The sequence below is a fragment of the Amphiura filiformis genome, chromosome 11, assembly GCF_039555335.1.
Source record: "Amphiura filiformis chromosome 11, Afil_fr2py, whole genome shotgun sequence".
Taxonomy (NCBI): domain Eukaryota; kingdom Metazoa; phylum Echinodermata; class Ophiuroidea; order Amphilepidida; family Amphiuridae; genus Amphiura; species Amphiura filiformis.
Genome location: NC_092638.1, coordinates 12,389,921 through 12,462,009, shown reverse-complemented (window position 1 = coordinate 12,462,009; position 72,089 = coordinate 12,389,921). Strand labels below are relative to the sequence as shown.

At 38.0% G+C, this 72,089-nt stretch overlaps 3 protein-coding genes across 3 annotated transcripts; all 3 read left to right on the top strand.

Moving 5' to 3' along the window:
* Nucleotides 1-1,767: 1,767 nt before the first annotated feature.
* LOC140164371 (tubulin beta-2 chain-like) lies at nt 1,768-6,671 on the top strand. Its single transcript, XM_072187647.1, has 3 exons — nt 1,768-1,995; nt 2,406-2,741; nt 3,583-6,671. The coding sequence occupies exons 1-3, from the start codon at nt 1,939-1,941 to the stop codon at nt 4,816-4,818; spliced, it is 1,629 nt and encodes a 542-aa protein (XP_072043748.1). The 5' UTR covers nt 1,768-1,938; the 3' UTR covers nt 4,819-6,671.
* An 11,330-nt stretch (nt 6,672-18,001) lies between these two features.
* On the top strand, nt 18,002-20,070 carry LOC140163488 (uncharacterized; the record flags this gene model as incomplete). Its single annotated transcript, XM_072186801.1, has 3 exons — nt 18,002-18,215; nt 18,568-19,480; nt 19,803-20,070. Coding segments are annotated over 3 exons (1,395 nt in total), but the record flags the coding sequence as incomplete, so codon positions are not given.
* An 18,443-nt stretch (nt 20,071-38,513) lies between these two features.
* Nucleotides 38,514-61,446, top strand: LOC140164369 (uncharacterized). The gene is made up of 5 exons (XM_072187646.1): nt 38,514-38,806; nt 49,526-50,644; nt 55,280-55,387; nt 56,209-56,289; nt 58,691-61,446. Exons 1-5 carry the CDS (start codon nt 38,780-38,782, stop codon nt 61,439-61,441), a joined length of 4,086 nt encoding a protein of 1,361 aa, XP_072043747.1. The 5' UTR covers nt 38,514-38,779; the 3' UTR covers nt 61,442-61,446.
* The last annotated feature ends 10,643 nt before the right edge of the window (nt 61,447-72,089 follow it).

Sequence of the window (72,089 nt, the reverse complement as noted above, 5' to 3'; positions counted from 1 at the left end):
TCAAGCAGAAACCATAAAATTACTTATAGCTCATTTTCCACACTCACGTCTTCCATCAAGGCATACAATTACGTATGAGAAGTATGCAGAATTTGTTAAGAGTATAACAGAAATGCTGGCAATAGTGGTTGCCCCAGAATAGCTAGAAGCCCATCTGAACTTAATCTTTAAATTTTATTGTTTTGTACTTATGGATGCAAAATCTGTTCTCAGTTTTACCAATGATATCTCAGGGATATGAGAAATTACTTTATTTATAAGATAATTTGAAAGAAATTTCATGACTTCATTTATAGATTTTAAAGAAATATCATACTATTTTTAAGTTCATTATAATTATGAAGAAACACCACTTATATAATTCTTTTGTGTCAGTTCTTTGATGTTTAATGCACGATTTAGCATATCTTTGCGGTTCAAACTTGATATGCGCAAACATGGCAAAAGTGGCCCAACGCGTTTTCTGGACGATTTAATAAATCGGACATAACTTTCCGAAATCGAACCCAAACTAGTAAAGAAACCAACTAAACGTCTTCTTTTAACCAAGGTATTACTGACTGTATTGCATATAACATTTTTGCCATAACTCTTTTCGTTTTTTCATGAGAAGTCAAAATGTAATTGTATGAATTTTATTGTTACACCCTGTATACCGGTGGAACTTTAGGTGTAACTACACCCCTTGATAAATGTGTGACTATTTTTGCATTATTCTCAAAAAGTAATAATACACTGGTAACAAAGTTATGTATTATAGGGGCAAAGAATCCAGTTACTACACTGGAATTTCAGTGACTCAACACAAGCGGTACGTTATTTATGATAAGAAAAGAGGTACCGGTGGAATGTACCTCATTTCTTAACATATATAATGAACCACTTGTTTTTAATCACTGAAATTTTAGTGAAGTTATTGGATTCCTTGCCCCTATAATATACATAACTTTTGTTACCAGTGTGTAGTTATTTTTTTGAGAAAAATGCAAAATTAGTCACTGACTTTATCAGGGGTGTAGTACCACCTTAACTAATGAAAAGTTATATTTTAATGGAGATTTGGAAACAATTTTCTATAGTCAGGTAAAATAATTATCAAACATGTTAAAATCAATGTCCATTGTAATCGTTTGACACTTTGTAAGTTACGCCTGTTGCAACATGCAAAAGGTAAAAAGTAACAGTTACATTTTCATTCGTACACATAAGGTAGTTATGATTATATGGGGTGCTACTGCTATAGTAATCAAAATTCAGATTTTGGCACCTTTATTAGTGTTATAGATGAGCTAATACTGCCTGCTATTGGTTAAGCCGAAAGCCGACAGACAAAAAATGTTGACATTTATACAGCGCCGTTCACATGTATCAAAGCGCTTTACATTTATTCCGCTATCATTAGAATATGTAAGCTGCCATACAATGCACAAGGCATGCTCATACATTTGGTCGGCGCTCAACGGACAATATTCCTAACAGCTCCCCATTTAACCCCTTGGTGGAGAGAGTCAAGTGAGGTAAAGCGCCTTGCCCACATGCACAACACGATGGCAGTGCCGGGGCTCGAACTCGCAACCCTCCGATTGCGATGCGAGGTTAGAGCCTGTTTTGTTGTTGTTTTTTGCCACATTTTTTATTTCAAAAATACCGGGTGGCAATTTTATTGACTTTTCGGCAATTGCTACAGATTTTTTTTGCACATTCGCTGGGATCACTGAATAAGCCTTGAAGTTCTTTATTGCTTGGGCGTGGGTGTACAATGTCAATTACATGGTATGCTAACCATTGCTCTATGTTGGTATTATTAATAGTCCAACAAAACCCAACTTTGTGACGTTTGCAAATAGATTGCAGAACGCACGCAATTCAACACCTTTCGTACACGCAGAATCGCATTTGTTTCTACTGGAATATATATTTCATAATACGTTTATCATAATGCGCGAAATAGTGCATGTTCAGGCTGGCCAGTGCGGGAATCAGATTGGTTCAAAGGTAAGTTGATATTCAGAATAATATTATCCTCAATATTGCTACATTGGTATGCGTCATGTGCCTATCAATTAGATCACCTTGTTTATAGTAAAACTCTACACCCAATGACCACCATTTTTCATCAGTTAACACCATGACCCTCTTTTTTTACCAAATCTGCAAATTGTTGCATTTTGTACAAATTTAATATTTTTGGGGCAATTTTAGTTTCAACATTTTGCACATTTTGACCCGAAAGTTATTTGTGACGTGTCAGGTCTAATAAATCTTAAAAGGTAAGATAACAAATTAAAACATGAAAGGGAGGTCCCTGTTAAACAACCAAAACGGTTGATACGGTTATATTGCACTCATTGGTGGTTTGTTATTTAACAATAGTAATAATTAAATTTTTACTCATGTCTTTGCAGTTTTGGGAGGTCATCTCTGATGAGCATGGACTTGACCCAACAGGGTCTTACCATGGGGATTCAGACCTACAGCTGGAGAGAGCTAATGTCTATTACAATGAGGCTTCAGGAGGCAAATATGTGCCCAGGGCAGTTCTCATTGATTTGGAACCAGGAACCATGGACTCGGTCCGCTCTGGTCCGTTTGGGGCGTTATTCAGACCAGACAACTTTGTGTTCGGACAAAGTGGCGCTGGAAACAATTGGGCCAAGGGGCACTACACGGAGGGTGCGGAACTCATAGAATCAGTAATGGATGTAGTACGTAAAGAAGCCGAGGGATGCGATTGCTTACAGGTAAGGGATGGTGCAATACTTATGTGTACTCCCGGTCTGGAGAGTTATAGGGGGGATTTTATGGCAGACCAGGGGCGTAGCAAGCGGGGGACAGGGTGGAGAAGTCCATGGTCCCGAGAGTTCAGGGGCCCGAGCACAAAAGCGAAAATTAAATAAGGTCTGATAATGGAGAGCAGGGCCGGATTTACTATTGGGCCAGATGGGCCCGGGTCCAGGGCCCCTAAATGGCCCTGTGCATCTTTCTTTAGCATGTTTTTGGCCAAAATGGGGGCAAAATTGTAAAATAGCCAAATTCATGTTGATCTGGGGCTAAAAGAGTCGCGCAAATGTCCAAGTAACATTTTTTGGCAGACCATTTTGAAAATTCACCACCCCGGGGGTACACATAATTATTGCACAACTCCTAAGGTTGTGACTGTTCAGTTTATGCGATTGTTGTGGAATTTGATCTGATCAAAGTGTGACCAGTTACTGCTTTTGAATTACCTGAAAAAACATTTGATAATAATTTGTCTCAAGCTAATGGAGTTTTCACCCATATATATGTACAGTCCTCCCTAACCATAATGTGCTTCTTCCCAAGCCCATTCTCAAAAATATCTCTCAACTGCTCAGAAAATAAGTAACTCTTTATTTTATATTCTTTGGAGTTGAGTTTACTCAATGGACTGGGCGCCTCAACATGAAATTGTCCAGCGCAAGTGCACAATCTGCCGTGGTTCGAGTCAGAAGATGTCATTGTTTGGTCAAATCATATTGATGTTTTTATTCCGCGACAATCTAGCGGTAAATAAATTACATAGAGATTTACGCTGTGTTCTTTATGTTTGTCTTGCTACAGGGTTTTCAACTCACGCATTCTCTTGGTGGAGGGACCGGGTCAGGTATGGGCACACTGCTGATCAGCAAGATCCGTGAAGAGTATCCGGACCGCATCATGATGACCTTTAGTGTTGCACCGTCTCCTAAAGTGTCAGACACTGTAGTTGAGCCATACAACGCAACCTTGTCAGTTCATCAACTTGTAGAAAACACAGATGAAACTTACTGCATTGACAATGAAGCCCTTTATGACATTTGCTTCCGTACCTTGAAACTGACGACACCAACATACGGGGATCTTAACCATCTTGTTTCAATCACCATGAGCGGCGTGACCACCTGTTTAAGATTCCCAGGTCAGCTCAATGCTGATCTCCGCAAACTTGCTGTCAACATGGTGCCATTCCCACGTCTCCATTTCTTCATACCTGGCTTTGCCCCTCTGACCAGCCGTGGTAGCCAGCAATATCGTGCTCTTACTGTGTCTGAGCTGACCCAGCAAATGTTTGATTCGAAAAACATGATGGCTGCATGCGATCCTCGTCTTGGGCGCTACCTTACAGTTGCTGCTATGTTCCGTGGCCGCATGTCCATGAAGGAGGTTGATGAGCAGATGTTGAATATTCAAAACAAATACAGTAACTACTTTGCTGAATGGATCCCCAACAACGTGAAGACCGCTGTCTGCGACATCCCTCCTCGTGGCCTCAAGATGTCTGCCACTTTCATTGGCAACAACACATCCATCCAGGAGCTGTTTAAGCGTATATCTGAGCAGTTTACCGCTATGTTCCGTCGTAAGGCTTTCTTACATTGGTACACTGGTGAAGGTATGGATGAGATGGAGTTCACAGAAGCTGAGAGTAACATGAATGACTTGGTGTCTGAATACCAACAATACCAGGATGCAACAGCAGATGATGCGGACTATTTCGATGACGAAGAAGACGAAGAAGATGAAGATGAAGATGAAGATTCTAGACAACATCCTCGAGAAGGTATGTTTGTAGGAGGACCTTCTACAGGTAAACCCTATAGTGGTAAACCTTCTAGTGTAAACCTTCTAGACAACATCCTCGAGAGGATACGTTTGAAGGCGGAACTTCTACCAATAAACCAGCTAGTGAGAAACGTTCAAGCGATAAACATGTGTTTCAAGTCAATCGTGTATGACCAATTCCTCTATTTAGTTGTTGCATATTCTAAGACAATCTTTTTAAGAATACTTGGTGAAAAAAGTGACTTAAAAATGTAAATTAAAATTACACCCGTGGTGGCAGTTTTAAATCAAAGTGTTAAATTAAGTTAGTCCACGCGTAAGCCAATGGAATATGTTATTGTGGTGGCTTTGGTTTGATTTGATTGAATGCATATGAAATCACAGACCCAAGACCCGGGCGGGGGGGGGGGGGCACTCCCATTGTGACCTGTACGCCATCCGCGATAATAAAAACGCGTATAAAGGGTAGTTTTTCGTGGGTTTGCACGATACGCGCGTTTCGTGTTTAGGGTGTCAAAAACATGAAATATTGTTTAGGATATCATTTTAGCCAAGGGTTAAATCCTTGCTTAGGGCGCTTTTCAAAAGTTGATTATCGCGGATGGTGTACATGCCACAATGGGAGTGACAAATGACAGGGTCTGTGATGAAATCATCACGCACACAGTGGTTAAAGCTTACCGTGAAAATGTTGTAACCACTGCAATACCTCGCCGTGAAACGAGTAACCCTGTTCTCTGTTCAATGAATATAGAGCCCGGGGGGCACTCACATCAATGGTCTGTCACATGCGTGACCAAAAAAACCAAGTAAAAAGAGGTGTTTTTTTAGTCAAGGCAAGTTACGCGCGTGACGCATTAAGGGTCTAAAAAACACTGATTTTCACGAATAAGGGTAGTTTTCTGAAACTAAACAACTTGTTTAGGGTACATTTTCAAAGTTTTGGTAAATTATGAGTTCAAAAAGGGGACATTTGTTGCATTTTTACTTGCCTAAAACTCATTAGGGTGTAAATTCTATATTAAATTACCTTATGAAGGGGCTAAATTTGCTGGTAGGGTAAAACTCGTTTAGGGGGTGTTTGAAAAAAGTTTGGTCACCATGTACACACTGTCGTATTTGAGTGGCCCCGGGATATTAAGATATTAAGATACTGATCATGATGTAATTCAGATTATTTTATTCATATTTACAACAAAACAACCTGAGAAAATTTCACTAATTCGCATTCATATATTTGTTAGCAAGGTCAATATTTAAAATGTTTATAATATGGGTAAAATGAAAAACTATTTGTATTGTAATGTAAAAAGTGCACTCTTAAAACGATATACTCATATTTGAATAGAAACTTGTCTAATTTGGATGGAATATGAACAGATTTCTCTTCAAAATTAATCGGATATTCTCATAAAAATTACAAAAACCTCATCGATTTTGATAAAATTGCCTTGTCGTTTGAAAATTAATTAGGTTCTTGTCAAAATGAATAGGTTCTTATCAATAATGACTAACAAAATTGAATACCTGATCCCTGCCGAGGGGGATATAATAGAACCTATTTAAATAATCTTGTCAAACGTTTGGGGATCATTTCAATTCATAGACATAGAACATAAAACCGAAACTATTCATTTTGATAAGATTGTCAGTTCAAATTTATAATATGTGACCCGACAGCACAAACGAGCCGTAAATTCCCTAAATTGTATTCTGAGTTATGGTGTAAAATGTGTACGAAGGTCGTATTCATCGGTCACTTAAGCTGGCGCGACATCTGTCTTATTTTGATAGTCACAACACCAATCAATAATCCTATTATTGAAGTGGATAATAAGCTTCTACCTTAGATGGCTATAGAACTTTTAATAGCTCTGGTCTTTGTTTGCTTGTGCTAAATCCTTTTCAAGTGGTGGGTTATTTGTATAGGTATGCATAACCAACAATTAACAATGAGAGAACCTTCTTAAACCTCGTTGACTTGGGGATGATTTGAAATGACCGCCAATTATGATTGTTTGATATTTATTGCCAGCAATGTGGAAAAAGAGACACACATAGAAACGAAAAAAGCTATAATTTTGTTGAAGGAGCAAAGTTTAACTAAGCATAACTCCGCTTCTGGATATCGTTTGAAGTCAAATGATATACCATTCTTTAGTTTATGATGTTTTTTTTTTAAACACGTAATAAAACAAAATTGACCGTGGGAGGAATTTACGGCTCATTCGCCGTGGACGGTCACATATACCTAATCAAAATGAACAATAAATCGCATCAAAACGAATAGTTAAAGACCCGTCCAGTTGACCAGGCAAACTTACAAGGGCAACCCAATTAAGTAGGCTTAAAATATAATCAAGTCAATGTTCACCTCTATACTACAAAAAATTACACAGCTTCATGTGTTTTCCAGATATTTGGAGCGGCCTTTAAGGGATCAAAAACAATTATGGATTCTATTCAGAAAAAATAATAGTATGAAATTAGTGTGGGGGGGTATAATTAGTAAGGTAACCAACTAATTAAAACACACAGACCACTGCCTATACCCCATCCAACATTACAGTCAATACTTGAATCCCCAAATGGAAAATACTGCACTTCTAAGATAGTAGCTTCAAAAGTGCCACTCTCACGATTAAGTTTATTTTTAACTTATATCTTAAAGGTGGGTAACCTGATTGACAGCATCATCATCCCACACTTTTGGTATCAGGTGAAAGCTCATATTTTTCCCATTAGCATATTGAAATTAGGCGTTCAAAATCTGTATATTCCCGAAGAAAGCATCAAAAACTACCGAATTGTTTTGGTATGTGTGTGGTATACCACGTTTGAAAGAATTTCATCAGTTTTTCGCGTCTGGTCCCACGGGACCTGACGCTGATATAATGTCGGAATTAAATCCCCAGTGAGTTCTAGTGACACATTCTAGAAGTTATCTGTTATAAATCAGCTGAAGATAAACATACAGTGATAATTCGTCGTCCGTATTCCATAGTGGCGTATTGTGGGGCGCCGCGAATAAACAACTTTTCGAGAAAATCGGGTTTGAAGAAATGCCAATTTAAAATCGAGTTGTGTAAATCAGACATTCATTATATTTTGTAAATGATGTGAAATTTCTGTAGTAAACTAAATAGATTTTTTATTGTTATATATTTTTCAAAATAAATAAATACATACTATTGCTGGCAAACTGACAATAAAACTATACGTCACTATGGAAAACGAACAAAACGCAATACCCTAACCTTACGTTAACCGTACGCCACCTCGGTCGCCGTGTAATCCTTATGGCGTTACTTTTCGTCGTTCGTATTCCATAGTGGCGTATAGGTCCGATACGCGTACGCCACTATGACATACGATGTTTTTCATTTTTGCCGATATTTCATAATTATAAAATGTGTATAAAAAGTGGCGTATGGTCGATACGCCACTATGGAATACGAAAAATGTCACTTTGTAACTATACGCCACATTTAATTAATTAATTACTAATTAATTAGCTAATTATGACTGATGAGACTTAGAAAAAATGAAAGAGAACATCATTAAAGACATATGTGCCAATTTTCAAAAAAATGACCAAAAATCACTATACGCCACTATGGAATACAGCCGACGAATTGACATACTGAGACAGAGACGGCAGCATGCGTACCTGGCCTAGGTCGATGTCAGTGAGCTTTCTCCATCCCACACATGCATATGAGCCAAGAGCTCATATTACTATTAACAGACCAGCGATATGAAACTATGCCAAATAAAAATCTCTTTAAAAGGGAATACCCAGGCCGTACGGAGGTCACATGACTGCACAACCCCCCCGGACTGCCCCACCTTGGCTCCACATAGCTGCAAAGAGGTAGGCAGTGTATGCAGTAAGCCTATATAAAACACAGGTCTTCTGATCAGTCAAGAAGGTGGTGATTCAACCAAAAAACTAGTACTCCACAACGGAGCTATGATTGCTGAATAAGTATATGAACTACCTGTATGCTACTACTAGCCATCACTGGTACTACATGTAGCCCTCTGACTGCAGTCAGAGAACATCAATCCCCATTATGCCAATATGTTTGTATATAAATGTATATGAATGCATGTGGTGTTACTATGCTATAGAACATTTGGCTCAGAGGTCACAGCTAGGATATCAATTTAAAGTAAATGATTTGGTACATGAAGATCAATCAAAACTAATTATGAACTTGAGACGGCCAGATTTAGTGACCTTCTCTGTCAAACACTGCACAGATTCTCATGTTGAGTATCTGTGATTTTTGTGAGTGAGAATGTTTCACTGGCAAATGCTTAATCAATGCTTAATTATTTTAATAAAAGTAGGCCTATATCAAACAGTCTAAGTGGAATAACTTGCATGATGGGAGCAGGAGGATTTTTTACAATTAATTTAGTGTCCGATTATAATAGCAGACTTTAATAGTAGTAGTTTAATGGTTCCTTCTAATTCAGTCTGTGATGAGAACAACAATGCAATTTAAATCATAGATGTTTAAGAAGTGTGACCTCAGACCAGCCAGCCAGCTAGCCAAGTTCATGAATTAGTGGCCATGGCCATTCACCGGTCAACTTTCATATTGCAACATCATCCCTATATGTCAAAAAATAACTTCATAGGCTACAGAACAGCTGTACGAATAATTGTCATGGGGACTTGAATGAGGTTAATATTCCATCCATTCCCTGGGTAAAGTCAAGCACTACTGAATATAGTTTTATGAATTTTGTCATGGGGAGTGAGGTTAGTTTTTAGTAGCCTGCAGATCCATTAGATACTCTGCATTATCCTGTAAAATAATTTTAATGAGGACGAAGCAAATGCATTTGGCTACTTCGTTTCAAAGTAGCCAATTTGGGTTCAAAGGACAAGGTCTAAACTGAATGTAATATCACCAGGCTGAAGCCTGGGTGAAAAAAATATATTGTTGTGTTGCCCTCAAGTACACAACAATTTGTGTGGCCATATTTTGTGACGGGGATTGGTTAAATATATTAACCCTTAATGAATGGAGAAAGAAAGAGTTTTCAGTTAAATAAATAAATAAATAAATAAATAAATAAATAAATAAATAAATACATTTAATGAATGAATGAATGAATGAATGAATGAATGAATGAATGAATTAATTAATAATTAATTAATTAATTAATTAATTAATTAATTAATTAATTAATTAATTAATTAATTGTCATCCAAGGTAAGAGGTCATCAATCAGAGGTCATCCTTGGTTAAAGGTCATATGTGATCAATGGTGTCAAAAAGTATCTATCAAATTAGAGAAAACACTGTCGCTGCTCCACCAGCATATTACTATTCAAACAGTTTACTAAACTATTCAAACAGTATACAATCAGTTAGACAAATACAATTTGCACATTTCACTCAAGTCTTTTTTTATAATTGTTCAGGCATAACTCAAGTGCATCTTATATCTCTAATACCACTATAATTGTCAAGATGTCAAAACTTTCTTATCATTTTTATATTTAATTACCACCAACTACATTTATTTTTATATGTCGACTAATAAAACGCCATGAGAGTACATAATTATACTAGTATTTGATTCCTGATTCTTCAAGTCTGTTTCCATGCCCACAACACACCCAATCTTCTCTCTGGACCAGACGCATCCCTTTTTAAAGGGATTTTTATTTATGATACCTTTGAAAATACAATGAGAAAAATAGGATCTCTCACTTGATATCAATTTATTACATGATCATCATGATTATAAAACACTGTAGACTACCAGTATTACGCTGTATAAATGTCAGTAATTTCATAAGGAATTAGTCACATTTACAAGGAACATTTACGTGTTCTTTTTTGCATGAATGTTTGAAAGGGATGACATTTTTATGTTATACGTGCGTTTTAAAGAATTCAATTTTCCAAATATTATCAGGTTACCTTCCTTTAAGACTCTGCCCTTCTATATTACTGGGAAACATATTTTGTTGTATTAAACCGATACCCTATGAAATATAGGAATATGTTATTGTATTGATATAAATACGTTAAGAATTAATATGGTATGAACTTGAAACTTTTTCGGTTCACATGAATATAATAATGGGTGTTTTGATACTTTAGGCAAAATCAAGCGTGACAGTCTAAATAATATACTTTTGTCCTATAATTCTCTACGACACTAGCTAATTATAGAATGACAGCCATACATTCCTTGGTTGGCCGGTCACAAGACTGGTTATTCTTAGGCCTAAGTATACTATTTGGTATATGCTGGTGCTAATAGTAGGTATATCACCCCAAAAATAAGCGCAGCAGAAACATGTTATTTGACGCTTTTAATTGAATCATCGTTATGAATGCAAAAAAAAACAAAAAACAGAATTGAAATCGGATAATGCAAAGTGATGTAACGTCAACTTGAAGATACCCGGAAATCGGGTGAAAACCTGCCACAAATTGCTATAAATGGCAAAATGGTAATTTTTGGGATTTGTAATGCTTATTCGGACACTTACTTGAAAAGGTAGCATTGATTTAAGTATTACAGATTAATTGCATATCTTTCCGGACTTCGTTAAAGAAAACAAGATTAAAAATCTGTCCTCGAATAAATGTAATAAATCCACCAAATATACAATTTTGGCCATTTTGACCAATCTGCAGACAAATAAAAGCTTAAAAGTCCAGCTAATTAATATGCAAAAATAATGCCAACAGAGAACCGTACATGATATGAGGATGCGGTTTTTTTGCACACATAAGTACACAAAGTTCTTTCATTTGGTAACAAAAAATATACAAAAAGTCATTAATTATGCAAATTAGCTAATTACATCTAATTATATATTTATGCCATTCTTATGTTAATTAGGCATATGTAATTTTTACTTTTTTCAATGTTTTATTTATGTTTTATTTATACAGCATGATTTTGTCAAATATGAACCTGCTGTGATGTTGAATAAAGAAACTGCAGTTAATTGCCTAAGTGCACCGAGTTTTCAATTGGTATAGGGAAGTGTTTCACTCATTGTCCAAGGAAAAAAATACATGATAACAAACACTGGTATTTCAGACCGGTGGTACTAGGTCCTCTATTTCGAGAGACCTATATTTATTGATTTATGGACGATCTAAAAAATTCATAAAACAGGTCTTAACTCTTAAACTAGGCAGTGTTTAATTTCGGCGGAGTTGATAGTGATTTAGGAAATGTTTCACCTACCATATATTAAAAAGACAAATTATTGTGATCAATGAAACATAACGAGGAAATCGTTTTTGACATGTATGTTTTCAAAAATTGGCCAACTTTGATCCGCGCGCTTTTTGATTCACTGTTATGTATGCGTGCACAGTATGACAGAATTATTGTGCAGCCACTGTGACATACCTACTAATAGGGAAAATCGGTCATTACTATATAGCGAGACCAAAACATTCTGAACAATATCGCTGATATAAGAGAGCTTTGTACATGCATTAATCAACGTCTTCCTCTTGGTACACCCTATAGATTGATATTTGATCTGATTCGCTCTAAATATTAAAGATGACTAAATAAATAAGTACTTGTAAATATAACAACGATGTGCTCCATCTATGTCTCTTAGTATTATTTGTAAAATTTATTGTAAACAAATCCAAGTGAATATTTGGTAAAATGATGTTAAGGGATGGGTTTATTTGTTTGTAAATGGAGGAGAAATGGGAGGATTTTGGCATGTTTGCTGTGATTGTTTCCCTAGCAATATTGATCACAAGTACACAATTGATGGTGCATATCAAGGACCAAACTCTATAGTTTTATATTTGAGCATGATCACTTCTGTAAGGTCATGGGAAATTATGTAAATCGGCTTTTATATTTGATGTTGCATATCGGCTCATGCACTTTTTTTTTGTACCCAGTATTTCACAAAGTCCCTGTACTCTGATGACCATATGACTTTTTGCTGGTATGTTGAATACTTTAAACAATTAATTATAGTACTTACCTCCTACTTTAGGAACATGCATATGCCTTAATGTATGTCGACCATGTCAACAACCCAGTGTAGTTTTACATGGTTGGAAAAGTCTATTTCCTTTCGCTATTTTGCCAATCATAATTCATAAATTGTCCAACTTTTTTGACAAAAAAGAGTTTTGCAACTATTCCGCCAGCAAGGAAACACAAATTTATGTGTATCCAGTGCGTCCTTTACGTTTAAATAGTTCAGTTTATTGTCAAGTTGTGCCTCTAAACGCCATATTTACGGAATTGATGATACGAGCTGATACGGAATTTTTGAACCCAAATTTTTTGAAATATACATTACCTTTATAACTTCTCGCCACGAAATTGGATTCATAAAAAGGTCAAATACAAGCCTTCCATTATGGCTGGTATCATCATCTCGATTGGTGTCTTGTGTTAGTATTATTCCATATTTTGCTGGTAGAAGTTCAATGAAACCCTCCATAATTCACGACTTCTGTCACTTGAAGTATAAATCAGCCAACGAGTAGGAGGAGCAACAAAACAACAGTTAGAGCAGAGTGAGGTCTTTGGGATATGGGGATATGTTTGAAGTCGACATGGTCGATGGCGTGTGGGTGTGTGGATGTGGGTGCTACGCGGTGTGTGAGGTGTGGGGTGGGGGTGTGTGTGTGTGTATTAAGGGTTGCGTGGTGAGGAGTTAGAAGTGAAAGTTAGGATTCAGAGAGTCATGGGTTAAGGTTTGGGGTTATAGGGCTAGGTTTAGGTTTAGGATTAAAGCTTAGGTTATAAGTTAGTGAAGTTTAGGGTATAGAACAAAATTACTGGGTTTTGGACTAATGACCTCCAGAATATCGGCGTGTAACCCATAACTTACCACTGTCTTGAATATTAATTAAGTTTTATCCTAATTGTGAACAAAAAGAAAGACCTTCATATTGCATGAATGTTTAATTAACTGAAACATTTAACCTCAATGACTTTATGAAAATAATGCCAACAGTTAAGGGCAAAAATCAGGAAAATGTACATTATTTGGAAGGCATAAAGTGACGACGTTTGAACGTGAAATTTTAACGTTGATATTTCCCAAACCTTTTTTTATACATATTTGTGAATTTTACACGTGCCCCATGGCACCTTATTGGACTCAAATAAAGTTGCTGTTTTTATAGATGATAATGGATGAATTTGTATTTATTTATTTATTTATTTATTTATTTATTTATTTATTTATTTATTTATTTATTTATTTATTTATTTATTTATTTATTATTAATTAATTAATTATTTATTTATTAGTAATTAATTAATTAATTAATTAATTAATTAATTAATTAATTAATTAATTAATTAATTAATTAATTAATTAATTAATTAATTAATTATTTATTTACGTAATTAATTTAATTAATTAATTATTTATTTATTTCATTTACCTCATCATTTCGGCTTTAAATGTTATTACGTATATTATTTCATCATCTTTCAAGATTCAAATTTGACAAGAATTTCACATTATGGTGTTAAATGTTGTACATTCCTGTTATAAATAACTATCATGTGGAAGACCAGTAAATTAAGGTGAAACTGTTTCTGCTATACGTGTCTGTCTATTAGAAAATTAATAATAAATGAAATAAGTCCTCAACTTCGCACAGGTGCTATCACACAAAGCACACATCACTCCGAACATTTTAAGCCGAAATGATGAGGTAACCACATCCTAACACAAGCCCCCACCCATACATGCATCATCATGTTACGTCTAAAAACGTGCAAAACTCTGCAAACTAACTCACAACTCCCCAATAAATGATTTCCCAAAAATGCAGATTAACGCTGTCCGGTCACCCATGTGTGTCCAAATTGCACATCTTGAATTGAGACCAAGACATGCTGTTATTTTAATTGTTATACCGCATTTGAATTTGGGGTTGGAAGATACCTTCCCCTAAATAACAGCTAATAACAGTATTGCGAACCATCAGCATCCATGGTTCGGTGTAGAGAGTCTTTCCTATTCAGAGGAGATATTGCAATTACACACCTTATTGCCTTTTAACAATAACCAATGACACTAGCACGTAATTCCAGTCAAGCACCAATCTTTAATCCTATTATTGAAGAGGATAATAAGCTTATACTTATGTACAGCATTAGTAAAACCTTAAAAGTCTTTGTTTGCTTTGGCTAAATCCTGTTCAAGAGAGGACATTCCTGAACCTCGTTCAGTTGGGGATGATTTGAAGTGACCGCCAATTATGACCATTTGATATTTAATACCAGCAATGTGGAAAAAAAGAGAGAATGTAGTGCCAAAATAATGTACCCTTTTACGGAAGGAGCAAAGTTTAACAAGTTATAACTCCGCTCCTGCAGTACGAATGTCAGCGGCGAATGTCAAGTTATTATTTCCCAGTCTTTGGTTCGAGTCCTCCTGCCAGCAATGGTGATATTTATGATTTTAATGCTATACTACAATTTGTTCTATTTTTTCGTTTATTTATTTATTTATTTATTTATTTATTTATTTATTTATTTATTTATTTATTTATTTATTTATTTATTTATTTATTTATTTATTTATTTTGTTTATTTATGTAAATAATTTGATATATTTGAAAGAGGTATTTGAGCAATTTAAATTTTGATTTTATAATCCTATGGGGTCATTTTGAACCCCCACCCCTCCCAACTTGCCAAACGCACAACACCTATGAGTTTGCATCATACATGTCATCATCATAAAAAAAAAAATTCTATGTATACCTGACGCCGGCAACCAGACTACTATACAAAAAAAATAGTATCACATCTTTCCTGCTCAATCAATATAATACTTGCAAATAGATCATAGTTTACTAATCTAATCCTGTAATATAGACCTGTTATATCACCTGTATTTGCATGTAGAGTCTATACATGGTTTGTTATGGTAGGGATTAGTGTCCGATCTCTGTAATGTAATGTAAATGAAGCATATTGATATGCAGGAAGAATCGATCAGGGCGCTATCTATTAGGGAAAGATAAACACTATTCAAAATATCAATAGACAAGAAGAAAGGGATGTAGAGATTTGTAATTGAGTCATGCATGATTTAACAGAAGGTTCTTTCCAAAACCCAAACGTAATGCGTTCAGGTCTGCAATTCGATTCCACAACCATTCATACCTTTCATCTGTTTTATTGTATTATCGTGCGAATTGCTCCGTGGTACCTTACGGGTACCTGAATTTTATTTGAATCATGGAAGAAAGAGATAAGAAGGAACCACAACGAACGCATTCACTTTGTCCACTCCCTTTACCGACATTTAATTGACATTGTTATTCATGAGGATTTACTTTGATCAATACCCCGCGTTAAATAGGTGATTGGTATTGTACTCCATGTATTTGCATGTCTTCTGGAGCGTGTCTGAAGGATGATTTGAACTAATGACCTTCCGTGCAAGCACTCTATAGACGAATCTAAATTCACGCATTCCTACACCTGACTAGCAGCCTTTAGTTGGGTAGCCGTCGGCTACAATGCACTCAAAATGTGAAATTATTCGGCCTTGGCAGAAATTTTAAACTGCATTCCATCACCCGTTTTACACCTTTCGCGAAAACACAGGTAGACAAAAGAATAACACAATACAGTTCCCTTCGACAAAACACACAGCATGGTCTATTCGTTGTTGAAGTGACATATTAATAATCGGATTAACTATACGCGGTATCTATGCATTGACGTACTTGCGAACAAAAGGACTATATGTATGAATAGATGCGACGGGATTACCTGCGGAATTATCTCCATTATATATATTATTAGCTATTATTCTATTAACCCTCCTCGTCCTTGCATCTTCTCTAGGTGTTAGGCGGATTTTATTTGCACAATTGGACGCTCAAAACATCAGGTTGGTGCTAGCGGCTACCCAAAGATGTCCGACCAAATCCTGACCATGACTTGGCTACTTGGATTCGTCTATAGGATTTTCTCTGGTGACGTGATCATCGGTCTCAGAGTTGGCAGTCTCTGGCACTGAAACGAGTTAGCTAGTTACGATTATACACATATAAACTATTAAATTAATCAGGTTTCATGTACCGGACTCAACCGGAACATTGTGCATTATTTAAGAATATTAATTTTGCATCAATTTTTCATCGAAAAAGTCACCAAAATCTTACCTTATTTGCTAAAGATGAAACTCAGCAAAAAACGGCCGATTTTGATGACCTTTTCGATGTGTTAAAGGACATTTTCTACACAACACGATCAAGAAAACAGTTTGACTGTAGATCCCAAAACAAAGCTACTATACATGTTCAGAGCATCAGTGAAATTCCATAATCTTACTTCTGGGTAGCGTTTGTTTGTTCTTGGATGGGTTTGTTATAGTTTTTCCAGTAATGATTTCGCCAAGCATCGATCGCGGTAAATGGATCATACATGAAAGTAAGTACCATTGGTAGCTTTTCTTTTCATGCGTCAATAGATAAGCGGATTAAAACTTGGTCGATCGAAGTCGTTGTGGTTCCTTCTCATCTCTTTCTTCCATGTTTGAATGAAGATGACTCTGTCATGCTCGACGTCATATTGCATAAATTCTATACAGTATATGCAATAAACCAACCAGAACAGTATAACAATTGAAATAATAGGCAGTTCTAAGATAGGTTAAGAAGAATATAACGTCACAATTCTGTATTATTATTCAAGGTTGTAACGTGTATCTATGCTGTCATGTAGGCCTACCTGGCAACAGACACGCCCCCGGTACAAACAGATGAAATTTGTAGAAAAGCGTGATTATGACTAAAAACATTAAAAAATGATACTTTGAGGTATTGTTTTTTTAATTTTTTGTATGGCAGATCATACATACACATGTGCTGAGGTCAAAAAGGTAAAAATTTTGTTTTTGACCCCTGACTCACCTGTCATTCCAAACAACCCCTTAAGGTTACACTAAGAAATATAAATGGCCAAGTGGACCAAAAAACGTGTAGGATTATACATGTACCCTTACACGTGTAAGATGGCATCTTACACGTGTAAGATTGCATCTTATGCGTGTAAGATCGCATTTTATACGTCTTAGAATCTAGCGGGATGCTTAAATTGACGAATCATATATAAAGAACCCATATTTAAACCCCAAACAACCTATCATCTTACGCGTATTCATCTTCGGCCAATGAAATCTCACCATATCATTTCTTATATGCGTAAGAATTGCCTCTTAGGGATGGACGATATTCCGATTTGACTGGTACGACGAGTGTCGAATAATCTCAGCCTCGATATCGATCTGCACCGCGGTAGTTTTCGCAAACGTGATTATTTTACCATCACCTCTTGAAATGTAATTGATATGAGTATTAATTGACTCCAGATAACTGATAAGTAGTCAAAAGTGAGATAAATCGGGATGTGACCATGACGGACCAACTCCTTATCTGTACAGGACGTGAAGAGAGCTGTGACATTCATCACTAACTTCGCAGAGAGGAATGCCCTTGTAGTACCAGGCCGATTGAAGTGGGTTAATCAGAATGATGCACGAATTCGTCTTTTACCATTCAGAGAAAGCAAGTCATCTATCTGGCGTCTCTACAAGAGGGATCTTGAAAGCATAAACCGAACGAGACAAGCTAATGGTAGGCCTATTTTTATTTTGTTTGAAATTTATTAAGTTTATGTTTGCATTTAAAGGTGGAAATTGCAAAAAGTGCCCCCCCCAAATGGATATCAGATATCGGATCGGTAAACAAATGCCATATCAGTGGAGCCCTAAAAAGTAGGCATGTAAAAAATTTTAAAAAAATTTTAATTAAAAAAATGAAGGCCTATTTCGGCATAGGACAAGACATGTTTGTTTGCCGTAACACTAACAGGCTAAAAAACTAGGATGTGTCGGTCATGACGGTCAATCTTTTTATTTAAACTAGAACTTTAAAAAAATTATGCTTTCTGGATTTTAATTTATGTTTGTACTTGTCATTCATACAGGACTTCAAGCCTTCCGAATTGCAAAGAGGACAACATTCTCAAAGCTATGGCGACAGTTATGTCCGTTTGTGTTGACGAGCCGTCCAATGACTGACCTGTGTTGGGTGTGCCAGCGGAATAACAGATCAGTGTTCCACAGTGCCAACATGGGGGATGCAGAGAAGCAGCAACGACTCGATGCGCAGTGTGAACACCTCATGCATGTGGACCGTGAACGAGATGTTTACAGGGAAATGGTTAAGGATGCTAAGGCAGCAATAGATCCACAAGAAACTCTTGGACAGCACCCACCTAATACCCGCCCAATCACCATGCACTATAGTTTTGATTTTGCGCAGCAAGTTCATTTCCCTTCGGACCCCCAGCAGGCAGGGCCGATATATTTCATGTGCCCCCGAAAGTGTGGCATATTTGGAGTATGTTGCGAGGCTGTGCCACAGCAAGTGACTTACTTTATTGATGAAGGCATGGCGGTCAGCAAAGGATCGAACTCGGTCATTTCCTACGTACATGACTTTTTTCGCATGCACGGGTTTGGAGAAACCACGGTGCACTTACATTGTGACAATTGCAGTGGACAATATAAAAATAAATACGCCCTTTGGTATCTGGCATGGAGAACAATTCACAAGATGCACACAGCTATTCACCTTCATTTCCTCATCGCAGGTCACACCAAGTTTGCACCAGATTGGTGCTTCGGGCTGTTGAAAAAGTCCTACAAGAACTGGCATGTTAACTGTTTGGAGGACCTTGTTGAGATGTGCCACGCAAGTTCGACAATGGGCGTCAACAAACCATGTCTGGTAGGGACGGAGAATGGTGATGTACTTGTACCAACCTACGACTGGCAAGAGTTCCTGTCAGATTACTTCAATCCACTTCCTGGTATCAAGAGCTTGCATCATATAAGGTACGAGATGAAATCAAAACTCGACCAGTGGTTGACTGTCAGTTTTGCCCGGTTTATATTGTTCTATCGCAACAGTTGGAGAAAGCTTATAGTCGCCTGCTCCGCAGCCGACTGATGATGATGATGAAGCAATGGGCGGAACTGGCAGTCAACCGTTGGTTGAGTTTTAATTTCATCCCTAATAAGCCCAGATGTTTACACATGAACACTAAAAATCAGTCAATACTTGTTAACCTCATCAACTTTTTCTGTAGAAAACAAATTTTATACTGTATTGCATTTCATTTAAACAGGTGTATCGTTTTTGCCCTTTTTACTACAGGTTCAGTGCTGATCATCCCGGCTGTGCATTTTATCGTGAATATGCGGAGTCGGAAGAGAAGATGGTTCAACTGCTCAAGGATGAGAATAGGCTACCACCACCACCAGAAGCCATGCCAGACCATAGATGGCCAGACCCAATGCCTGCCCCAGGGTTGAGCGCAGCACGTCAGTCCTACCTCTACAAACAGATACGTCCTTTTTGTTCTGCTGCTAAGCGAGACGTTACCTGCCCACGACCAGCCGGTGTTGCTGAGATTGTTGATTAGGAAGTACTTTTTAAACGTTGAACATGATATACATGTAATAACACTAAAGACTATTCTGTGATCTAAGGCATCCAAAATGTTGATGCAGTTGAGGAAAACTAACCTCTTAATTTACTTTTGAAATACTACAGGTAAGTTAAGTCATTCTTGGACAAGTTTGAACAATCGGAACGCAAGTGGCTCGGCTATAAAGAAAGCATACATACGTCTCACATTGCGTACGCGTATAGTATGCAACATGTTGTACACAACAGGTACAATGTATGTTCGAGCTTGGCCATAAATTACTTAATATTTATCTGTAGCAAGATGTGACTATTCAAATCAAAATCATAAATGAAAAAAAAATCTCAATTTATTTGTATTGTTATTCTTTTAATCAAACAATTTGCCAGCCACTTTTGATTAATGTCATAAGTTGCTATACATGTGTACATGTACCGGAAATACATGTGATTTAGTAGTAGTAGCCAACAAAATTCCAGGTCCACTGAGTCTCTCTTGTAGTAAATTATGTAATGTGGCATTTGTAGTAAATTATTATAAATGTGGCATTTGAAGCAGTTGCCTCACAATCTCAACTTTTGTAGTTGACTAAATCTAAATCAATCACTTTAAATTATGAATACAGCATGTAATAACAAAAAATAACATGATTTAATTGTAAACAGAGGAATCAAAATAATTCCCCAGGACTGGAAATTGGAGTAAAAGGCGGAAGTCGGCCAGGTGACTTCAAAGTTACGCTTGCGTTTTAAAATTTTAACCTGGCATTAACATGCTTTCAGCCTTAACAAAATAATTATGAGCTACTCTTTCAACATTCATTACCTCCGGTTTCCAGTTTCGGCCCCTTTGTTGGTTATTGGCGAGACCATTTCTTGTGCTCGGGGCCTTCTGTAAATTCACAACTGTTTGTGTTACTGTCACAAATTTACAGAAAAGCAAGCACCTTTCTTCGGCTGGGAAGCACGAAATGTTGTCTCAACAGTAAACTTTAAAACAACAGATGAAAATGGGATGATTTTGTTAAGAGATATGAATATGATTTGATGTACAAGTTAATAAATGAATCAAATTGTGAAAGGAACAACTAACTTAACATGGAATAACAGCAAATTAATGATTATTTTGTTTTGCTAAATCAAGACGGCATTAACGGTCTTGGTTTTACTCTTGGGTCTTGGAAGCACCAGTCTTGAACAACTTACACCGACACATGATAATTTTCCGCAAATTACCAGAATTCCGGAAATTTTAATTACAAATTAATATCAAAATATCATCATCTTCAATTCCGGAAATGCAAAAAAAAAAAAATTAAAAAAATAAAAAATGTTTTACATTTCCGGATTTTTTTTTTTTTTGCCGAGTTTCCGGAATTCTTGTAATTTTCGGAAAATTATTATCCCTGAACATGTGTATACATTATAGTTATCATTTGTAATTGTGAAGAGCCTACACATGTCAAAGATTTTTAGTCAGTTACTGTTGTGAAAGTCGTGCCTGCCATTCACTGTGTGCTTTTATTTCTTAGTAGGCCTATTCTTACACTAATTAATGTACATTAATTAACTGCTCATTATATATGCAAAACATGAAAATACATGTATGTTGTTGTAGATATGTACATTATTGTTATCATTTGTAATTACATGTGTCAAAGACTTTTAGTCAGTTCTACATGTACATGTAGTTGGTAAGGTAAGGTATTGCCTGCCATTTACTGTGTGCTTTAATTTATCAGATATTCGTCCACTAATTAGATATGCAAATTAAGTGCTCATTATATATGCGAAACATTATAATACAAAGTTGAACTTCAAGTATGTTGTTGTATAGTGTTTATTCTTTGTCTCTGCAAAGTTTGAAGTTAATCGGATAAGGGCTTCATATTGGTTGCTATGGAACATTAATCATGTCCTGCATAGTACACACACATTATTGCATGTGTTAAGCACTTGATATGCTTCCTAAATTTAAAGCCTATTTTCTCAAAACTACCAATTCGGAGATGGTCAACTTCAAACATGTGTAACTTCACTTAGGAATGTCCCATTGAGATGGTTGAGGTATCATTTTAAAGCTGAACACTTGTAGTTTTTGAATTTACCAATAACTTAATATTTATTTTATGCAACTTTCCTCTCATTTTGTGATGCCAGGTCACATATGTTTTGACCTGGTCAACTAGTACGGGTTCGAGTCCCTGTGTGGTCCAATTCTATTATTTTCTATTTTTTTTCTTACTTTATTATCTTTTTCTGTCTTCTTTCTTGTTCGTGTCTTTCTTTCTGACTGCAGTGATTGATTGTTATTGCCGGTTTTTTTTATTATTCACGACAGATATCATCTAAGGATAAAAAATTTAAAATTTATAAAATACCATAGAAAAATTGCAGAAAACCGGCTGCCCCCAGCCTCTATGGTCGCCCCCTCCCTCCATATCCCTGCAACATAGGATGACCGTCAGTGTCATGGTTTCATAGATTCGTGGTCATTGTGCATGTAGATTGATACACCAAGTATATACGCTTGAATTCATCTTTTCTGCATGGCTGTTTCTATTATTAACTTACGCCCCTCTGGAATCAAGCCTTGAAAATCCATTTTATTTAACCTTAAGCATACCTACATTGACGTTTCGTGTTACATCGTAGCACTTTCTCAATTTGGTTGACCAAATTTCCCAATAATCCTCCTCGTCTGATTGCTGTTGGAGCTTGACGTTGGCGGCGATGTCTTGGACTTAAGGAGCTAGACATGCGACAGGAAGTGATTTCTTTCATCTCGGTTTAGTGTGTTGGCCCCCTTTTCCAGATCCAAAATGGCTTCTTTTATGTGTCCTTTGTTTCTGTTTTGCTCTCTGCCTTTGATACTTCCATCTTCTCAGCCAATAACATGATTGGCGGATATGTTAACGGCCATATTTGACCTCACTCATTGCAATAACAAACAAAGAAACGAAAAAAAAAGAAAAAAAGAGAAATGAAACAAAAAAACACATTACTTATAAATAAATTGTAACTCTCAGCATTTTTTATAGTAATTACCCAGCAAACACAAAAACGTTTTAAAAACGTTTTAAATAAGTTATATTTTGGCTTTTGGTTTAGGTAAAAACGTTTTAATAACATTAAAATGTCGGGTTATATAAAGGTCATGATAACGTTTTAAAACGTTTTGTATGAAAACACACTACAACAATATTTTTAAATGTTTTCAAAAATGTTATTGTAAACTATTTTTGCAAACATTTTTGCCAAATATTTTGTCAATACTTAAATAACATTATGTTAAAATATTTGAACCCAGCAATCACAGAAATATTCTTAAAATGGTTTTTTCAAAACATTTTAATAACATTTAAATGTCGGGTTATATAAAGGTCATGAAAACGTTTTTAAAACGTTATTGCAAATATTGTGGGCAAACATTTTTCGCAAAATATTTTATCAACCCCAAAATAACATTCTGTTTAGAATGTTTTGTATCAAGTTTTCAAGAATGTTTTTGGAATGTTATCAAAACGTTTTTATACCCTTTATATAACCGACATTTAAACGTTTTCTGTAAAACAGTTTTGTTTGCTGAGCAGTAGATTATCAAAAAATGTTTTTTAAGGTTATGAAACCGTTTTATACTCTTAATACAGGGTGTCCCAGAAAAAATTACCGGGCCAACACATTTGATCGTAAGTCGAGAAATAGACATCAGAATCCAAAAACCTAAACATCAGCATGTAGCCCATCTAATTCTGCATCTCATATGCTAATTTCGCTGGAATCGGTTGACTGATCGCGAAGAAATTAGCGATTACATAACGCATGTGTCAATTCACTTCATTCCAAGTTTGAAAGAAAGATCATTCAACATAATGCACACTAGTTGTTAACTGTCAATGGGCTTCATATTTTCTTCTGTGAAATCCTCGTTCTTTTTAAACAATCTGTTTCTTGCAAAACATTTAATTAGGTTTTGTTCAAATTTGAAAACCTGCACGATATTGAAAATGAAAGCTTGCATGTAAGATGATGCTCGATTCTTGTAAATATTTATTTTTCGTTAATGTTGCATAAAGAATTATTGCATAAACAATGTCTCACACACATAAATGTTTTTATTATATTTCCAAGAAATTGTAATACAAAATTTAAATCTTTTAAAACTTTGACAGTAATGATGCTGGTTTCAAAAATCACACGTAAAGTTGTAAGCTCTTGATCATTGTTATTCTTGTCTGAAATGTTCTTTGGAAAGTTAAAATATAACACATTTGCACAACATGAAGAATAATTATTGAAGTTGAAAAGCTTTCAATTGCAGAAATCATAGTTTTACGGACAAACTGTTATTCATCTTCAGTGAAAGCATGGATGACATAACACCGTCCGATTATAAGATAGATTATATGGACTAAATTTAATGAGATACACACACTTTAGGCAGCGGTGAGCGAGTATGAAAAAAGCGTCTGTTGATCAAACTTGGAATGAACTGAATTGATGCACACATTATGTAATCGTTCATTTCTTCGCAACCAGTCAACCGAGTCAAATCAAATTTTCGTATGTGATGCACAACAAAATAAGCTATACGATACATTTTAAATTTGTTGATTCTAATGTCTATTTCTCGACTTACGTTCAATTTTATTTGCTCGGTAATTTTTTCTGGGACACCCTGTATACCCTTTATATAACCCGACATTTAAACGTTTTCTGGCAACCTTTTATAACCTTTTGCGAATGATGTCGAAAACGTTTTATGTTTGCTGGGTAGGTACTAGTAATTTTGAAAAAGTACCTACATATGATCTTTGACCCAGCCACTGTCTATAATATATAACACTCAATCTACATTAATAATTCTTCAGATCAATTTTAAAGTGTTCGTCGGTAACATTCCCGCCACTGACTTTTATTCGACCATTGACCCCAACCGGGCTGGATATAACTTCTGACCAAGTTCAATGATATCATAAATGTATATTATAGAGTAGCATTTAGAAGATTTTCAAAAAGTGATCCTAATAACACATACGTGACCTTTTTTGAAAATGCTATACCTGCATTACAAAGCTTAGGCAAGCGGTTCCTTTGATCAATTGCAGAAATATTTTGAGAATGCTCTCAACATGACTTGTACTATACCTCTACATTATTATATTATACCTTTGACCCATTTCTATGTACGACTTAGTCGATAACAACCTTGTGTCAGTGGTTCTATTGACCAAGTTGATATCGATTCGATATAAAGATAAAAGAGGCAAACGAAGTAAAATTAAGGAAATAATGTTGCTATCATATGGCACCATTTCACATTAACTGTTGCCAATAGGAAATAATCTCAAACGAATTCATGGACAGGAGTATCACCTGCGTTTATGACTAGCAAATTAGAAATTATTTCAGATAAGACACAGTCAATTCTTTTGGTACTATTTGATATAAAAAATCACAAGGTACAGACGTGCCAATATTATGACAACGGTTCAAAGTTTAACAAAGTCTCGTTTCCCTCGTAAACAATAGTATGAAAGATGATAACACATTTTCATTGCAAATGGCACGGATTGGCACTATTTATCTGTTTGTTGCCGACGTCAGCGCCGTATTATGAAAATAAATCAAAATATGACAAGTCTCTTTTACTGCAACACTGATTTTAAAGTAAACACCTTTTGTCTATTCTCATTGCACCATGAACAAAAATTGACTCACTATCAATGGCAAAGTCCAGCATTGACCCACTGCAATGTTTGCTGGGCAATTATAGACATTATTAGGGCTAAAGAACTCTGTCCTGGTGGATGAGCATGTTTGAGATCCTAGTATTATTACACTTTGATCAGCGGCAATTATTAGGCTTTTACCACTACGTCGAAAAGTATACCCAACTTAAGAGTGATATAGTTGATCTGCCTCGTCTATAATTTGTGTGTTAAATAAAGTAGATAGAGTATGGGATATCAATTAATAATTTGTTATACTTATAACTAAATGTAACTAGACAATTCTATAAAATAAAATATTAATAAAGATTATTTGTGACATGTTCATATCGTGTTGCAAATAAATCAACGGATAGCTACTTTATTCCCTTTTACAATGACACCACTTTTGAAACAATCATCCTTTTTACGCCTGAGTACACGTCTTGTGAATGTAGTGGGGTCTCAAACCGAATAGCCCAAATTGACCATTATTCTGTGCAGCATGCTGCTATCCCTTATCTCCACAATCTGGGACCTAATGTAATCCTCCAAGATGACAACGCTCGCTCCTACAAGTCAACGACTACCTACAGAATGGAAGTAGAGAGAATGGAATGCCCTGCAGCCCAGACCTCAATCCCGGGACCTCAATCCGATTGAAAACTTGTGAGACTAGCTTAGTCGTGCTGTGCATGACAGAGTAGCCAATGCAAACACATTGAATAACCTGCGACGAATCCTGGTTGAAGAATGAAATGACATTACACAGCAACATGTGACCAGGTTGGTGAGCAGCATGAGGAGGAGGTACCTGGCTGTTGTGGCTGCGTATGTTTTTTCCACCTGCTATTGAGGTTAGTGACTAATGTTATTTGAGCACAGAATAATGGTCAATTTGGAACATTTTGTTTGAGACCACATTCACAAGACGTGTACTCAGCCCATGAAGGTAGTAGAGAAGGAGTGAGCTCGCGTTAAGCTCATTACGTGAATCCTATTGTATACACAATAGAGACAGATATACCTTTGATCTAATGATCATCGCCGATAATTTCTGGAATGACTCCGTCTCATGGGGGGTTCATATTTAGTAACAAGTAAATCACGTATGCGCAAAACATGTATTATGGATGCGCATACATTTATTTGGCTGTTGAACTTGAATATTCATATTTCATTTAATATATGATGTTTTTTACGATTAATATGTTGAAACATGTTGTTCCAGAATGTTTCTAAACAGTTTATTATGGAATAGTGCAGTTCACACACATTTTAAGGACGGGTAAAATTGTTTTAACCACTGTTTTAAAAATACGAAGATCTTATTAAAATAAATTGCGCATTGATGAGTTGAATTATACTCCCATCAAACGAGATGTATCTCAGTGTTGCCCGGTACTGCCCAGGTTGGTCCGATTTTATTTGTTTACCCAAAACTTTAACAATTGTTCCTCCCCCGAGGTTTCAAAATAAACCGCATCCTGAGCCCTCTTTTAAACTAGCCAATAAAAGAGATGTAACGCATAATGTGCATCATTTTCATCAAGTTAGAATGACTTATGCTGTTTCATCATATTTACAGCGCACACAAGTGTGCGACCATGCATGTATACAACACAAAAGATTATAAGTGATAATCGTGTTACATAATCAAAACGTTGATCTGGAAACCTCAAAGGGCGGCAATTATGATTGTACAATAGAATGTGTGCGAGCTTTCTCCTTCTCTACTACCTCCATGCTCAGCCGTGAACAAAGTGATTGTGTCAAATGTGGTGTCATCGTAAAGGGAAATAACGTAGCTATCCATTGATATGAAACACAATAAGAACTAGACTTAGCTGTGGTCTAAGACCACGAACACAGCCGTGTTGTGACCTCTTAATCACCTTTGACCCCAAAATATATGAAAACCCCATAGACATCGGTTAATGTCAATGCACATGTCCACGTGGCATCACTTTGCTATGCTGTTTGTGGCAGAAGGGATATTTTGAAGGTATATCGTTTTATACCGGAAGTAACCCCTTACTGACCTTTGACCCCAAATGTATGTACACCATATAGACACTGTGTTATAACAATGCATGTGTGCAAGTGGCGTCACTGTCCAACGTAATTAGTAGAAGAAGAAGAAGCATTTTCAAGATTTTCGTTTTATACCGGAAGTGACCCCTTAATGACCTTTGACCCCAAATCTGTGTACACCCCATAGACACTGGATAATAACAATGCATGTGTGCAAGTGGCGTCACTGTCCTACAGAATCTGTGGAAGAAGATGCATTTTAAAGGTATTTCGTTTTATACCGGAAGTGACCCCTTAATGAGATTTGACCCCAAATAAAAAATACCACATATACATTGGGTGACTGCAGATCATGTGTGAACATACCGTTACTGTCCCATGTTTTACTTATCTAATAAAAAATTTTGAAGGTATTTCGTTTTATACCGGAAGTGACCCCTTAATGACCTTTGACCCCAAATCTGTGTACACCCCATAGACACTGAGTAATAACAATGCATGTGTGCAAGTGGCATCTCTGTCCCACATAATTTGTGGAAGAAGATGCATTTTAAAGGCATTTCTTTTTATACCGGAAGTGACCCCTTAATGAGCTTTGACCCCAAATAAAAAAAAAATACCACATGTACATTGGGTGACTGCAGATCATATGTGAACATACCGTTACTGTGCTATGTTTTACTTAGCTAATACAAATTTTTGAAGGTTTTTCGTTTTATACCGGAAGTGACCCCTTAATGACCTTTGACCCCAAATCTGTGTACACCACATAGACACTGGGTAATAACAATGCATGTGTGCAAGTAGGGTCGCTGTCCTACGTAAGTTGTGGGAAAAGATGCATTTTAGTTGAAATCACGTTTTTGACCCCTGTGACCCCTGCGTGACCTTTGACCCCACAAGTTTCATGTGACATGTAGGGGCATGGTCAATGATCATTGTGACCAAGTTATTATAAAATCGATGTAAGCATGTGAGTGCTAGAGCAAATGTAATGGTTGACAGAAGAAGAAAGAAGAACTAGACTTAGCTGTGGTCTAAGACCACGAACACAGCCGTGTGGTGACCCCTTAATCACATTTGACCCCAAAATATATGAAAACCCCATAGACATTGGCTAATGTCAATGCACGTGTCCACGTGGCATCACTTTGCTATGCTTTTTGTGGCAGAAGAGGCATTTTGAAGGTATATCGTTTTATACCGGAAGTGACCCCTTACTGACCATTGACCCCAAATGTGTGTACACCATATAGACACTGTGTTATAACAATGCATGTGTGCAAGTGGCGTCACTGTCCTACGTAATTTGTGGAAAGAGAATCATTTTAAAGGTATTTCGTTTTATATCGGAAGTGACCCCTTAATGACCTTTGACCCCAAATAAAATAATACCACATATAAACTGGGTAACCACAATTCATATGTGAACATACCGTTACTGTCCTATGTTTTTCTTAGCAAATAAAAAATTTTGAAGGTTTTCGTTTTATACCGGAAGTGACCCCTTAATGACCTTTGACCCCAAATCTGTGTACACCCCATAGACACTGGGTAATAACAATGCATGTGTGCAAGTGGCGTCTCTGTCCTACAGAATCTGTGGAAGAAGATGCATTTTAAAGGTATTTCTTTTTATACCGGAAGTGACCCTTTAATGAGCTTTGACCCCAAATAAAAAAATACCGCATATACATTAGGTGACTGCAGATCATATGTGAACATACCGTTACTGTGCTATGTTTTATTTAGCTAATAAAATTTTTTGAATGTTTTTCGTGTTATACCGGAAGTGACCCCTTAATGACCTTTGACCCCAAATCTGTGTACACCACATAGACACTGGGTAATAGCAATACATGTGTGCAAGTGGGGTTGCTGTCCTACGTAAGTTGTGGGAGAAGATGCATTTTTAGTTGAAATCACGTTTTTGACCCCTGTGACCCCTGCGTGACATTTGACCCCACGAGTTTCATGTGACATGTAGGGGCATGGTCAATGATCATTGTGACCAAGTTAGGTTAAAATCGATGTAAGCATGTGAGTGCTAGAGTAAATGTAATGGTTGACAGAAAGAAGAAAGAAAGAAGAAAGAAGAACTAGACTTAGCTGTGGTCTAACCCACGAACACAGCCGTGTTGTAACCCCTTAATGACCTTTGACCCCAAAATATATGAAAACCCAATAGACATTGGATAATGTCAATGTATGTGTGCACGTGGCATCACTTTGCCATGTTATTTGCGGCAGAAGGGGCATTTTGAAGGTTTTTGTCTCAGACCGGAAGTGACCCCTTAATGACCTTTGACCCCAAATCTGTGTACACCCCATAGACACTGGGTAATAACAATGCACGTGTGCAAGTGGCATCACTGTCCTACGTAATATGTGGGAGAAAATGCATTTTAAAGGTATTTCGTTTTATACCGGAAATGACCCCTTAATGACCTTTGACCCCAAATAAAAAAATACCATATATACATTGGGTAAACACAATTCATGTGTGAACATACCATCACTCTCCTATGTTTTCCTTAGCTAATAAAAATATTTGAAGGTATTTCGTTTTAAACCGGAAGTGACCCCTTAATGACCTTTGACCCCAAATCTGTGTACACCCTATAGACACTGGGTAATTACAATGCATGTGTGCAAGTGGCGTCACTGTCCTATGTAATTTGTAGGAGAAGATGCATTTTGAGTTGAAATCACGTTTTTGACCCCTATGACCCCTGCGTGACCTTTGACCCCACGAGTTTCATGTGACATATAGGGGCACGGTCAATGATCATTGTGACCAAGTTAGGTCAAAATCGATGTAAGCATGTGAGTGCTAGAGCAAATGTAATGGTTGACAGAAAGAAGAAGAAAGAAAGAAGAACCTGTAAGAAAAAAGACACAGCCGTGACTAACGTCACGGCTGTGTAAGAACCTGTAAGAAAAAAGACACAGCCGTGACTAACGTCACGGCTGTGTAAAGAAGAAAGAAAGAACCTGTAAGAAAAAAGACACAGCCGTGACTAACGTCACGGCTGTGTAATAAGTCGCAAATACTCTGAGATATAGATGCTTGAAATAAATTTCCAAACTTTTGTCGAGGAATTTATATCGATATTAATTCGCGATGTTATAAGACCCGCCGATTACGAGCTGATCAAAGTATAGAGTATATGCAATAAACCAACTGGAACGGTATACCAATTGAAATGGCAGCCATGCTGGAGGACAGTTCTAAGATAACTTCTAAGATGACAGAGGGACAGGTCTCTAGATCGATTCCACAACTATTCATACCTATCACACGTTTTATTGTATTATCATGCGAATTTTCCGTGGTACCTTATGGAGGACACGAGTTTATATTTAAATGAGGATGACTCTGTCATCAATGTCATGAGTGACGTCGTATTGCATACCCTCTATTATAGTACCACAGACTATCTATTTCCTCCATGATTAGTATTATACAAGTCCCGTCGTAAAGGGTTCGTGTGTTATTTACAAAAGGGGATTGCAGATTTCAGGGGGAATCCGGAAACCTTTGGAGTATTGATATATGCCTTTTTGTGCTTTAAGAGGTAGTTATTTTTCAATTAAGCCCACTTAAGGCAGTATATACAATAAAATAACATAAGAGATACTATGTGCGTTTTTATTTGGTATTAAAGTAGCCTATGTGGTGTATGAATGGTTCGCAATCAGTTGGCTTTTCAAAGTAAAAACAACCCGTAATTTCTGCCTTTAATAATAAAGCATTATGTTGCCTTTTGACTTAGAAACAGGACTAGGAAATTGGCTATGTGCCGAGTTATGCATGACATTGGGCTATTCCAAAATAGATGCTCATCCCTATAGAAGAGTTCGGATTTCCGTGACTTTTTGACCAGTAGTTCATTATCAAAAATCCAAATTTGGAAGGATCATTTGGACAATTCTGTGGTTTTTTTTTGTTTGTTTTTTATTTACATTTATTGCATTTCCAAGCTTTTTCCCAGTAGCGTTGGCAATTGAAATTCAAGTCATTTTCAGGAAGCAAACCCGGAAAACCAGATTTTTGTTTTTTGGAATATTTACAGGGGGGGGGGTGAGCACCTATTTTCTGGAATTGGCCACTGCTTAAATAGAAACGACGACGGTGACATTTTTGGATCTAACGGATCTTATTTGGGCCGAGGAATATGTATAATCGTCTCAGGCCATTTCACAAATTTTCGGCTTTTGCATTCTGAAATTTTATAACAGTGTCAACATTTTGCTCAAATCCCCCTCAGACTGCTGATCTAGACACACCGCTGATCGGGGATGTTGTGTGTGGAGTGAAGAGCGTCATCTCCAGTCCATAACGGTACGCCCGGTTAATGGTTATTCAAGATACGCCATTGAAAAGGATCTCAATTTTCTTACTGCTAACAGCTATTTTCCAATTTTCTAAATTTTGCAATCGATTGGGGGGCACGTGAACACCCCCACCCCACCACCCGTGCCCCTATGACGCTACGCCACTGATGACATTTTGATCACACTCTCCGTCTTTTCCTGTTTCCACAACATTATGTGATGTAGCAAAGTTCAGGTCAGTCCATTCTGGTAACTATGTTTTCTTCCCATCTCCTTTCCTGTCTTCCTCTTCTTCTTGAACCATTCACTACCTATGACTACTGTTCCCTGAAGAATTGTCTTTGCTTAACCAGAGGTGCGAGAGATGTGGCCTACCTGATCGTAGTGTAGTTTATTTGCCTGACTTTAATTGTTATTAGGTCATCGTAATCAACCATGGGCATCCTAGTATTACGTAACAAACCGGAAGATGTAGTTCAAGTCTAGACAATAGGCGGATTAGCGGCCATTTTGTCTTCTAACATGATTTTATTTACGTGTCCTTATACTTTAGTACACAAGTATATAAGTTAACAGGTTTACAATTTTAAAATTATATTATGTGTATACAATATATTCTGTAGTAAATCGATCAAATGACGGTGATTGTTCAGGTATTATACGCTGGCGAAGTTACGTAATAAATCGGATTAACTACCATAGCAATAGGTGAAAACAATTTTGAACATATCGCGCTGCACTACAAGCAGGTTGAACTAATCACCTGTGGATATCTGCAATCATAGATTGAATACAATACTGGTCTTTTCAAACATACTAATCTTACAGGTGCGAGTGATTACCATGATACGGTTCAATGCAGAGGTACCGCGTGAAAGTATCAGTGCAGCGCGGTATATTCAAAAATTGTTTTCACCTATTGCTATGGTAGTTAATCCGATTATTACGTAACTTCGCCAGCGTATATGCTTGATAAAATTAAATTGTCTGACCAGCTAGTATTCTCCTCCGCTGTCATTGTGATTCCAGTCACTCCACGTACCGTGTTGCGACGGTGGAGGAGACTAAAGCTGTATTAACGGAAACAGAAGGGGTTAAAAATGATGTAGTTTAAGTCGAACTATAGCGTGACGTAGTTTCCGGCATTGTTCCTATGCACTTTCACCCTCCTGTCGTAATGCTTGCTTCACCATGCAGAGTGCCATCGCCCCGATATCGTCATGGCAGAAATCGCCATGGTAGATTGAATCCACCGCCACGCATGGCCATTATACATATCGACCTGTTTAATAGTTTTGAGTCGCATAATAGGCTGAAGGACATCTGACTAAGGCTACTGACAATAGCCCCGATTAGCTCGGTGACTGACTTCGCTGTGTGTCAGTCAAGCATGGTATGCCATAGGTCATATTCTTTTAGACAACCTTCACGATTGGCCTATACACTGCGCTATATAATTCGGCACATATAAATCAGAATTATTGCGGAATTATTGTCACTTTTTGACTCAAGACGCAAGCTACTGTCTCAAAGCGAAAGCTAACGACTATCATATCTGTTCAAAATATATATTCATGTGCAAGGAACCACATCTGGTTTCTTTATACGAAATCATTTACGGGAGATATTCATCATTTTCTACACCGGTATCCAAAGATTTTCTTCTCATATCAAACTCGTGCATAGCAAATTCACGTGTATCGATCCCGGGTATTTATTTTAGTATCTCTGCTGTACCAAGTAATTATTAGCCAGGCGATGTCGGTGTGCCATGGTCCGCACCTACTCGTTGGTCTTTATATGAGAGGTTGAGGACCTTATGGAAACACCTCATCTCCAGTGCTTGTATTCTTCTTTCCCGGTCTGCTGTCAGTGTCCACCATTCACAAGCAAACAGAATCATGGATAGGGCGAGGGTGCGCATTAGTTTGATTTTTGATCCCATTGAGATGTTCTCGTCACTCATCCATAATGGCTTTAGTTTTACCATGGCACTGGTTGTTTGTGCGATCCTAGAAAGCACTTCAGATTTTGACCCTTCATCTCTGATATAGGCGCACCAAGAACTTTGAAGCTGGTTATCGTGCGTACTAACATATGTCCATTTATTCCTACTATTTCGCTGATTCCCGTAAGATTCTTGGTCATCATCTTTATTTTTCTGCACTTGTTCTAATTCCATACTTCTGTGATGTTTGATGGGGTTATTAATCAGGAACATTTACTTGCTCACTGCCCGCTAAGCCATGTATATCATCAGCGAAGCGAATATTGGAATACTGCGCATCATATTCCTGCACATGGTTCTTTCAAGGAATCAGTTGAATAGTGTTTTTGATATCTGGCATCCTTGTCTAACCCCGACTGTTGTTTGAAGCTTACAAAAAAGGGGGTCTTTTGGTGCTTCGATCAGCCGAAATCACAGGTCTTTCTTGGCCTTCTGGTTGAAAAACGCCTGGACATTTAGGGGTCTTTTAGAGCTGACATGATCAAAGCCAAACTTTCGGAGCTCTATTTTGGTCAAGTTTAGGGGTCTTTCGAAACTGCGAGATCCACAACGGGAACTGTCCGTATGGCCATTTGTGTTAAAACAGTTAGGTGCCCCCGATCATTTCTATCAAATCTGATTTTAAATAATGAATAAGGAGGCGGCCTATATGATTAACCCTTGCAGGGCGCAAGACAATGCGAGACAGAAATGAATTTATGCGAGGATCGGATATAAACGATGCAAGCCCAAGAAATTGTGATTTAAATGACATGTTTAGGGCTCGAGCAAACTGACATATGAAAATTTTGAGAGAGAAAAAAAATCAAGACTCAGCGGGGATTGAACCCCTATCGCTGGAATACCGGTCCAGAGTATAACCACTGCACCACTTGAGTTCACCATGTTCACTTGGGCAATAAGTCCCCATGATAACGCTCTCACTGTGTCTCAGCAGCCAATTATAATATTAGATAATGAAGAAGGGGCGGCCTTTATTTTTCACCCTAGGATATGTCAGTTTTAGTCATTCAATTAGTAATCAATTTAGTAATGCACGTAAATGCCTTATTAAATCACTATAAATCGCGAAGTCATAAATTCATCATAGGTCATCCAATTTCTTGTTCTCTACAAATTGAATATTATAAGTCATGGAAGTATGTTTAACTTGTGCAAATAATGTAAAATGATATTACTGTTCTTTCAGCAATATAAATACATAATTTCAGCATTATTTTCCTTAAATGAAAAATTATATCTTGCATGACTAATTTTACTTAGTCGACAATTAGTCGAAGTGGGCCTCTTTTGACTAAATTAAGTTTGAAAGTGCAGTGGTGTAGGGGTTTGGGTGGGTGGTGTTCAGGTGTGTGCATTTTTTTTTCATTTTCTTTCTTTTAAAGAGCAGCATGGAAATTAGTTTATCAGCTCTATCCAGGCTGCATTTTTTCACAGGATATCACATCAGTATGTATTTCCTGACACCTAGGCCTATGAACTGAGCTGGATGCAAAATCTGACGTGGTTTTGCTGATCCAGGGTTGCTGTTGTGTAGTTGCCCCACATAGTTGCTTATCTCTAAATGGTGCATTGTGTAAAGGAAAACGGTTAAAAAGATCGTCATGCAATTATGCTTTTGAATTGAATGACGCAGTATTAAAAATAAGGCATTGTTTCAGATATTTTGGCATAGGGACCTGACATTCATACAGTGACCACGCGTGTTCAATACAACTAGCGTGGCAAATAACAATGGACATGCATGCTCAATACAGACTCTATCCAGAAAACAAACTCTCATTTTGTCTATGAAACACTCACTGAAAATAGTGAAATTTCGTATGTTTTTATATTACACACTATCATCGCTTACGTATTTGTTTTGACGCAAGTATTATAAATATTTAAATTAAGGTAAATATAATTTACTTTATTCAGCCTTTTCACTAATTCTCAAAGTTCGATTCGGACTACTAAGAGACCTTTCACAAACATTTGTTAGGTGGGCCTGATGCAAAAAGACAGGGTTCGGTTTTTGCCGGCAAAGTGGCAAAAACCTGGCAAAAACTGTTTTTGCCAGTTTTTGCCTGGTTTAAACCGGCAAAAATGGCAAAAACTGGCAAAAACTCACACATAGTCACTCAAATATTAAAAAGTGACACAGAAAGCTCATAAACAGTAACACACATCTTTCAACGAATCATTCAACATATTTTTTGTCTCATCAAGTCCTTAAAATGAAAAAGTTTTGAATTTGATACATGCCACATTTCGATTAAATGCACTTGAGCAATGAAAACGCATGCCTTTAATTTCTTAATATATTGCTTATAATTACAAAATCTGGCCTTGTTACACTCGGGAACTTATTTTTGTAACTTAATCATTTGTTTTGAGATCAATTAAAAAAAAATTGAACTATAAATCACTTTTTTAATTTTTTGCCATTTTTTGCCGGCAAAAACTGGCAAAAACTGTTTTTGCCAAGTGGTTAAAACCACGGTTAAAACCGCGGTTTTTTCCACCTGCGGCAAAAACCTGCGAACCCTGCAAAAAGAGGCCCTAAAATGTTTTGACCCTCCTAAGGGGGCCATTATAAAAATGACCACACATTTTTCTGTGAAAATTGAGTTTTGATTTTCCATGGGGTTGACCCATAATTTTCAAAAAAAGGGGTAGCGATTGAAATATTTGAGATCTGAAAAAAGGTTGACCGAAATATTTCCACGAGGTGAATTTTTGTTTTGCATCAACAAGCTAACAAGTGTTTGTGAACGTTCCCTAATATGAAAGCGAATGATACGAAACTATTGCATGTTCACCATAATATTTCATGAAATTAGAACTGGCTATGCTGCAACGTCTTTCTTCAAAGTATCCCACATTATTACCACGTTGATGATGTCTGTGCTCAGTGCTCACGCAACCCATAAATTATGGTATATTCCATTTCATATGCGGGAAGAAAAGCTGTAGCCCACATCCCAATCCGTATGTAAATACAACTACTAAGGCAGCGTAAGTGATATCTAATCGCTTAATAGGAATAGCCAGGAGAAATACCTTTTGCGCGTCCGCTCCAATTTTCAGTTGTTTTCATTTACACCGTAACGTTAACGTTCCCCTCGCATGATTCAATTAAAAAGAAAATCAAAAAAGAGGACATTTTCGGGTAAAATTTGGTTTGGAATTCAACACATTTTTATAAAGCCACATAATACTACACAGTCACTTTTGTAATGAGTGAATAAAACAAATGACAATAATGAAATTGGTGAAGAACAGCATATACCCATTTAATACATTGTCACAAATCTTGGAACACATAGATGACACTCAGGAGCAAGTGTTATAAAGCTGCTTGCTCAATCCCACTACGATCACGTATCACAAGCCCAGCTGGTGGTGTCCAGCAACGCACTGCGGGGTTTATTGTTCGATTGTTTCCGATTAGAGCGCTGACATATTGGAAATTGTTGCCAATCAATATTCATGAGAGTGTACATTCAACGTCCAGTTTTCGAAATTGGATGACTTGTGTTTATTTTTATTATTTATTTTTTATTGGATTGGTATTAATGATTATTTTGATTGTTATTTATTTCGATGGTTCTGTTTCTGATACATCTATTTTTTAATCATAATACTGAGACCTGGGATTGAGACCCCGACTGAGAGCGCAACCGGGGCATGAAAGTCTTTTGTAAGTCTATCACTCTGAAGAAATATCACGGCCATCACGGCGAACAGCCCATGCAAGCTCATGCAGCCGCGCTCTATGTCTTAGACTTGTGAGAAAAATAAAATAAAAAATTATAAGAAGAGGTCACAAATAGGATAAAAAAATCCAACAAATAATTACCCTTGCCCGAGTGCATGTTTTAAGGAAGCTTAAGGACAAGTTATTTGGTTTGGTCTGTAAAAACCACCAACACACGAATAAAGTAGGCTACTAATTTCTATTAGCCCAAGCTGTTCTTCTATCAACAAATGCTAGACGACAAAAGAGGGCGCTATAAATCTCCCAGGTTGACCAATTCCGCCTTATTGATACTCGCCTGTGGTGTAGAGTGTTAATATGATGCCGGATCAGTGACCAATTTAATGGCGGACCCCCTTTGTTCGAAACAATAGTACGACTTTTATGAATAGCCTGTCGCAAACCCTGTTTTAAAACCTCTTTGGGTTCCAGTATATATATATGCAACGATCCCGTGCAACGATCTACCACCTTGCATACAAAATGGTATAGTCCATGGGATTTCCCCGAGTTGCAAGGACATCATGAAATTTCATTGTACATGTAAATGTATGTAGCCTATAGGTACATGTACATGTATTATGTGGCACACAGACGGACGTTTTGCAGTGCAGCAGTGAACTGCAAAGAAGGAGCGATCGTGTACATAAAATCACGGTTTTGTGCTCTAGTAGCGTTGAATGGAATATTCGCACCACACCCTGTTTTGTACTAAGATTTAGCTCCATTTCAAATCATATCCATACGCGGTATAATGGGGTGAATTAACTGATTCGCAATGCAATTAATGTATTACGCTGATAATAACATGTGAACAGTCGTGAGCCAGGCCGATGACACCGTGTCGTCGCGTCAGCGAAACGAGTACACGATGGCAGCCCGGCAACATGACCGGGAGGTAAGTCCAATATTATTATGTATTTTATAAACTGCGCTGTACGTTGCCCCTCCTTTTGTTGATTTGTTTTTCCTATTTTATTATGCGTTTTCGCTGTGATTGTATAGGGGAAAGTTGGGTAATGGTGAACACCTTTTTTCTTTGGGCTTCTATTCACAGGCAAACATGAATTGAAATTTGAAACATACAACCACTAAGTACGAATAAAGTTCTACAAAGTGTCAAACATTGACAAAACACAATCGCCCTAAATGAACTAAAACACAAAATGGCCTCGCAGTACCTTAAAAGATCCAGAGATCCCCAAGTAAAATAAACCCAAGCAAGTGACTAGTATTAGTAAAGAAAATGTATATAGGCCAATCCATTCTGTAAAAAATTAATACCACTCCCATGCATCACCCAGCAGTACATGTATTTGTACAGAGCTTGCCGAAGGCAAGCTTCACTATAGGCAAGTCACCCACAAGTAAAGTAGGACCACTTGCAGTAAAGATCACTGTCTACCTGAGATATTGGTCTACCCCACACACCAATCGCGAAAGTCCACTGACCGACGCGACAGCGGACAGGTGGTCTTTACTCTAGTGTCAGAGGCCATATGGCATGATTTTTTCATTTTTTCTTTCAACTGGATGGAAAATAGGTTGGCTTTGGAGCAAAGCTACCCAACGTCCTGTTTGGTATTGCGATTGCGTACGGTATAAAATGAGCTAAAATATAATTATTGTTCAATAATGATGCAACTTAAATTTAAGGAATAATATACACTTTTAGGCACATGTCAAAAGTCAGGTTCATCACTCAACAATGACATTTTATATGTCGGGTAGAGGCCATTTTATATGTCGGGTAGAGGCCTATATAAATTGCGAACTTTGCAAATGGTCGTTTGTAAAGTAGACTTGCCTGTGCCAATCTGGGTCGGTCGGTCGATTTATGTTTTTTTTCTCTTTAATTTCAACAAAATACGACATGGTGCAAAATGCTGCAATTTACTGTCCATACTAGCTGCATATTGTATCTGTGAGCGTGACCTCAGCGCATGGCTATTTGTAGGCATATCACCTCAAAAATAAGCGTTTCTACATGAATGAGCTTTATTAAAGTATCAAAAATCAAAAAACGGAATTGAAATCGGCCAATGCATTGTGATGTAGTGTCAATTTTAAGATGCTCATAAATGGAGTTAAAACCTGCCACAAATGGCTATAATGACAAAATTGGCACATTTCGAGATTTCGAAGGTTTATTTGGACCCTTGCTTGAAAAAGCAACATTAATTTAAGTATCACAGGTTAAATGCCTATCTTTCCGTACTTCGTTAAAGAAAACAAAATTTAAAAATCTATCATTGAATAATTATAATAAATATACTATTTTAGCTATTTCAGCCAATCTGCAGACAAATTAATATGCAAAATTGATGCCAATAGAAAACCGTACATGATATCAGGGTGCTGTTTTTTGCACACATATGTATACAAAGTTATTTCAATTGATAACAAAAAAAAAACAAAAAGTAATTAATTATGCAAATTAGCTAATTACAGCTAATTATGTATTCATGATATTATTATGTAAATTAGGCATGAGTAATCTTGGGTTTTTCAATATTTAATGAAAGTCTATTCATTCACCATAAATATGTCAAGTATGAACCTGTTATGGTGTTGAATAAAGAAACTGCAGTTAATTACTTAAATATAATACAAAAAAATACAAAGTTTGACATTTTGACGATGTCTGGAATAAAATAAAAATGCATTTGCAATGAGACTTTAAATTAACATTTTGTTATCTGGATTAACATGGGAAGATAAATGGAAAAAGAAACAGCCATTGTACTGTATCGCGTATACAAAAATAGTACGGCCTTGGACACACACAATGGCTTAGAGCTATTGTGGTTTGGAAAATTACTCCCTACAAATTTCTTTGATAATGTTTTGTTTTTAATTAGTTTTACTCGAGGCAAGGGAAGTGTTTCATTCATTGTCGACCGAAATAATTTACATGCTAAGAAAGAGTAATAATTACGCTAAATGGTGGTCCCTTTATTTCAATAGGCATATATTTACTGATTTATGAGCGATCTTCAAAAATCCATAAAAACAGGCAGTATCTCTTAAACAAAACAATATTTAATTTTTGCGGGCCCGATGGTAGCCTCGGAAAGTCTTCACACACCATATATTAAAAATTCAAACAATTTGGATAAATGAAGCATATTGAGAAATTAATTTTTTGACCTAGATGTTTTCTAAAATTGGTCAACTTTGAAGCGCGCTTTTTCAATTCACTATTATGCTTGCATGTACAGTGTGGCAGAATTATTGTGCAGCTACTAGGACACTTTCTTTATAACTAATGATAGGCTGTATAATAGTGATGTTTCCGACAGCTTAGGATACTGGCTTATTTGCTGCAGCTTCTTGTTCTGAGAAATTTGACACCAATTTTATTGAAATCGGCTAAAATTGAGACATTGCCGGCCAAATAACGACATTCAGGGGGGGGGCAAATTTGACCTTCATTTTTTATTTTTAAGGGAATTTTATCATAATAATGATTATTTTGGTATCTACTTACATGGTTTTAGGTCTGGGAAGGTCATTGCACTTTGAGTCAAATGAAACTTTTTAGTGTCCTTAAAATTTGCGGTTTTGGGTAAAATTAGGCCGTGAGGGCGCTTTACCTTTTAGCGATCTCTTTCCCAACCATTTTTTGTTTTTTAATTAATCATACTAGCGATAATCATCAATCATCCATATTCTAAAATTGTCAGCCTTTTATCACATTTGGTGTGGCCGCAGCGCTAATTTTTAATATAGGGGTAACCTGTTCAAAACAAAATATACAGGGGTCAACGAACTTTGTATCACATTTAATTCAATGGAAGCGTCTCTACACATTTTCAAATGGGTACTACGCACAAGTGAAATAAGCTTGAGAGTTCAAATTTGGACAGATGCTGTTATTTATCAGTAACTTTGATTTGGAAATAAGAAATGATGAAATTTCAGTAGGGGGATGCGCAACAGCCTTTAGGCTGAACAGCGCCCTCACATCCTAAATAAGCTCTTAAGCTTGCAGTTGTGTAAAAATGGCATACATAATTATATCCAATGCTCTCAAACCCATGTAAATAATCATTAGAATCCAACAAACAGCAAATAAAATTTCCCTAATTGTCAATATAGTGAACTAGCTTGCATTTTGATAAGCTAGTCAAGCCTGCTTGACTAACGTGCAATGCGGTGCTTGACTAGCTTACAATATAGATGGCTTGACTAACTTGAAGATACAAACCGGCTTGACTAGCTTTAGGTTAGTCAAGCCTGCTTATAGAATGAATTCTCATGGTAGTATTCTGGAGTTTTTGAAGCCTATTTATATTTGTTGATGCCATTTACCAAAATCAAAGTTTGCTTTGTGTCTGCACCCCAATGGTTGTTTGTTTATGTGTAATAGCGCCCTCATTTCTTGTTTTGTTCAGCTAAAAATAGCCAGCTTTCACATGTATGCCACTGGACGCTGCCATCTTTTTGACGCATTGTTGTGTGGAAGCTCTCGGTAAAGACACAATTAATCTTTACCTGAACCAACATAATTATTATTTGTGACAAGAACTAGAAGAAGAATAGCAAGTGAAGATAATAAACATCATCAAGATACGTTTCAGCTTAAGTGTATCCTTGGATTTGTGATGATTTTCAGTGTCACCTTTGTTGTTGGTTCCGAGTCATCGAAGATTGTATTATTTAGTACCAAGCTTCTGCTAACCAGGGGAGCCCGACCGACCCAGATTTTGAACAAATTGGGAAAAAATGTTCCTGTACAAATGAATACCGCCACAAATTTCGACAATTTCAGGAACAAAATGTTTTTTTTTTGTATTTTCCCAAATTGCAAATATTTGCAGATTTTGGTGATTTTTTGGGTCATTTCAAAAAAAAAAAAAAAAAAAAAAGCCCGACCGACCGACCCTACTTGGAAGGTCCGTCCGCCCGTAGAACAGGTTTTCTTTTTTTCGTCGCCTAAGGGAACTCTTTGGCACAAATGGCTTAATTCTCCCCATGATGCCAAGACCAGTACATACCTTTCGGCAAACGTTGTTAACATGATCATTCCATTTTAAGTTTGAATCAATAGAAACACCAAGATACTTAAACGAACTTACATTTTCAAGCACTATACCATTCATGGTTACATTAATATTACTAATTGTCTTGTTCCGTACCCTGCAACATTACCTTCGTCTTGTTTACATTTGCTTTCATATGGTTATCATCAAGCCAATTATTTAATGACATAAGGTCATCGTTTAGAAGATTTTATCACACGGGGACTGTAAAAATCGCACCAGCCAAATTGCACGCTACAGAGCCTGAAGAAAAGATCCCGCGAACCACAAATTGACACACGTATGGGCGCTGCCATGGGGTGCTAATGGGGTGCTGGGGTGCTAATGAACGCGTCGCGAGCACAAGTCCAACGCGATGTCCAACGCGATCAATAACGCGTATACTGGCGCATACAAGTGCGCCTACACGGCCGGTAGTTCCTGGATACGCGTTACAGGGTCAATGACCGCTTCCACGTAGTAACATTCTTCTGAACTGAGTGTCAGGAGCCTGATTTTATTGTTTCAGGGGAGAGATATTGGCCTATTAAGCATAAATATGAAGTTTGAACATTCTCTGATATCTATTTAAGAGAACAAGAGGGGTCTGGAAATCGAAATGGTGAAATAACAAGAAGAGGTTTAGGCAGACCCATATCTTAAAAAGTAGATAAATTACATTGTTTTACGGCCAAATTCTGCTTAGGCCTAAAAAATGTTTGATTTGCGTAACATAAAAAAATAGGGTAGGTAGGTATGTTTTTTGTTTACTTTAAAGCTGTAAATTGCGTTTCATTAAGGCCTTGGAACTTTTTTCTTCTTTTATTTAAAATTAAATTAAATTAATTAAGTAATCAATAATTAATTAATTAATTAATTATTTATTTATTTATTTATTTATTATTTATTTATTTATTTATTTATTTATTTATTTATTTATTTATTTATTGATTGATTGATTGATTGATTGATTGATTGATTGATTGATTGATTGATTGATTGCACACAAAAAATCAGGGTCGGGCTTATTTTTAGGGTAGGTCGGGTTACGTCAATCAAACAAATTTTATTTTAGGCTTTATTTATGTGAAAGTCAAAAACACGACTAATTCAACGACGCGACTCGCGGGACAAAAACAATGTAAAGGGTTGGGGTCTGGGTGAAATTAATAGAAGCCGCTTGGAATTGAGCGCTAACTTTTTCCATGTGTTCATTAGATGTATGCTAGAAATGACTTTCAGCAAAATCTAAGGGGTTAACCTGCCGCGATTTTCAGCAAATTGGTTGATTTGGCATGGAGTGACCCAGTTGAGAATGAAACGAGCCATTTTATTTGAATACTTTGTAATTTGCGTTGATAGGATTTATTAAGACCTGAATACCAAGAAGTGCGACAATAATCTATTGTAAAAGAGCAGAGCAGAGGTTTTTACGTAAATTCTGATTGAGATATTAAGCATGCCTGTAAAGAAATTTAAGTTTGCCAGTAACTCTGTTAAGTATAGAGTTAACCATAATGTCTCCAGAGAGGTATTGGTCAAGTGTCACTCCTAAGTATATGATGGACGTTTGAGCTTTGATAATTTGATTATTGTAGAAAATCTAAAAATCTTCGTCTTTGCCCAATTTTGATCTGGTCCCGAATAAAATACACTCAGTATTTCCCACATAAAGATACAACTTCTTATTGATCAACCAATCATTGCAAGAGGATCTGAACTCGGGTTACGAGAAATAACCTCCGGATCTTTATGGGAAGTAATGATCACTGACATCACTCTATCATCGGCTTACAAAAGCAGCTTGTTGTGCACCGTTGATGTCGTTGCTATAGCAAATATAGAGCAATGGGCACAGCCAACTCCCCTGCGGAACACCACAGGAGAGTTGCATAAGACTGGAAATAATACCATCGATACAAACAAGCTGCTGTCTGTTGGATAAATATGATTTAAGCCAAGCAATGGCAATTCCCATAGCCTCAAGTTTTTTACTGAGGATACGATGATTTACGCTATCAAATGCTTTTCCCAGCTAGCCAAAATACGTTTTTAAAACGTTAAAAATTCGTTTCACTTTGGTTTAAGAAACGTTTCAATATTGCGTTTTAAAAACGTAAATGTGTGGAGTTTTGAATACGTTTCAATAACGTTTGCATGAAACGTTTTGATTACGTTTTTTTCACGTTAATATTACGTTTCACTTTTGTTTAAAAACCGTTTCAATATTGCGTTTTTAAAACGTAGTTCTAAATACGTTTCAATAACGTTTGCATGACACGTTTTGAAAACGTTATCAGACCGTTTTCCAAATGCTAATAAACCGCATCACTTTGGTAGTCCAAGTTATCATGGTTATGACGTTAACACTTCGATCTCTTGTGTAGTATATAAGACATGAAACCACGAAGAAATACATTAACCATGAAAGTAAAAGATGTACACCATGAGATAATGTATAACTCCATGTCCCCAATGTCTTCGACATCAAGACATGTTCAGCGTCCCAGTCCAGTCCTGTTGCATCGATTATTCTTGCCGGCAGCTGGCAGCATGATTCGGATAACCAAAATATGAAAGCCAACCTTAGCTAGGATATTAAATGTGATATTAAAATACATTAATGTAAATGTATTCTACGCTAAAATTATAAAAGTATCCTTACACTTGGAAAAAATCAATTCTACAACTCACTGAACTGAACTGAACATGTGAATTAAAACTAAACCATATTTGGGTAAATTTATTTATTTAATAGATGCGCTATCTATTTTTCTTCCAAGTGTAAGGATACTTTTTGGCGCAGTAGATAAACCAACAAGAGACTTGCAATGGGCAACTAGCGTGAATATTATATATGATTATAATCAGAAACAAATGGCACATTTATACCATGTCATGCTATTAAAATTTACAGAATTAAGAAATAAAAGGGCCTCAATTAAAACTGAAAATGAAAACTTACCTAAATGAGTAGACCTAATGCTGTTATACTTTACTCTTGGAGCCGGAACACTTATCATTAAATACAACAAAAATACATGTAGAATTGTATCGCTTTCTCCACACCAGAATCAAATTTGAACAGCTAATATATAGTAGTAGAGCAGTAACCACGTATAGGCTAGTCAAGTATAAGGTCACTGAGATCAAGGATACTAGTACTATAGTACTGTGTAGTAGTCACCATTGCTCGCCATCAGTGCAGACTAAAATCATATGTCAGTAATTCCATTAAAACGCAAATGTTTCGCCCAAAACATAGCTGCAACTTGTCTACAAAATCAAAGGCCTATACACGTTTATCTTTTGATCTATAAACATGATTAAAGGTTAGCTAGGCCTATTAAATTCCACCGTAAACAGTCAGTAATTGAGATTCACAGATATATCCGTTGATGCATGGTCAAAACGGTTACAATTTGTTACTAGTATTTCGAAACACACAAACCGCACTAACCGGTGGGTAGTCTTAGTCCCAGCCGGCTTGTGCTCCTTGAGTAACGAGGAGCACAAGCCGTCTGGGCCCGAGACTAACCGCCGGTTCATTATTTTACGAAATCGAGACCGTGCGTTACCATGGTTACATCTTTTGAAAGTTGATTTATAAAATAAAGCAATGTAAATTTACCGGTACCTTTTACTTTAATTTGCTTACGTTTTTATTCATATCTGTCATCATTCATGCAAATAACGTACAGTAGGCCTAAATAAATTACAGAAAAATAAAATGCAAGTCTCTTGTTGATTCGATAGCCTACTTATTATAATAAATATTAAATAATTATTTAATATCCAGCTAATTGGTTATATAGTGGAACCCCAGTCGAATGGAACGATCTATGAACATTGTGATTTTATTTGCTTTTTCATGAGTATTTTGTCTACAATGGGTCTACGTTATTAGAACGTTTTTATAACGTTTTGGTCGAACTATTCTGCCATCAGATAACTCGATGTTTATCAAAACGTTTTGGAAACGTGTATTTAACGTTTTAAAAAACCAAAACCAAATAAAAACCAATTCAAAACGTTTTGGAAACGTTTTGTGTTTGCTGGGTTTACACGTCAAACAATACCATCATAACTAATTTACCCTCTGCAATTTGAGACCTAATAGTATCTGTAAGATATAGTTGACATGACAAGATACGGTGGAATACCCTGAACGAAAACTGTAACAATAAATTCATGGAACTGAGATACTCTTCAACCTATGTAAACACTTTTTGTAAGATTTTGGATATTGGGTAAGACATGTCTAAAATAAAACCACTTGATCTTTTGTGTTTTTATTTTAATTTCACCCCTTTATAAGTAACTTCATATGTATTTTTTTAGTAGTACCCTACATCAAAAACGACTGCATTTTTAGATTTCTCATGAAATTTTCTTTCAGAATATGTATACTTATAACCTATAGCAGGTACTGAATTAAATAATTCTAAACAAAAAAGGGTGCGATTTCCCAAATATATGCAACTTAAAATGCATGGCCATATATACACACAGACAGGTTATGCGTCGCTGATTCAATGATACATGTATACACATGAGCGCACATTCACGAGATGTATTAGCCATTATTCGATCGGTGAACTCATTTAGTTTAAAAACTTAAATTTTACTGTAATTAAAGCACTTCAGGCTTAGTCTTTGTTGTATTTTTGTACACCATTGGGCATCGTACAAAAGTAGAAATTGAAATTCGAGAAAAATTGAGGGCGTCACTGTTGAGCAAATCACAGATTATGGCTTTAAAAGGGCATTTCGTGATCCACAGCCTCATCCCCCACTTTTCTAAAAAAAAGTTGAGATGTTTACATCACTGGAAACCGCTGGCTACATAATGTTTATGTACAAAATATTTCTTGCAGATTAATTCGTTTAGCAAAGATATCGTGAAATTTGAATTTCGTTCTGGTGCACCAGAACGAAATTACAACGCATTGTCTATGGAACAGTGTAATACACATAATCATGCATAACTCGCGAACGCAAAATCGGAATCAACTGAAATTTTGGGAATAGGTTTTTACGTGGATATCTAATGAAAAATGACATAAATAGAGGATGCTAGGATCACGAAATACTCCTTTACATGAGCATCTATATAATATTAATAATACGCATCGTATATCTGTCTATCTGTGTGGGGGTCGGTGGGGGTTGTGTGTGTGTCTGTCCGCCTATTTTCTCGTAGCCTAGGGGTCGCACGTTCCTCAAACTTGGTGGGTGGGTGCATCATGACCAGAGACAGAATAAGTTTGTATTGGTTAGTGGGTCAAAGTTACCCAAGATCATCCAAGGGTCATTTGAGGTCAAATTAGTAAAAACTGTGTTTCTTGTAGACTGTGGGTCGCACGTTCCTCAAATTTAACGGATGGGTGCGTCTTGACCCGAGACAGTTTGTATGCGCCGTAGAAGTGACGTAGTTAATCGGATTAATTACCATAGCAATAGATGAATACAATTTTGATTATACCGCCCTGCACTACAACTTTCACGCGGTACCGATGCATTGAACCATAGATGTCAAAGAAAGGCTGGTCACTCGCACCCGTAAGATAAGTATCTTTGAAAAGAGCGGTATTGTATTCAATCTATGCTGACATACACAGGTGATTAGTGCAATCTGCTTGTAGTGCAGGGCGGTCTATTCAAAATTGTATTCATCTATTGCTATGGTAGTTAATCCGATTATGACGTCACTTCTACGGCGTATTGGTTAGCGGGTCAAGGTCACCTGAGAATATCTAGGGGTCATTTGAGGTCAAATTAGTAAAAACTGTCATATGGGCATGCAACTTGGTGGGTGGGTGCATCGTGACCTAAGACGGAACAAGTTTGTATTGGTTATTGGGTCAAGGTCATCTAGGGGTCATTTGAGGTCAAATTAGTAAAAACTGTTTTTCTCGGAGACTGGGGTTACACGTTCCTCAATCTTGTTGGGGGGGTGGCGCCCGACCCGAAACAGAACAAGTTTGTATTGGTTAGCGGGTCAAGGTCACCTGAGAATATCTAGGGGTCATTTGAAGTCAAATTAGTAAAAACTGTCATATGGGCATGCAACTTGGTGGGTGGGTGCATCGTGACCTAAGACGGAACAAGTTTGTATTGGTTATTGGGTCAAGGTCATCTAGGGGTCATTTGAGGTCAAATTAGTAAAAACGTTTTTTTCTCGGAGACTGGGGTCGCACGTTCTCAAACTTGACGGGTGGGTGCGTCTTGACCCGAGACAGAACAAGTTTGTATTGTTAGTGGTTAAGGTCACCAGAGGTCATCCATGGGTCATTTGAGGTCAAATTAGTAAAAACTGTCATATGGGCATGCAACTTGGTGGGTACAGTCAACATTCAGAGCCAAATTTTTGGAAGATCATTTTGGGGTCACCGGGGTTCATATGAGCTCAAATTAGTAAAAACTCGTATGGGCATGAAATTTGGTGGGTACAGTCACCATCAGCCATGTAATCGCGACAGCCAAAACCGCCAAATACGGGTGACAGCCTAGTAAAACATTAATTTATAAAAGTTCAAATATCATATGTTATATATAACTACGGCACAATCTTTTCTTTTGTTGTTTTACAGGTAACTTTCCGAATTTGCGTCGGTGACTATAAGCCAACTAAGGTGACAGTCAGCATACACAAGCCATATGAATATGAACCTTTCACAACTGTGGAATGTACAAGTCTCGGCAAACATGGTTTATGGATATCAAAGAAAGTCATCCTTCCGGAGTGTGAGCTGAAGTATGTTTATTCTTATCAAACAACTGAGCGAAATGTGTTTACGTTGTATCTATCGTCCAAAACCGTCGACATCAAAGAACCTGGATTGCGGCGCCTACCACCCAATATCGGAACATGTTGTGATGTGTTGAAATGTCCAAAAGTAATACAACTAAAGCCTGGATCGTTGGACTTAGGCTTATTGAGCCACATTAATGTCTTATTTAGCAGTGTTCTAGATTCCCAAGATGTAAAAACAAAACTGATTGAATTAGAGCATACTTGGGAAGCTTTTGACCCGGTGACGTTAGCTAGTAAGTCAGGGTTAGAGATTCAACTTTGGACGGAAAAGACTCTTTCAGTATATGACAGACAACCTCACAAGGTCATATTTTTGAGTGTTCTGTATGGAAAGTTAGCGGAATGCCGAAGTATGAACTTGAAAGATTCACGTAGCATGACGATATCAGGTAAAAGAAAGATATTGACGATCCTAGAAGATGTTACCACAGATTCTATTACAAAATGGAGCTTGTCTGGTCTAAGGGAAACCGCTCTACAGGTTTTGGAATGTGTTAACCAAAGTCACTGGTTGTATGTCGCTGCTTACTTTCCCCATCTGTTTGAGAACCATGAAGTCTTGGATTTGCGCGAGTCCATGAGAGAATTGCGAATCGATGCACGTGATGTTGAGAACACAATAATTCCCAAAATTCTAGATAGATTTACGGAAAATGATGCACAGCACATCATACGTGAAATACCTAACGCTGGAATAACTCCGAAAGAAAGAGCCAAATTTCAAGAGTTGGTAGATCAAGCAACAAGATCTCAAGGTGACATCAAATTACCACCTTCAGAGAAAACAGCAGGAGAGGACTTGCCCCGAAGGTTTCCGTCCGATCTTAGTAAGGGCAGAGTACTACATGGTCGTGCAATACCAGAGAATGCTGTGGACTGTAAAACCCCACCTCAGGTAAGACTGGCGGTAATGGGGGTGGGGGTACTGCACTTCACATGGAGTCAGATATATCAAAATGTTAAATGAACAAGAAACACAGTTAAATAGTTAGCAACCTGGACAACCGATTCTTTTGTTCTGCAAGGCTCACTCAGTCATTTAATGAGGCAATACAAACGATCGAATTTGGTGTTGAAATGAGCTAAATTTTGAGTTACACCTTTTCACTGTAAAATTAATTTTCTCGGCCAAATAAAAGCAATCATTTTCATTTTTTCAGTAAATGTCAGGTCAAATTGTATTGCTTGATACTGTATTTTTTTTTCAAATCCTAGTGTTAAACTTAGGCGTGAAATTCAGTCATTTCGTGTAAGATTTTCGATTTTGATAGGCTTAAACTCTGCCCGCGAGCCTTTTTTGGATCAACCTTTTAGCTTTTCAAAGTAATATAGTTCGCTAATGAAGGATTTTTCCCAACTTTCTAACGCACATCACCGTGAGCGATATATCATAGTTTTGTCAGAATTTCCGTTTTGATTTCACCATTTTTACTCCCGCCTGACAAATTTTCAAAATCAACGCGTGAAATCTAAGGCTAATACTAGCATTGTGGATCGATATCCCTGGGTTTAATAGCAATACCGGCATGGGTACAGTGTTGCCAGAACTTCAATATAGCAACGAAATTCCCAGGCCTAATAGCGCTCCAACTGATCACAGCGGCGTAGCTGGGATTTTTCCAAGGGGGGCAAGCCTGTGTGGGGCGGGGGCCCAAATAGACAATTTTTGCCAGGCTTATTGAATATAATCGTATGGTATTGCATATCGTATGGATTCTCCATCTCTCTGCCCCTCTTCTCCCTCTCTTTCCTCTCTCTCCTCTCTTTTCTTCTTTCTCCTCCTTTTCCTCTTTTTTCCTTGCACTAGGGGGCGGGGGCCCAAATAGGCAAATTTTGCCAGGGGAAATTGCCTCCCTGCCCCCGGGCAGCTACGCCACTAACTGATCATGTTTATAGCATGACCAGGATATTTCATCACGTGAGTGATTAATTATTTGATTTCATCATCACCGTGATCATCGGACCAATGTGTTGAAATTTGCTTCTCCTCAAAACAACTTTGCCCGACAATCTTACATGCATTTGGGCAATATTTGTAAAAAAAATTTCTTTTACAAAACATAATATTACGCTGTATGTTTTATGATCAAGCAAACTGTTTGGAACACACTTCCAAATAACCTTCGTAACGCCCCAGACTTTCGTTATTTAAACGCCAGCTTAAAACCAATCTTTATAAATTGATTGTTTTTATGTTTGTTTGTAAATTTTGTGCTTTACGCGCTTTGAGTTCCTCATCAGAGATTGTGCCTTATAAGAACCATTCATTATCATTGTTTTTTAACAAAAACCTGTTCAAGCAATTATTTAAAATTCCTTACCTAAAAACAGAATAACTTGGATGTTAATACTTGACGTAGTGTTTCAATTGTCACGAAGGTGACTGGGTATGGTGCCTTTTGTTTGTTTTTATTCGAAACTGCTTTTGGAAACCCACCGAAAGTCATAGGCCCTAATGAAGCAGCCAAAACAATACCAGGTTAAACATGGAAGTTTATAAAAACCTATTAAATAACCTTAAGGAAAAAAACAACATTTGTGGCAACAATAAGCCTTGCATTGGAAGTCATGGTTAAAATGTGTTGAGTACCACCCCAAAGGTTCCCTACATACACCCCCACTACCCACCTCACACATCTCTGCAGCCACCCCACTCCATAGGCCTACATGCACATGATATTACATACCGTAATAATATATAGCATAGCATTTAGGTATACGCCTACATGTCAAATTAAAAACAAACCCGAACACAAGTCTGAAGGGTGTAATGAAAATGGCAACCCGCGATGGGGGTTAGGTCATACAAAATTCACCTGGAGATAGGAGGGACAGAAGATTATAATTACACGCTAATGTTTCTAGGTTTGGACCGTGGATTTTCCCATGCACCTCAAGCGTGCTTCTCTTTTAAGAGAAAATACGGACTAACCTAGGTAAACAAACAAACAAACATAAAAACAGACAGACAAAATGGTTTTCAGAATCATGGAATCCATATAAATTGAAATTGCAGGCTATCACGGGAGCAATTTTTGAAAATTCACCTCATTTACCAGAAAACCTAATTGGGGATTTTGGCTACTAAATCGCTGGTCGGGCAATATGCTTTTCAATGGAAAATTGCCCTGGATGACAACAATGAAAATATCGACTATTTCTGCTGGTTGTTCACGAGATAAAAAGTACTGAGTTTGACATTTTCGGAGCATGAAGGAAAAGGGTAAAATAAAAACGGAGATTCTGACAAAACTATAATATATAGACCCACACGATGTGCGTTACAGAGGTGGGAAATATCTTTCTTTAGCAGACTATATTAGTTTGAGACGCTAAAAAACCAATTCCGTAAAAAGCTCGCGGGCGAACTCAAGGCCTATAAAAATCAAAAATATCACACTAAAGGACACAATTTTATGCTTAATTTTAACACCAGGATTTAAAAAAAATATATATATATATATCCAAGCACATAGTTTTTAACTGACATAAAAAAAAAAAAAAAAATATTGCTTTATATTTGACCGAGAAAATTAATTTCATAGCAAAAAGGTGTATATCTGAATTGTGCTGATTTTTTCATGTATCGATCGACTTTTAGCGCGACTAAGCATTTGTAAAGAATCGGTTGTCCAGGTGGCTGACTGTAAATGCATTTGAAGCTATTTATCGGGTTGTGCAGAAATAAATTAAACCACAGGGACTTAAGTGCATAAGATCAGTCGGTTAAACTCGGATTGACTACTCATGCTCTCTCAAATCAAGGTTAATTTGCATCACATGTAAGCCCAGTCGGGCTATTTTAACATTTGACATTTCCTAACTTCCTAGACCTTGGATGACAGGGATCATTGTCCCCGAGTTGCAGCCCTATCAGACCAACTTTGAATTTCACCTGACCTGCGGCCTCCGATGACCTTTGCGGTTTGATACAAGTGCCGGGGAATGTTTTCTCCGAGTTACAAACCGATCAATTCAACTTTAGATGTGACCTGACCTTTGACCTTAAATGATCTTAACGGTTTCATATTCCCAAATGTCCGAAATCATTTTCCCGAGTTACAGCTCAATTGGAGCAATATTTTAATTGACCTATTTTTGACCTCGGACCACCTTTACGGTTTCATACTCCTCAATTGTCAGGGATTATTATTTGAAGGAAGTTACAGCTCGATCGGAGATATTTTAATTTGACCTGACCTTTGACCTCGGATGACGTATACGGATTCGTATTCGTAAGTGTCAGGGATCATGTTCTGCAAATCACAGCCCGATCGGAGCAACTTAAAATTTGACCTGACCTTTAACCTCAAATGAACTTTATGGTTTCATACTTCCCAAGTGTCAGGGATCATTCTATGCAAGTTACAGCTCGATCAGAGCAACTCTAAATTTGTAAAAGTGAATAATTAATTTTCAACGGGTATACCGACTAGTGCAAATTAGTGGGTAACATGCATTAACGTATCTATAGCTTCATTGATCCATAATAAGAAATCATCATGCACAGGGATGCAAATTGTGCGGGAGCGGTGAGCATCGCTCCTAGGAAATGAGAGTCAAAATTGAGGAAATAATGCCATGAGAAGAAATCAGAAAGAGAGGAAAAAGGAGGGAGAGAGAATAAAAGAAAAGATAAGATAAGACGAAGACGGACAAGAGGAAAGAAAAGAAGAACAGTGAGGTACAAGATAAAAGGGGATGGCTGTGAGGAAGTGAAGCTACTGAATGGAAGAGAGGAAACACTGGTTGTGCAAAATTTGGAGGAATTCACATTATTGTTCAAGACATAAGAGCAAAAAAGAGGAAGGTGTTGGTGTTAGAATATGAAAATTTACAATTCATCACCATAGGAGGTATTCCATGTTATTTAACAGGAAAAAAAGAAGTTGGATGAAGACAGGGGCTGAGATCGGAGGAAATGAGGCGACAATCATACCTGAGCAAATTTATAGAGAGGCAGCAATGAGGATTTTATGCGAACAAAAGTCATGAAAGAATTCAGTGTACTTAGTATCAATACTAATGCCACTGAGAAGAGGACAAACTGGAAAATATTGAGGGAAAAAATTGGTATTTTACACTATTTTGGGGTCAATTTTGGTCAGACAGAGACTCCTTTCCCCTTTTATTTTCCTTTACCCCCTTTCCTCTAAACAAGTTGTGCTCCTCTGACAAAAAATGAAAGAGGAAAGGGGTAAAGGAAAATAAAAGGGAAAGGAGCCTCTGTCCGACCAAAATTGACCCCAAACTAGTGTAAAATACCATATTTTTGCGCGCTACGTGCACACATTGTCATCGTAAAGCCTTTTTTGGAAGCTCAAAGACCTAACATACAGTCCCTCTAAAAATTCACGGTATGTTAACATTCTCATCTTTTGAAGTGCAGAATAAAGCTATTTTATGCATGGTATATGATTGAGGAAATCTTGAGCCTAAAAACCTTGCTCCTGACGAAGAAATCAAATCAATTTGCACCCCTGATCATGCAATCCGATGAATCTTCACCACATTTGTTTATTATATACAGACGCTGTCGTACTCTGGTGCAGTGAAGAAAGGTGTCGCAAATGGAAGCGAACATGCGGCCATGAAACTACCACTACCAGATGATGAAGTAGGGGAAAAGCTATCTGCGGTGCGTATTTTTATGTGTTTGTCTAAAGCTGGTCAGAGGGGAGCACTCAAAATATTAATAATACCAATAACGCTGACTCACAAGAAGAATTTCTTTCGCATATGATTTTGTTTGAGGAGGGTAAAAACGCCTACAACTTTATCGTGGATATATTATTGGCCGTAACTCAAAGCCACAAGACCTCAGAAAATATGGATGTGATTATAGTAATAAAACTGTCTCAGTAAAATATAGTTGGTATACCGATAGCACTTGAGTATATATTATACATTAACGTATGTACATGAGCCCCATATGTCAAATATTATGGGCACAGGGCTCCAAATGTTAAAACAAAAGGCCAGATAGTTCTTTTGTAATATATAGATAACCGTTTCTTTTGAAAGGGCTTTCAGTCTTGTAGTTAAGTCAGTCTCGTACGTCACGTGTGACATGTTCCGCCATAAAACTCTTGATTTTCAGTCAAGTTCGGCCAAGTATAGAATTTTATTCAAAAATTTTAGAAACTATTTAGCACTGGCAATGATAGAAAACTATTATAGAAACATACGTAGGAAATATTGTGAACATAATATTAAAATACCTTTAAAAATAAATGATTAATAATAATGATTAAATACAATGTTATTTGTTAGTATTGTTGTTATTGTTAGATATTTATTATTATTATTGATAATTGATATTTATTTGGTATAATTAACTTTTTTATTTGGCTAAAATCGGACATTTAAAGACCTTTGTAGTAGTATTAGTAGTAGTAATGTTATTATTGTTATTATGATTATTATTTTAATTATTTTAATTTTGAATGCTCCTAACAGAAAACAAGTGAACTGCCTGTCACACAACCTCAAGTAGATGCACCTACTAATACGCGAGCAACAGATAATGCAACACCGAAGGTATGTATTTCATTGTCAAGCTCACTTAGATTACAGTATGAAGTCAAAAGCTGCATGGGTGTATTATAAATCACACTTAACAATGTTTGATTAAAGGAGAACTACATCCTATTTTTCGTGTCCCCGCATGTTATTAAAGACATGTTTACCAATGTTACCTTAGTATGTAACAAACGTTAGCCTGCGTCGGAGGATGTTTAAAGACATTCCCACAACCCAATGGTGTTTCTGACCTTGTATGTCTGGCTTTTGTACACATGTGGTACAGTTGATCATGCCTTGCATTGGAATTGTGTGCAAATATCTGGTGTTTTCATCCTATTATTTAACATTCATAACATCGAGACTTAGGAATAAAATTAATGCAGTGGGACAATATGAATGTTTCCTGTAAGAAAATCAAAGATCAGTCCTAAGTCTCAACTATTAGCTTGTTGGCTGCAGTTTTAAAATTACCATTTTGTGTGTGTGGCAATGGGGACTTTGCCTTTAAAATTAGGTTATATTGATCAAATTTCCCAATCATAGTGCTAGTGCATTGTAGGAATGCCTTTAAGCCTCCTCTGAGCCTGCGTGGTCAATACTCGCTCAATTATACTAACACTATGCACACGCGAACTCTCTAAAATAACTAAATAAAATGTAAGCAAAAGTTGGTATTTTCCTCATTTTATAGACGGCCATGTGTTTTGAACTCGCCACCCTTAGCGTTACATCACAAATATTATGAATTTTTTTATCAATCAAGCGGCGAATAAGGATATCTACACAACTATCAACCCTAAACTAGCAAAAAGTATAGGCCTACATTTTTGAAAAGCTGAAGGCATAAGCAATTCAAATATACACATTTCAACTCATTGTACAGGGTGACCTTGAAGTTATACAGGGTGAAATAAAAAAAAAAAAAAAAAAAAATGGGTCACTTAATGCATTGCTTATTATTAACTTGCAATTATAAACTGAAAGTAAACAACACTGATTTGGATAGAGGTTAGGGGGAGCCTACTGACTTGGGAAGAAAAAAAATCACAGCTGTTTGGTAATCTCGGAATACAGGGTGTCTCAAAATATGTTCAAATTATTTTACAATTCAACATATTTTGAACTGCAACATTTTACCCCTAACCCATACAGAAAAAGTAAGTCCATATTTAGATTTTCTCATGAAATTTCCTCTCAGAAAATGTATACTTTGACTATGATAGGATAAGTAATTAAATATTGACAGCAACTTTTAGATTTTGAAGACATCCGCATTGCTTACTACAGTGTCCCAAAATATGTTCAAATTATTTTACAATTCAACATATTTTGAACTGCAACATTTTACCCCTAACCCATACAGAAAAAAGTAAGTCCATATTTAGATTCCTCATGAAATTTCCTCTCAGAAAATGTATACTTTGACTATGATAGGATAAGTAATTAAATATTGACAGCAACTTTTAGATTTTGAAGACATCCGCATTGCTTACTACAGTGTTTACTATGAAAACGGGTAGTTTTGTACGTAAAAGGTTGTATTTTATAGACAAAACCAATCATAAAGAGTTCAAAATGATTAAAAACAATTAGCATAATTAATAATCTTTCAAAAGAGCTCTTAACCATGCCTCTAGCCCATATGGATGTAAAGATATGATCAGTTGATTCAACGTCCACACACAAAATCTATAGTTTTCATAGACTTTGTACATACCGCCACCGCCTCAACCGCCACCGCCTCAGCAACCACCTCAGCCATTCTGAACTCAAAAAACTATAACTCCACTATCTTAGCTGATAAACAATTCTCCTTTGGAGGTCTGCTAGGGCACTCATTTAGCTACAAAATGACACCAAACACACTACAATACCTTTTGTTTAAGCAGGGATATGACAATTTGAACGAGTCTCGATTTGGAAAAGCGTAACAAAACCACCATTTTTGGGTGGCGAGTTCAAAACGCGTGGCCAGACAGTAAAAGAAAAATGGGGGAATATGCTGTTTTTACCTAAACCAAATGCCAAAATATAACTTATTTTAAACGTTTTAAAAACGTGTTTGTGTTTGCTGGGACTATAGCAAAGGAAAAAATGCACGAGCATTTTGGGGTCATTCAGGGTCATCTGGGATCAAACCACCACCATAGAATGTTGCAGGTTCATGAAAGTTGGTTGGAACAACCACCGTATCGAAGCAAATGAATGCTTCTGGTGATTGTCGATTCAGCAGATTTGACCAAACTACTAAACGTGATATGGGCTTTGGGTGTATTATTAAATGTAATTAAAATTCGACTTAACTGAACTCGACTGAGCTGAACTTGTATGTCATAAATACGCAAATTGTTGAAACAATGAATATGTGAATGTACACGTAACTTTACAACATACAAAATATGACCATTTATTTTAGGGTAAGGTATCGTTCAGGCTGCTGGTACGTGACAAGGATGTAACAATGGTCCACTTGATCCTGCATGAAGGAAATAACGTAACTACCAACCATGTAATGGAAAGCAGAACACTTCAACAAAATCACTACAGGAACAAATGGACACTTGCCACTAGAGAACTATATCTTCCTCTTGGTGTCGATTATCATTATAACTACATTGTTACTGCAAAGACGTCTGTGTATAATGTATTGTACGATACCTATGACATTCATGACATCACAAGAAAGCCTGTCAGCCCACCATGCCAGGTATACGACACTCTTACAAATCCACGTGATCACAACATCAGCCGACAGAATGAAATACAAGCAGAGGCTTCGTTGTTATATGCTGACACGATCCTGGGAACGGTGCTTACGTCCTCTCTTAAGGAATCAGTCATACAAGTAGAAATGGCAGGATTCCCCGGTTTTGGAAGCAAACACTTTTGCAATTGTGTTATTGAGTGGATCAATAAAATGATATTTCCAGATGGTGCAACAGGGAGCCCTCTATCAGCAGCACAGATCAAGTTTCTTGCGGTTCTGTTTGGAAAGCTTATTGAAGGTCGTTATAATATTGATAAACATTGTCTGACAATTCCTGTCTTTGGAATTCTTATCAATACATTAGAAAATGCAACGATTAGTGATTTTCCCACATCTGTCATTGAAGGGATGAAGAAGGTCTGCATGTGGCTTATTGCGGAACAACATGGCACCTGGATTGACTTTTGGCGATATTTTCACAAGGTTTTTGACATGGATTCACTTTCAAAGGTACATAGACTTATGCCCTCCCCAAGATGGGTGGTAAAATCATGGGAGAATGACAAACTGGCGTTGTCATCTTGCTTGAATAAGTTGTCACATGACGCCAAGTACCTGGAACAGCTGACCATATGCGCCATTGATGAGTGTTCAGATACTCGTATTTTCAAGTTGATTTTGGATGAGTATTACAAACAATCGACACAATCTGCGGGTGACTCTATCGTTGTTAACTTTGCAATTAACAAGGTAGATGACATGATCAAGAAGAGATGGGTAAAAGATATCAATATGCTGACCCAAATAGCACAAGACTTGTCTTCAACTAATTCTGAAATTACGCAGGTTGTAAGGCGTCATATTGTCAACTTTCTTTCAAAACAAACTTGGGAACGTGGGCAACTCAAATCTATTCGTGACGTAATCATGGATCCCAATCTCTACCAGACTAGCAACGAATTGACGGAAATTGTTCGGAACATGCTGAAACAATCTGACCATATCCAACCCCACGCAATATTTATGGACATCGTGACAAACCAAAGTACCGTGGGATTTGCAAAGGAGGATACTCTTCACGATCTACTAGAAATGGGCATTCAGAGTCTTGCGTCAGCATGTAGATCACGTCGTAGAGATCAAGCACTCCGTTTTATATACAAAATCCTTGCTGCCACCAAAGATTCCAAACATCTCAGTTACGAATCAATTCAAAACCAACTGGATAAGCGGGCTTACTCTGTCGTGAAAGACGTGCCTCTTGATTGCTTTTTCCAAGCACTTTCTCCTGATGGTAAAGACGACTTCGGGCAAACAGAATTAACCATTATGGCATCCCATATAACTCAACGTTTGCGGGAAGACAAGCAGACAGCCGTAGAAAGCACGATCCACATGAAGCAGTTACAAGACAGTTCAGGCAAATTGGTCATTAGGTCTCAACCGATGCGTGATTTATTGCTTGCTATGATTGATATGCAGGAACTCTCTATCCCGGTTGATCAAACTTTGCAAACTGGAAGTGCGTCCCTGAAGCTTGAAAGCAGCATTCGTAATATTATGAAAGATAATGAGTTTTGGATCATGGTATTCGAGTCGCAAGGAGAGTATAGTTTAGCATTGAAGGAACACCCAAACAGCAAAAACGTAGCAGACGGACTTCGACTTTTCGGGGAATTTATGCTTGATCGGAAAGTTACCATTCACTTTGTACAGACGCTGAAGAAAAAACACGTATTGTTAGAATTGCTGGAAGCTGTTTGTCCGAATTATGATGATGATGCAACCAATCATTGGGAAAAATGTCTGAAACGAGTAGAAGAGGTCTTCGAACTTTTCAGGCAGGCACGAATTGATGCTTTTACCAAGTTCTTCAACAACTGCATTGATATGTTTTCTACGGGCATAGCCATTAGTGACACAGCATGGTTGTCGAACCATCTACAGGATATCCAGCAACCAGAATCATCCAAGGCGACTTCTCTGAGAGGTACAGAAAGTGACGAGTTTTGGTGGCCTTTATTTCCACTTACCAACTTGACAACCGAACTGAAAGATTTCATGCTTTCCAGTGTATTTCGTAACATCTGCCGCTACGTTCTGGCCGGATCATCTAAAGCCAGTCCGCATGAACTGCATCTGCAAACGAGTGATGAGAAACGCGATGATGATATGGAGGAACGGAGAGAATACGATGATAATTTTTATGAAGCTTTTTTGGAAGAAGATTCTATTGGAAAGTCCACTTCAGAAGAGGAAACAGAAGATAGTACAGACAGTGAAGGTGAAACTGTTGTAAATGAAGTAAAACCACTTACAGGGCAAATTGCACTTGATTTGGTGTTGAAAAATCAACCAATTGACGCTCGAGGTTTGGCCATGATAATTGCAGAAATATGTGTACCAATATTTCAACAACATTGCAATATCCTGTTAAAGGGGACTTGGATGTTCCAGTGAAGATAATCGAAAATATGATTGATGGCCTGAGCACCAAACAAAGACTACAAACAGAGCTGCAACAAATTCAGATTATTTTCTCACAGGATGTACCACCCGAAATGGTAAAGGGGCTTGATAGATTGATCGAAGTTGCAGATATCAGTGAAAGGGCAAAACAGCTCGGACAGATGTTCAAGACATTTGATGTGGCCATTGAGGAAGATGATTTCCTGCATCAAGCAATTTTGCGGTTGGGCGACATCCAGTTTGACCAGAGTTTGACACTACAGCAGTTATATGATGCTCTTCAGACTCTGGTTGAAATTGGAAATGATCTAGAAGTAGAGGATTGGGAGATAATTGAACAACTTGCAGAATCACAAGAGCTGGTGACGTTCTTGCGTCCTAATGTAGAGGAAGACTTTCGAAATCTGATAGATGCTGTTGAGGAGCGGTCAGAGCAATACGTAAGTGAATCTACTGTATCGGATTTGATTGATGTCAAACGGTATATGGAAGCATTGTTACAAGTGCAATCGCCAAACCAGGCTATGAACTTGTTGAGTGCAATTCAAGAGAACCGACCACTTGCAGCTAAAGTGAAACGATTACCATTTAAGATTAATTCTTGTGTTTGTAATGTTCATAGCCTCGAGACCTGTACAATAATGTCGCGAATCGTGGAGAAATGACAAAAGAAATCATACGTAATGCTCTTGGGCATGGATTCTACAGCTTTGTGATGGATGAACAGTCAGATACTTGTTACGTTGTTCTTACTTATAGGCAAGGAAAGGCTGAAGTTATGTATGGCCTTGGTAAATTGAATGATTACCGAAGTAGAGCGTTACTTATTGTGAATACAAGACAACATGCAAGTGAAATATCTGGTGATGACGAAACAAGAGAACCACCACCAGCATTTGAACAATTCATTAGTTGCGTGAACACAATTAACGACATAGTAGATATTTGCTCAGGCTTGAGGGAATCGGGACACTTTAGCTTCAGATGTTTTGAAGAAACAGTTCATAGTCTTGAGGAACTGAACGAACTAAAAACTGGCCTCAAGAGGAAACTTGACCATTGGCAGACTACACTGCGAGAAGCAAGAGACAAGTACTATTTCTTAAACTTCTTCCATTCAAAACAACTATGGCAACTGGATCAGTTCTTCAGTGGAGATTGCAATTTGACTGATGACCTTGTACTTTTATTTAGGTATGTGGATACCACTATTGTGATTGATGAATCATGTCGAAATCTCTACGATAGCTCGATTCACAAAACAAATTTGGAGGCACGGCTTTTCCATCTGGGCATAGTCTTGGAAAAAATCTTTCAGAGAAGAGTTCAAATCAATAGACCAATACCTGGCCAAATACAGTCAAGGAAATCCACACTAGATTCAAAGGTATGCAACGGTGTTGTGTTTGTCGCAGAACTTGAAGAAGAGAGTTCAAAGTCCATACCAGTTTTACTTCGGCTATGTTACAACACTACTGGAAAAGTACCAGAAGCCAGTGAGGTGATATTTTGTCGTCAGGGCACAACATGGGAAGAAATATCACTACTCTTACAGCGGTGCGTTGGAGCCCCTGACCACTTACAGTCAGATAAGCTATTTGTACTTGTTAACGTAGAGTTGTTGCCAAGTGAAACACAGTTTCAACTAGTGAACGAAGTGCAAAGAATTCAAGATGAAGAAAACGACTTTCTCCTTGCAATGATCTGCCGCGGAGGAAGCTACCACCACATCATTGATCAGTTCTCTCCGAAGTACACGCACTGTTTGCACGGATTTTCGGATGCAGAAATGGCATCCTGTTTACGCACCGGTTGGCCAGATGTGGAGGTTGTAACATCTTCACAACCAGGGCTAGGAAAGACAGAATATGTCAAAGATTCGGCTTACGAAGTAAGCCTGGGCGTACGTACCTTGCCAATAAGTGGACCTATAACAAAAGATGCTCTTGTGTACCAATTGAAACCACAACAGATAACAAATTACGAAATGCTACACATTGACGCCGCTCCAGTCTCAGATCCAGAACTTTTAGACACATTTCTCTTCGAAATGGTCGTGATTGGAATGACGGTGTCCGGGACAAAGATGTGTCTATCACCAAGTAGCAAAATAATCATCGAAGTAGCCAATACGTACCAAGACAAACTTCGCAATGCATTCACAATATGTAGCTGCTTCACGAGAAAACATATTGAATGGACCGGGTTCAGTAACTTCACCATCTGCCAGGACATAAACAGTCCAGTACAAGTTGTTTGTCAGTACTTGAAAGCATTGAATGGCGCATTTCTTGACGAGACTGATATTGTGTTTACAGGACCGAATCGTGTTACTCCACTGCCACCGTCTGAATGCCATAGCCTCCTCCAAAACCTGTTTGGATCTACTACCACCGACATGTCTTACGCTACCATCAATACGTTTTTAGCAATTTTTGCGCAAGAATTGCGACGAATGTCAGCTTCCGTGTATTTCACTATAGGCAGTCTGAAAGACATGTTAGGCAAAGAGAGCAATGATGTTCGCAGTAAGTTTGTTGAAGCTCTCCTTGAAGTTTCAAAAGATTTCACCGCTCGATCAGTCAGGCGGCAAGTTACAGACGTTGCTGGATCTATTTCGGCCTTATTGGATTACCGTTCAGCGTCTGAAGTATCTGCACATCAAATGGTGGCAAGAATGCAAGGGATGGTTAAATGGGCCGATAGCAATCACCTTCTGGTAGTTTTTCATCGACAAGACTCTCAAACCATAACAACTCTATACCGTCTACTGAGTAAAGTGCCAACCAACATCAGCAAGCTCTTCAAGACACAGATGAGGCGGGACTTGCCAGACTACAGTAGTATGAAACAAGATGAATTGCACAATATTCTTGAAAAGGTCTGCAGAAGCTCAAGAGCCCCGTTTCAGAAAGAAAAGCTAAAAGATTTGCAAACAAATTATGCACTGACTCCTGATAACCTTTTGAAAATGGTGCTTATTCACATGCGGATCAACTCACGCGTTCCTGTTATCATAATGGTGAAACCGGATGCGGGAAGACAACCCTTATTACCTACCTAGCAAGAGTCTGTGAAGTTCCTTTGAAATTTTGAATCTACACGCTGGGGTGTCTGAGCTGGATATCCTTGATTTTGTGTCAAGTCTGAAGTTGCAAGCAGAAAAAAATCTAAAGCAAGAAGTGTGGGGTTTCCTGGATGAAATCAACACATGCGACCATCTAGGGTTGTTGAACGACATAATATGTCACCACACACTAAAAGGTACAGAGCTGCCGTCTAACCTCATTTTCCTTGCTGCCTGCAATCCATACACTCTACGAACGGTCTCAGTAGAATCGGCAGGTCTGGAGGGAAAGCATCAAAGTGATGAGATGTCTAAGCTTGTTTACCGTGTCCATCCGCTACCAGAAACTATGATGGATTTTGTATGGGACTACGGTTCTCTTAATAAAGCAGATGAAGTTGCATACCTCCGTAGAACGCTCGAGTCCCAAGATATCGTGTTCGTTGACCTTGTTGTAATGTCACAAAACTTCATGAGAGATGTGGAAAAAACAGCATACTGCGTCAGTCTGAGAGATGTGCATCGATGCCAACATCTCGCTGAATGGTTCTTGGAGATGCTGAAGGAGAAGAAAGTTGCGCATGTTCAGGGTGATCCACGATACTGCAATAACGTTCAAATAAGAAGCATGATTCTCGCTCTTGCGCACTGCTACCACTCTCGACTGACAAAGGCAACAGATCGACAGAACTACCGCCAAGCTATTGCAGATACACTATCCAATTCCAAATCAAAATCAAACTGGGACGTGAAGGAAGAGGATATTGAGCAAATGATAAGACTGGAGCAGCTTGATCTACTTGACAGAATGCAGCTAGAAGACGGAACAGCCAAAAATGAAGCCCTTCGTGAGAATGTATTTGTCATCCTGGTGTCAATTCTAAACAGAATACCTTGCTTTGTAGTTGGTAAGCCTGGATGTAGCAAGTCGTTATCTATGCAGCTTATCAGAAGCAGCCTCCGTGGACCTGACTCCAAAGATCAATACTTCAAGTCCCTTCCGTCTGTATATGTAGTATCTCACCAAGGATCAGAATCATCTACGTCAGAGGGTATTATATGGGTGTTCGACAAAGCAAAGAATTACAAGAAGCACAAGCCTGATGTAATGCCTGTTGTCCTTTTGGACGAGATTGGGCTAGCTGAAGTTTCTAGCTTCAATCCGCTGAAAGTATTACACAGTCAACTGGAACCAACTGTTGGAGCCTTCCCTCTAGTAGCTGTTGTTGGGATATCCAACTGGTCACTGGACGCAGCCAAAATGAACAGAGCAATTCATTTGTCCCGACCAGAACCAACCATCGAGGATTTGGCGAATACCGCAAGATCTATTCGTGACGATTGTGCGAAGAAAAGAGCGGATCAACTGCTCATCACGTGGTGAATGATGAGAAACTTAGAAAACTTGCTAGAGCATATAGTGAATACCAAGTGAAGCAGAAACATGCAAACTTCCATGGGCTACGAGATTATTACTCCTTGTCAAGTCTATTGCAATCAAGTCATCAGAGGCACTACAAGGAGACCCGGCAGAAATCATTCAAAGCAGCATACTTCGTAATTTCGGTGGATTAAGCAAGTTTGAGATTGATGATATTATGAACGCATTCACGAATGAAATTGGCATTGCACAGCGCACTGATCGAAAACCAGGAACAATGCAGTTGATAGAGAGTAATATGCAAGATAAGGACGCTCGACATTTGATGCTGATCACAAGTGGTGATTCTGCTCTTAACATCCTTGAGACGACCCTGGAAGGAAGAGAACATGTTACCATTTTTTGGTAGCCGGTTTACCAATGACAAATCGGAGGAATACAACTACACCATTCTGAGCGAGATCATACTGTGCATGGAGCGAGGGGTTACGATTAGTCTTAAGGGATCTAGACAGTATCTATGGTAGTTTATACGACATGTTAAACCAGAATTATACTGTGGTAGGGAAGAAGCGAACCTGTAGAGTCGCATTAGGTCCGCTCAGCAATCCAATGTCTGAAGTGCATCAGGATTTCCGATGTATTGTGTTGGTCGATGAACAAAAAGTTGACTATCAAAATCCTCCATTCCTCAACAGGTTTGAGAAGCAAACACTGAGGTTCTCAGATGTACTTACAGATCATCAGATCATGACTATATCTTGTCTACGGCAATGGATGGACAGTATTTGCTCTGTCGAAGGATATCATTTCTCCAAAGAAGGAATGTTTTTGGGTATGCATAGTGATACACTTCCCTCCTTGGTATATCTACGAAGCAAAGATCGCGAAATATCAACTGACATGGTGACACCTGAAGAGTTGTCGGAACGATGCAAGATTGATTTGATGAGAGTAGCCTGTCCTGATGCAGTATTGAGAGTGTCCAGGTCGATGTTAATGAGAACCAAACCACTAGAAGCGGAGAAATTTCAGAAAGAGTTCTTCAGTCTACCACTACACAATGGTCTAAGGGAGTTCTTCGATGATTATTTCCACACACCCTTACCAGAATCTGCCGGTTACGGGCCAGAGGACACCAATGTAGCTTCTGCTGGATGCACGCGTACTATTCTCTACACGCATAGTAGCATATACACCGACATCAATAAACTTCTAGATGGCATTGTCACTGTACAGATAGAAAAACTGAGCAAGTTCAAATCCGAACGACACTTCAATGCACAAATGCGTCACTTCTGGTTCGACGCTGATACTGATATGCTAGTACTTCAATGCATGACGTCCCACGACGCAGCCCACATGTTACTTGCTAAGAACAGGATTGACCAGTCTCGCAATGAATATCGCAGCAAGTTGGACACGAAAGAAACAACCAGTAGTTTAAAGCACGCTTGCATTTGGTACACATTGATCGTGATGTTCAGAATGAAGACATTTACCCGTGGCAGTTCAACTTCCTGTGCGGTTGGAAACAGTTCACTCTAGATACACTAGAACCAAACAACCCGCAACTGCTCGATCTGTTACAAGGACCAGTTTCAGATCACTTAGCTGGAACTGTTGACTTAGGAGCCATTATTGAAGAACAGATCTTATGGTGTTTCAACTGCATCAAGTACGAAGACCAGTATCGAGATGTAAATAGCGCAATAGTCTTAGCTAGAAATATCGCCAAATCCACGGAGTTTGTTGGGTGTCTGAAGGGGCAAGTACTAAACTTCATCCGTGCTGCAGAAGATCAATCTACACCTCATGAATACTATGGAGGCTGGCAAATTGACGCGGCAACAAATATTGATCTGCTTTACAGGTGCTCGACGCTTGGTGGGGCTATGATAGAACATATCAAGCGATGTGTACGAGAGCCACTTGGTAAGGTCATTGTTCAACTGGAAAGCGCTAATGCGTGGTGTGGAAGCCCATCTGAACTTGGTGTGAGCAATGATGCTATGGAATTCTGGCAAGCATGTTTTGACAACCCTGCAGTATTTGACATAACTTCCACAAAGGCACCCACACCACGAGGACCCGAGTCTTGTCTTGTAGATTGCAAGTTTTTAGAACTGAAGTACCCATTCTTCAAGGTATTTCACTCAACGATCGAATCCCACAAGGAGTGGCTTTTGCACCAAGGAAGACCAAGGGAACCTGATGAAAGTGGTGACCAAGTGAGGGTGACGGAATTGTGCAATCAGCTGACAGATGTCATTCACCATATGCCAGACCTCCAATATAGGGTATTATCTTGAGGACCACCTGGATGATTACATAAGCGACTTGTACGATACATTCGCTGTAGAATTTGCTCCAAACATGCGGCCCGATACGAGATTATACACTATGAAGTGGCTGCTTTCGCATATATTGCTAGTACGTCTTGAGGATGAACAGGAAAGCGTTACGCAAAGACTAGCGTGTCACTATGTGAAGTTATGGTGGCATTCGAAGCTTATAGCCGCTCAACTACAGCTCATTTCAATATTTACCGAAGTGACAATGAACGATCCAAAGTTACTACTACGTCATATTCAGGGAGTCTTGGATGGAATTCCAGCCTCAGAAATTGAACAAAGCTCTGCCGGCGAGGATACAGACAGTATATACACACGCTTCGTTGAAGAATGTGAAAATGAGAACGATCATAGAATTAACAAAGGTGAAGGTCTACCATTGCTGTCTGACAAACCCGTCAGTACTCATACTGAGACAAGATCACACGCTAGTGCTGACAATGAAGGTGGTATCATTGACGTAGACAAAGCTATCACGTATGCTGATACAGATGTGGCGTGTGCCGCTAGAAACAGTATCGGTCTTCGACGTAGCGAAAGTTCTGGAACACATGTTTATACCGAGGCAGCTAGCGAGCAACACCAAACGAATGAATTTTTCATTGATGCCGGCACTGAATTGGTTCCTAGTACTCAAAGAAATCCTGAAACAGAAGATGCCATTGCCGATGAAAGACGCACAGATGAGATCGAAGGGACTGGGCACTTGTCTGCAATTCCTAGCGACGAACCATTGGAAACTGTTCTGGTGACGAAAATATGTAAAGATGTGTTACCCACAAAGCAAGTACTTAAAACGATCGGAGGACTGGATGGCTGGCAACGGACAGCTAGTGCCGTTTTACTACTTGCCGGCCGTGTGACTGCAGATTCGGCTATTCTTCACTTCCTTCGGCTTTGTCGCGATTTGGTTGTGATGCTTTCATCTGAATTCGACATTACAGCAGATACACTTATCAAATTGAGCACAATGGGGAAAGACAAAGAAGACCCTCTTGCTGATACAGAGATATTTCAGTTTATCATCTCCATAGTTGAGGCATTTAAAGCAATGGAGCAAGATGTAGCTCATCACTCAATGCTGGCCAATTTTCTAACAACATACTTTGGTCTGTGTTTAGAAGCTAATCTAGACACCCCACTTATGCCACAGATTATAGAAAGCATGTGTACTGAAACAGGAGAACTCCTCGCTGGATCCAGGCCTGTGCTGCTAGATATAATTAGAAGTGATATTCAGGGTGAAAATGTGGCCAATCCAGGATATATTTGTGAAACGTTAATTTCTACTGGTGAGCTTGAAGAAGAAGAATGTCCGAATTTAACGTTGGTTGACGACATCTTAACAGAGCACGAGTTAGATAGTAACCTTGCGGCCGTCTGTTCCGATATCATCGAGGATGTTGCATTTCGACATATTACCTGTGCCCGTGTTGCCAGCGTAAAATCTGATGACGATGCTATTTTACAAATTGCTTCGAAGTCAGTGAAGATTATTGAAGATCACAATGAAGTGAAAGCTTCCCTGCAATTTGTTACTGCTGCTGCCTTTTAAGGGCATTTTTAAGAGCCGTTGCGGAGTTAATTCAGGTTACTAAAACCAATCATTTCAAAATAGAAGGAAAACACTATGTGCTTGCCAATATGTTGAATGGATTGCTGAAGGTAGAGGATGATGCTAGATGTGACTGCAACATTTCCATTCCTCTCGTTTATCTTCTGAAGTGCCTGCGTGAAAGTCAAAGCTTATATACTCTACGGAAATCATGTGGCGCACTGAATGACCCTATTACAACATTGATCAAGATAGATTGGCGCGATAGCTTATATACATCACAACTTGGATATTGCCCAATGAGCTATGTTGACCACTACAGTGCAGCTGTAGAGGCCATATCTGCGGCAGATTCAACAAGACAAAGGAAAGTCAGCACATTTATCAGCAAAGCAAGTTCCAGCGCAGCCCATCGGTTGGCCTTCCTTGCCGCGGTTGCAGGTACCTTCTACTTCGTTCAGACAACCGAAGCTTTAAGGGATGTCGATAAAGAACAGGCACAGTGGTTGCTAGATGCTACTGAAAGTTTCAGCGATAGCTACAGACAATTTCTTGAACGTCTCCTAGGACTAACTGACTTTACTGGTATTTTGCGGCTGTCAGAATCATCATCGCATGAGAATATTCAAGTTGCGTCAGTGATTGTGCACTTGGTATCCGTCATCGTATCACAGGCCGATAACAGCAGTGCTGATAAAGCATTTCAGTCCTTCTTACACCAGAGCACATCTGCTTGTAAAATGCTGATTCCGGCAACAGGACAACCTTCTTCTGTCTTTGAAACACGGTACTCTGAAGACATAGAGTACTCTGACTGTGTCTGTGGCTTGAGATTAGTTGCAAGAGATACGGACAAGCAGACCATGAAATGCCCAGTATGTAATCGCGTGCAAAATCGTGAATTTGAGACAGATGGCTTGGATTCAGTGAAGAGCCAACAGCGACACAGTCCATCCAAGATCACTGTGCACTTCGCTTTAACTGAAAAGCTTCCTGGACTGTGCCCCGTTGCGTAGCGTGTCATTGATACACTCGTTCATTCCTGCTTTTTAGGAGGCCTTCTTAGCGGATTCACAAAGCCAGAACAAATACTCATGACATTGGCTGTTGCTGAAAGTACCTCTTCAGAAACTCCTGACGGCGAAGTGCAAGAAGAAGCTGCGGCTTGTAGAGACATGGTGCAAGAAGAACTTGTTGATGAAGAGTCGGCACTAGATATTGAAGATGTGCAGAACAATCTATCCAAGCGACTTGAGTACAACTGGCGCCTTATAAGTGAAATTATTCAACTAAATGACGAAAGTGCGACGATATTTCTTCATCGGGTCATACAAGTTTCAACACATCAGCTAGTTAACCAAACATGTCCAAAGTCTGTAAAAGACAAGATCGCATTTGAAGGTGTATTCTCAAGTATCATCGACCATGAAGCCAAGCAAGTTCCTTGCTGTTTAATGCAACTAAAGAGTGAATGCTGGAGGTCTGAGGGCGTAGACTTATCATGCCTTGAAGCAAAACTGGAAGAGTTAGATCAGGCGGTTAGTGTTGATACGCTTCCCACACGTGAATTAGAGAGACAACAATCTGGAAGTGATGATGATGAGGAGGAGGAGGAGAAGGAGGAGGAGGAGGAGGAGGACGACGACGACGACGACGATGATGATGATGATGATGATGATAATGACGCTGATGATGATAAAGATGCGGAAGGGGGAGGAGGAGAAGAAAGAGGAGGAGAGTGGTAACGAAAGTAACAGCGAAGGAGAGATCAAACTGCAACGTCTTTTTCGCAGGAAACACAAGGCTTCGCTCCAAAACTTCAGATCACAATTTGGTAGTATATGTGACACCAATGAAAACAAGTTCCCGTTTCTACAGCTTTGTCTTTCCCGGTTAGATCTGCTACAGTATGTTCGGTATCTCCCAGATCTTCTCAAATGGAACTCACTGATTATTGGGCGCCTTAATCATGTGATTAAGCGCGACGATGCGAAGAGGTTAAAGATTGACGATTTTTTATCAAATGAGCGTTATCACCCCAGCGAATCAGCAATGACAACTGCGTCATTCGCATTCAATGCATTCCAAAAAGCCTGGAACCAGATCCGTGACGGATGGTTAAAGCTAACCAGTTCTGTTCCAGATTTTGACATCATGAATGCATCCAATCATATCACAGATTGTGTTATTGATAAAAATGAACAGGTGTGCCATCTCCGACAAATAGTGCACACTTTGCAAGACATTCAGAACACGTTCTTGATGGACGCCATCGCGGTAGT

Excerpts from the sequence above, each read along its gene's own strand:
- LOC140164369 (XM_072187646.1), top strand. The coding sequence starts at position 38,780 with ATGGCAGCCCGGCAACATGACCGGGAG. Across the intron at positions 50,645-55,279 it reads ACTGTAAAACCCCACCTCAG|ACGCTGTCGTACTCTGGTGC; the intron begins GTAAGACTGGCG and ends TATTATATACAG. Across the intron at positions 56,290-58,690 it reads CAGATAATGCAACACCGAAG|GGTAAGGTATCGTTCAGGCT; the intron begins GTATGTATTTCA and ends CATTTATTTTAG.
- LOC140164371 (XM_072187647.1), top strand. The coding sequence starts at position 1,939 with ATGCGCGAAATAGTGCATGTTCAGGCTGGCCAGTGCGGGAATCAGATT. Across the intron at positions 1,996-2,405 it reads GGAATCAGATTGGTTCAAAG|TTTTGGGAGGTCATCTCTGA; the intron begins GTAAGTTGATAT and ends ATGTCTTTGCAG. Across the intron at positions 2,742-3,582 it reads AGGGATGCGATTGCTTACAG|GGTTTTCAACTCACGCATTC; the intron begins GTAAGGGATGGT and ends GTCTTGCTACAG.